We start from the raw sequence: 59,755 nt of genomic DNA on the forward strand, positions 1-59,755 counted from the left end.
TGGTTCAGATCCCCCCACAGCACACACTGGCTGACATAACGCCCCCCCCACCCAACCGCCGGCCCAGCCTGAAGAGAGGGGAAGCAGCCCCCAGCCAGGTGGGGGGCTTTGGGGCTCTGAGTGGGGACCTAACTCTCTTCCTATCACTCCAAAACACCCCCTTATTTCCCTAGCAGCAGGATCGGGCCCCTCACAGGGTGGGAGAGTGGGAAAGCCGGGCCCAATCCTTTTACTCCCTCCCCCTCTACATCCCCCGAGTGCATCCGCAGGAGCCCTGAGGAACTGGTGTTAAAGGGACGGTGCTGGTTGTGGGGAGTGAGACGCACAGGGGTGTCCTGGGCCTGGGGGTCCAACCCCCCTCCCCTCCCCGTGGGGCAATGTCTCCGTCAGACCTCGCTGGTGACGGAGCGGGAGGGGATGAGCACGTCCGGGGTGGTGGGGAAGAGACACAGCTGGGGGTCGGGTGATCGCTGGGGCACAGCTCTGTGATCCTGGAGGGGAGAGACGGGGCAGAGCTTTAAACAAGGCCTCAAAGCCCTCGGAAAAGTGAGGACCTGCCCCACCCCCCCATTTGAGCTACTACCCTGGTCCCAGAGCAGAGCTCCCGTCTGCAACAGCTGCTGGAGCATGTGCTGGTGGTGAGCAGCGCTGGTGGGTTGGTATCCCCTCTGCAGCCTGGCTCGGGCAGCGCTAGTAGGTTGTTATCCCGCAGCCTGGCTCGGGCAGCGCTAGTAGGTTGTTGTCCCGCAGCTTGGCTCAGGCAGCGCTAGTAGGTTGTTATCCCTCAGCCTGGCTCGGGCAGCGCTAGTAGGTTGTTATCCCGCAGCCTGGCTCGGGCAGCGCTAGTGGGTTGTTATCCCACAGGCTGGCTCGAGCAGCTCTGGTCAAGTGTTCCACTGCCAAATCCCCCCCCATTTTACTCCCCCCGATTTCTCTTCTTTCATCCCCATCTCGTGTTTCAAGCCCCCAATCTCCCTTTTGTCCCAAAATTCGTTTCCCCTCCCCAAGCCCTCCCCCCACCCCCCCAGCAATGGGCTGCACCTGCCTGGGGGTGAGGGAGGGGTGCTCCCTTGGCAGGTCTCCAGCAAGGCGTGGGGGGGGCACTTACTCGTAGGGCCGAGCTGCCCCGGCTTGGCCCCCGGCGCGGAGGGAGCGTGCCAGCTGCCGCTCCAGGCCTCGGGTGAGCAGCGTGGAGAAATCCTGCTCCTCTGGGGGGTCCCGGACCCGCTGGGCCCCCCAGGGAGAGCCGCACAGTGGGGGAGAAATGACAGAGATGGAAACAACATTAGGCCTTGGATCCCAGCTCCCCCTGGGGCTGCTGGGGTGTTGCCTGGGGGGGGCCCTCAGGGCTCGCAGCTCAGAGCAGGACTGGGGTTCCTAGGGGGAGAAAGGGGTGTGGGGCTCAGACCGGGAAGGGCAGCCTGAGTGTGGGGAGCGTGTTGGGGGGCATCAGGCTCTCTGCTCCCCCACACCCCCAGCACTGGCCCCTGCTCCCCCCATGTCCTGGACAGACCCCCCACGCTAAGTTCGGCACTGTCCCCCAAGCCTAGAGCCCGCAGCCTGAGGGTGCTGGGGTCAGGCGCCGGGGGAAACCCCCTGCTCCCCCCAGGGGAGACTCCCGGCCACCCTGGGGGGGCAGGTGGGGAGGGGAGCAGGGGATGGAATTTCCAGCCTCACATGCCGGCACCCAGGGGTTCAGGCCATACTCCTGCCCCCTGGAACCTGCCCCCCAAATCTCCCACTGCCGCCCACCAGTGCCAAGTGTAAGGTGGAGGGTTCTGGGGGGGGGGTGCCCAGGCCACAGCAACCCCTCCCCCACACCTGAGTGCCCCTGACTCCCGACCCGCTGCCCCCAACCCTGCTCCCTGAGTTTTCCTGGTGCTCCAGCAGCTGACCCTATGGCTGAGCAGAGGCCTCGGGCCCAGAGGATGGAGCAATTGCCCAGCTGGGCCGGGCTGGGCTGGGCAGGGCCGGCTCGTAGCTCCCCAGAGCTGGGCGCATCTCTGGCTGGCAGACTCTGCCCCTTACCTGGGCGACGCTGAACTTCTCCAGGGGGCTCTCCACGCAGGGCAGCCCCACACCGGGCACGCTGGCCAGGCTCTTGGGTGGCGCCGGCGGCTGGGCCATGGGACTCTTGCTCTGGAATTTATTGACCACGCAGGTGACCTGGGACGGGGATGCAACGTGAGGGAGGGGCCGGCCCTCCATGACCCCCGCTCCGCCCCCTGCAGAATTGCACCCCCTGCTGCTGGGGGCTGGCCGTGCTTGTGGGGGCAGCCCCCAGGAGGGGCTGGGAGGCCTCTCGGGTGGGGAGCCTATGGTGCGGGAAGGGTCCTGGGACAGGTGCTTGGGGAAGGGGAGGGTGGGGAGTGAAGGGGGGGGGGGTCTCACCAGGAAGGTGGCGATGGCGGCCCCGGTCAGGAACCCGGCCAGCACGTCAGCCCAGTGGTTTCGGTGCTCGGCCACTCGCACGACCCCCACGAGGGCGGCCGGGGCAGCCAGTGCCAGGCAGAGCGAGGGCTTGGCCAGCCGGGAGCCCCGAACCTCCAGCACCAGTGTCACGTACATCTGGGGGAGAGACACATGGGAGGGAGGCCCAGGAGTCGGGAGTGGCCCCTGCCCCACAGCCCCTTCCCCTGCCCCATGGCACTCCAGGGGCTCTGCCTTCCCTCCCCCACCCCACAGCCCCTCCCCCTGCCCCACAGCCCCTTCCCCTGCCCCATGGCACTCCAGGGGCTCTGCCTTCCCTCCCCCGCCCCACAGCCCCTCCCCCTGCCCCATGGCACTCCAGGGGCTCTGCCTTCCCTCCCCCACCCCACAGCCCCTCCCCCTGCCCCACAGCCCCTTCCCCTGCCCCATGGCACTCCAGGGGCTCTGCCTTCCCTCCCCTGCCCCACAGCCTCTCCTCCCGCCTCACAGTGCCCCAGGGCCTCTGCCTTTCCTCCCCCTGCCCCACAGCCCCTCTCCCGCCCCACAGCGCCCCAGGGCCTCTGCCTTCCCTCCCCCGCCCCACAGCCCCTCTGTGCATACGGCGGTGTAGACCACGGCGTAGGCGCTGAGCGCGGTGTCCTTGGAGGGGAAGGCTTTGCGGGCGGCGGCGACCAGGGTGGGGTTCCCAGCGCAGGCCCCCTGGTCGGTGATGTAGTGGGGGCCGGGCAGCTGGCAGCCCAGCGCTGTGTAGTTGGGGCGGCAGACGGACAGGAAGTGGGGGGTCTGGTTGCCCGTGATGACCTGCCCAGCGTTGGCGAAGATGGTGGTGGTGAACAGGCCGAAGGAATAGACACCTGCGGGGGGGAGTGATTAGTGGGGGAGGGGCTCCGGCCGGGGGGAGGGGCTGTGGGGTGGAGGGATGGGATGGGGAGGATGTGGGGCGGGGGGAGGGGCTGTGGGGTGGGGTGAGGGCTGTGGGTCAGGGTGAGGGTCTGCGGGGCGGGGTGAGGAGATGGGGGGGATGTGGGTCGGGGTGAGGGGCTGTGGGTCAGGGTGACGGGCACCAGCAGGGCTGGGGGGAGGGGCTGCGGGGCAGGGGGAGGGGCTGTGGGGAGGGGGGAGGGGCAGCGGCCGGGAGGGAGGGGCTGTGGGGCAGAGGGAGGGCCCCACTCACCCAGGAAGCGAACGATGCGCCGCAGCAGGGGGGCGAAGTAGCAGCAGCCCCCGGAGATGATGGTTTTCCCCTCTCGGCCCCGCGACCGGCAGAAAAACGCCGACAATTCCCCGACCAGGATCTGCGGGGGGGGTGGGGGGGGCCCCGGTTAGAGGCTCCATCAGACCCCACCCCCCAGGCCCTGGCCCCCAGCGGCAGGGGCTCCTCCCACCCGCCGGGGACTGGAGCCCATCAGTGCAGTTGTGGGGCTGCTGGAGCTTAGGCTCTGCCCCAGTCTGGGCGTCCGTGGGGGGGGGGTGCTCCGGCCGTGACCCCACCTCAGGGCCTGGCCCCGGGCGCTCCCACCTCAGAGCCTTGAAGGGGTGTCAGCACAGCTCCCAGTCAGCACCTGGATGCAGGGTCAGGCTCCCTCGTGCCCCCCATTAGTTCTCTTCCTTCCCAGTCCCCTGCCTCACCCCCGGGGGCGCCCAGCCACCCCCGGGACCCCAGGCTGCATTGCAATGAGGCCCCTCTACTCCAGGGGTCAGGGAGCCACTGCGGTGGGGGAGACGAGGCGGCTTCATCCGTGCAGGGGTAAACTGGGGATCCCCGACCCCCCTTCACTCCTGGATCTGTCCCCCAACAGAGCAGCCAGAGCTTGGCCAACTGGAGGAGCTGGAGCCCAGAGGCAGGGGCGTGGGGGGAGGGAGGGTGTGGGCTCCGTGCCCCAGGGGCGTCCCAGAAGACAACGGCCTTGTCAAGGGCCTGACAGTTGGCACCTAGCGCCCACCGCCATGGCTGGCTCCCCCCATCCCAGGCCGAGAGAGAGCCCAGTGGATTGGAACTCAGGGCTGCCCAAGGCGGACCGGGGGTGTGAATCTGCCCCAGGGGTCTGATGCCAGCAGCTTGGCCTAGGGTCTCCTGGGTTGTGGGGCAAGGGGCAGGGCGGACAGAGAGCCCCCAGCAGGGCCCAGCTTGTAAAGGAGGTGACAGGAAGAGATAGGGGCCCCCCCAGACCTGGCGGCAATTCCCACAGGGGGAGCAAAGGGGGTGAGGGAGGCCCGGAAGGGAGGGGCAGAGGGCAAAGACAGAGGATGGGCAAACGGGGTTGTGGGGGGGTTGAGGATGTGATGCAGTGGGGGGGCGTGTGGGGGGCTCCTGCTGAGGGTAACCGAGCGGACCAGGTGACACCTCTGGGCTGCAGACAAAGTGGGAGGTGGAGCCTGAGGGGTTCGAATTGGAACTGGGAGTTGGGAAGTAGTTAGTCTGGGCTGGGAGAGGGAGACAAAGGAAGGGACAAGGTCCGGGGCCTCCCCTCCCCAACATGGATTAGACTGGATGTCTCTGCCGGCTGCACTGACTCCTCTGTACCACGCTGCCCCGTTGGGTAATAAACCCGCTGTTCTCCTGCCGAGTGAGAGTCACTCCTGCCTGCGGACGGGGTGGAGGGTCGGGGGACCCTGAAGCCCATTATAGATGGGCACCGGCAAAGCTGGGGGGGTAGGGCCGGGCTGGCAGGGGCTGTGGGTCGGGAGTGAGGGGGCACCGGCAGAGCTGGGGGGTAGAGCCGGGCTGGCAGGGGCTGTGGGTCGGGAGTGAGGGGCACCGGCACAGCTGTGGGGGTAGGGCCAGGCTGGCAGGGGCTGTGGGTCGGGAGTGAGGGGCACCGGCAGAGCTGGGGGGGTAGGGCCGGGCTGGCAGGGGCTGTGGGTCGGGGGTGAGGGGCACCGGCAGAGCTGGGGGGGTAGAGCCGGGCTGGCAGGGGCTGTGGGTCGGGAGTGAGGGGCACCGGCAGAGCTGGGGGGGTAGAGCCGGGCTGGCAGGGGCTGTGGGTCGGGAGTGAGGGGCACCGGCAGAGCTGGGGGGGGTAGGGCCGGGCTGGCAGGGGCTGTGGGTCGGGAGTGAGGGGCACCGGCAGAGCTGGGGGGGTAGGGCCGGGCTGGCAGGGGCTGTGGGTCGGGAGTGAGGGGCACCGGCAGAGCTGGGGGGGTAGGGCCGGGCTGGCAGGGGCTGTGGGTCGGGAGTGAGGGGCACCGGCAGAGCTGGGGGGGTAGGGCCGGGCTGGCAGGGGCTGTGGGTCGGGAGTGAGGGGCACCGGCAGAGCTGGGGGGGTAGGGCCGGGCTGGCAGGGGCTGTGGGTCGGGGGTGAGGGGCACCGGCAGAGCTGGGGGGGGTAGAGCCGGGCTGGCAGGGGCTGTGGGTCGGGGGTGAGGGGCACCGGCAGAGCTGGGGGGGTAGAGCCGGGCTGGCAGGGGCTGTGGGTCGGGGGTGAGGGGCACCGGCAGAGCTGGGGGGGTAGGGCCGGGCTGGCAGGGGCTGTGGGTCGGGAGTGAGGGGGCACCGGCAGAGCTGGGGGGGTAGGGCCGGGCTGACAGGGGCTGTGGGTTGGGAGTGAGGGGCACCGGCAGAGCTGGGGGGTAGGGCCGGGCTGGCAGGGGCTGTGGGTTGGGGGTGAGGGGCACCGGCAGAGCTGGGGGGGTAGGGCCGGGCTGGCAGGGGCTGTGGGTCGGGGGTGAGGGGCACCGGCAGAGCTGGGGGGGTAGGGCCGGGCTGGCAGGGGCTGTGGGTTGGGAGTGAGGGGCACCGGCAGAGCTGGGGGGTAGGGCCGGGCTGGCAGGGGCTGTGGGTTGGGGGTGAGGGGCACCGGCAGAGCTGGGGGGGTAGGGCCGGGCTGGCAGGGGCTGTGGGTCGGGGGTGAGGGGCACCGGCAGAGCTGGGGGGGCTGAGTCCCCTCCCAGCGCCGTCCCAGTTGACTCCTGTCCCAAGGAACCACCTGTGCTCTGGGTGGGCCCCCACTGTCGATGTCCAGTGCTGGGGGGGCATGGCCACACATGGAACCAGTCACACTGATGCTGACAGCTGGGCAGTGGGGAGCAGGGTGGGGGGACCAGCCCCCAGCTGCTGTCTGCTCCCCTTGCAGTGACTCCCTGTTCCCCTCCCCCTCTGAACCCCCAGCCCCCCTCCCTCTGAGTCCCTGGCCCCATTCCACTCCCCAGCCCCCAAAAGCTCAGCCCTCCCACACCCTCAGAACCTCCTCAGCCTCCCCAGCCCCACAAATCCCCAGCCCTCCCCTCCATGCAGACACCCTCCAGGCCTGGCTCCAGGACCCCGATGTCCCAGCAGGGGCTGAGGGCCCCAGAGGAGGATCTGAGGCCCCCAGCGGCTGGGAGGCTCCCACAGATCCCACATGGGGCTGGCACTTGGCTGCCGCGGCAGAAGGAGGCACATTGCCCCAAAGCCCTGGGTCTGGCACAGGTGTGCAGGGTCAAAGGACAAAGGTCAGACCCCGGGGCGACCCTCCTGGGCCCGTCCCCAGGGAGGGGGAGGACAGAAGCAGCTCCCTCCCCCTGCAATCCCAGCTCCCCCCGGCCCCCCCCCCCAGCAGCCCCTGCCCCTCACCATGACGGTGGGCACGGCTGTGACCAGGGAGTAGACCAGGACGGGTGGGGCGCGGCTGGTGTCCTCAGGCCCTGGGTAGGGCTTGGCGTAGGTGCTGTCGTAGCAGAAGAAGCCCTGGATGTGGACGGGGAAGGTGTCGGTGTACTCGAAGTGATACGCCAGCACCACTGTGCCCGCCATGATCACCAGCTGGAAATAGAACATGGCAGCTCGGTGCCCGGCCCAGCCCGAGCGCCAGGCGGGAGCTGGGAGGGGGAGCGCCCAGAAGCCGTCGGTCCCACCCCCTCTCCTCCCCTCCCCCGACTCCGTGCAAGCTCCCTCGTGCACTCCCGTTCACGCCTGGCTGCCTGGTGTAGCTTCACATCACATCACGGCTGAGGACAGAGGCGCCTGCCTCAGCCATACTGGGGCAGATGGCTGCCGCCCCCTCACATCTGCCCCTGGGGCTCCCTCCTTACCCGCCCTGCCCCCAACCAGAGCTCTGACTTGGGCCTCAGCCTGCTGGCCAGAGCACCCAAAAAATTCCCCCCCACCCCCTGCAGTCAAGGCAGCAGGACACCTCGCCCAGCACTGGGATGCAGCTACTTCTGGGGTGGGGCTGTTTATACAAGGGCCCCTCACCTGGTGCTGAGATGCAGCCAGCTCTGGGGAGGGGCCCAGGGACTGTTTGTAGGTGGGTGTGGGGGCTGTTTAGGACAGGAAGGCAGCAATGATGGACCCTGTAAGTGAAGGAGAGGGGGCTGGGGATTTGCCTCAGTTTCTCCAGGCCCAGAGGACTGGCCGTGAGCTGGAGGGGCCAGGCCGGGGCTTCATGGAGTGATAGACGGTAAAATTCACCCTCTGGCTCCTGGCCCTGGCTTTGTGCTCCTAGGCTGGATGGTGGAGGGGACCCCCTGCAGGGACCCTCCCCCCTTATAGTTTAATACCAGACCTTCCTCGGTGGGCAGCCTCTGGGGGTTGTGGCAGGAGGGGCTGGCACTACTGCATAGGTGGGGTGGGGGTTGGCTTGTTACAGCACTGCTGCAGGGAAGTTCACAGCATGGGCATCCCCTTGGCTTGGGCACTGCTTGGGACACTTTCATAATGGTTTGCATGCTGACGGTGGGTGCCTCAGTTTCCCCTCTGTGCTATGTGGGGTGGGGGCTGTTTCCTCTTTGCCGAGGTCCATGTCTGACTGGGCCTCATGCCCCAGGGGTGTCCCAGAAGACGACGGCCATGCCAAGGGCCCTACAGTTGGCACTTAGCGCCCACCGCCGTGGCTGACTCCCCGCCTCCCAGGTGGGACTCCTAAGTGGGGGCCGAGAGAGAGGTCAGTGGATTGGGACTCAGGGCTGCCCAAGGTGGACCTGGGGTGTGAATCTGCCCCAGGGGTCTGATGCCAGCAGACTGGCCTAGGGGCTCCCAGGTTGGGGGCCAAGGGACATGGCGGACAGAGAGCCCCCAGCAGGGCCCCCCCAGAGCCACATGAGAGCACGGGGCTCTGGGACACTGCTTCAGGGAAGCTCACAGCGGCAGGTACCTGTTTTAAGGCCCGTTAGGATCTCTGGCTGAGCTGAGTGGGGAACAGAACCCAGGAGTCCTGGCTCCCCCCCACCAGCCACCTCTGCCCTCACCATTAGTCCTCACTCCCCTGCCACAGCCAGGGAGGGAACCGCGGCGTCCAGCCCCAGTGCCTTACCTCCACAAACACAAAGCAGGGGATGATGGACACACTCTTCTTCAGCTCCTGCTTCCCCCCAGCCATGATGTGCCCTCTGGGTGTGGGAGACAGGGGGTCCCTCCGTGGGGACGGGGCACCTGGCAAAGGAGGCCCAAAGGCAGAGGGGTCAGCACCTGCCCACACCCCCCGCTTCCCGTGCCAGGTGTGAAGGCAGACTCCAGGTCCTCCCCCAGCAGCTCCTCGCATGATGCAAACTGCCCCCCAGCTCCCACTCCGGCCCCATGGCTGCGCCCCACAGCTCACCCCCCAGCTGATGCCCCCTACAGATCCCTGCACACAGAAGGGGAAGGGACCCCAGCGAGGAGGACGGTACAGTACAAATTTCACGCAAGTTGGGGGAGAGCCGGGAAACTGACCAGCGCACCAGGGCTGGTCAGTTTCCTGGCTCCCCAGAGCAGCTTCTCCCCTGCTTAGGCGCTGGCGGAGGAGCTGGGAAGGGGATTTCGACTCGTGCTTCGCTCACGGTAACGCAAGTGAAGCACGAGTCGAAATCGCTCGTACTGGGGGGGTTCCTGAACAGCCCAAAGGGATTGAGGGGTCAGAGCGAGCCACAAGGCGAGTACGAGCCAACAGGCGGACGCGGCTGCAAAAGAAGCAAGCGCGATCCTGGCCTGCGTTAGCAGGAGTGCGCAGAGGAAGACACAGGGTGTTATTCTGCTCTGCGCTGATTGGACCTCAGCTGGAGTGTTGTGTCCTGGTCTGGGCCCTGCGTTTCAGGAAAGAGGTGGAGAAATTGGAGAGGGTCCAGAGAAGAACCGCTAACATGATGAAAAATCTAGAAAATCTGACCTATGAGGGACGAGCGAGAACTGGGGTTGTTTCCCTTAGAAAAGAGAAGATCTAGAGGAGACACGACAGCGGCTTTCAAGTACCTAAAAAGGTCTTACAAGGAGGAGGGAGAAAAATTGTTCCCCTTCGTCTCTGAAAATAGAACAAGACGCAATGGGCTTAAACTGCAGCAAGGGAGGTTTAGGTTGGACATTAGGAAAAACTTCCTACCTGTCAGGGTGGTCATACACTGAAATAAGTTGCCTAGGGAGGTTGTGGAATCTCCATCACTGGAGATATTTAAGAGCAGGTTGGATAAATAGGCAGCAAGGATGCTCTAGATGGTGCTTGGCCCTCCTGAGGTCCCTTCCAGTCCAGATAAGTCGCCCCATACTGGGACAAATCGAAATTTTGCCATGTTGTGGGAATGGAAATTCCGAGACAATGCTCGACCGCCGGGAGCCACCGGACGCTTTATCCTTTACTTCAACGTGTCTGAAGTGTTCGGAGAGGACGGAAGACCCGAGCAAGGAGAGATATCTGCCCCGGCTGGGAGAGTGAGAGGAATATAAAACTGCAAATACAAAGTTAGCTGCAAGAAATCATCCCACAGAATCTAGACAGAATCTCATCCAACAGCCAAGTTGACTATTTCTCTTTATTTAGATTCGATTACACGTGCACAGAACTACAATCTAGCTAGAGAAAACAGGCCGTCCTCTGAAAGTGTGATCAGCTACATTTTCTCTATTTAAACTCTATCACACTCCATAGAGCTTTAATCTAAATAGCGAAAACAAAATTCAATACAAAAGTGTAATTAATTAGTTTTCTATTTTTGGAGGCTTTTGCACTTTTCCAGAGCTACAGCTGAAATCAAGAAAATATACTCGAATATCAAAGCACAATCTGGTGTTGTTCTGTATCCAGGTTCTCTTACACTTTGATGTTAGTTTGTTTCCTTGGTAGATTGCAACTCTAGCAAATGGACAATAATCAACAGTCTACTTAGGAGAATAAAAAGAGACAGGATAATAGAATAATAGTCTAACGTCAGAGCACAGTGGAATATAAACTGTGGAGGTGGAAAAGAGATGGTAAGATAGTGTGGAAGTTTAATAGATTAAATCAGACAGGGCAGAAAAACTGGCTCCATTTTGATCAATTTCCAAAGTTTGCTAATAAAAAGGAGGTGGAAATCTGCCTTTCCATTTCAACAAAATGGCTTTTCTGGCAGGAAACGCCTCGGCTGGCATAGCCCAGCGCCCAGGCTCTGTAACTCCACCGGAGGTTTGAGCATCAGCCGGGTAAACCCAGGATGCGAGTTCAGCCCTGGAGAGGCCTGTCAAGGGTCTGCGGCAGGCAGGGCTGGTGAGAGGCTCTGCCGGCAGGGCAGGGACCGGACTTAGGTCCCTTCCAGTTCTAGGATATGTCAAACCACAGACTAGCTGGATGGCGCCTCTGAGGGCAACAGGGATTTTACCCAACAGCACGTTCCATGCAGCATGTTGCAAGAGGCAACGGATGTGGCCACATGCAGCGTACTAGAGGGGCATGTCCAAGGTTCCCGCTAATGTTCTCCATCCATGTGCGGAATAAATTTTGTTGTTTGCACTGAGAGGCATGAGCCAATTGCACCACGCGTAGGAACACCTGTGGCTGGCTGCGAGCGCTCTGCCAACCAGCTGAGCATCCCCCGAAATGTTCCTGGGCGGCCGCCCTGGCACTCAGCTCGCAGGGAACACGGGGTGGGTCCCAGATGTGCTCGTGCAAGAGGGAACACGGCCCAGATGTGCTCGTGCAAGAGGGGACAGGCGCCATTTGCACTTTGGGTCACAGTTGGGGGTTTAGTGCCTCCCGAGTTCCCTTGCGGGAAGCATTTGGGCCCCCCTGTGAAACAGGGTGTGCAAGCGAAGGCACCATGGGAAGGTGACAAGACCCAGGTGCGAATCGGCCAAGGTAGGAGCCTTTCTCCCACCCGGCAGGGAGATCTGTGCTGACCCTGCAATTTCTAGGCCTGCCGGCATTGACTTGTGCTGGAGAGTTTGTTTTTAAAGGAAAGGGTCTATTTTACGTATCTCTCCACCTGCAAGGTACAGGTACCAATAGTAAAGGGCTGGAAGTTGTCCTGGCGGAGGCGGACCGATGGGAAGCGCCTGGGTCAAGAGGCAGCATTGGGAGGTGCTGATTGGTAGGCGAGCGGAAGTAGTCCTGGAAGAGGCGGAGAGGTGAGTGAAGAGGCTGGACTGGGAGCTGCTGATTGGCTGGGAAGTGGGAAGTAGTTCCGGTAGAGGTAGAGAGAGCGTGGGTGAGGCAGCAGCATGACCTCTGCAACCTACTCCCAGCTCACACCCCCCAGTGCCAGGCTGGCAGTGCTGGGCCCCGGCTGTTGGCACTAGCGAGCGCAAAGCAGCAGCAGGGACAGGCTCCTGGGCACCAGACAGGGACACAGGACTCCTCCTCTGTCCCCTGGTGTGCTTCTGACCTGCCGTGTGACCTCCCGGCCCCGTGTGCCTCAGTTTCCCCTCCCACTCTGTGTCCAGTTAAATTGTAAGTCCCTTGGGTGTAGGGACCAGAGTTCATGTTCCAGCACAACAGGGCCCTGATCTCAGCTGGGGTCTGGGCAGCGCCCGCCACAACGGGGCCCGGATCTCAGCCGGGGTCTGGGCAGCGCCCGCCACAACGAGGCCCTGATCTTGGCCGGGGTCTGGGCAGCTCCTGGCACAACGGGGCCCTGATCTCACCCGGTGTGATGGAGTGGGGGGAGTGCATGTGTGAGTCAGGCTGGATGTCTGAGGCAAGCAGCAGCTCCCAGTGGCTAAGGATGACCCTGGGGCTACAACTGGCAGGTGACACCTCTGCCTGAACAAAGAGCAGGGAGGAGCTGAGCTGGGTTTTTGAATCGGGGGCGGCAGTTAGAGGCGAGGAAAAGGGAGAGCTGGAAGGCAGCCAGCCTGAGGAGGGGGAAGCTACACCCCAGAGGGGCATCCCTCGGGGTCTTCTCCCCAGGACAGGTTGGAAGGACTGTCTCTGGCTGCTGTGCTGTTGCTTCTGTGAGAAACTGGACATCTGTTGCCTAATAAACCTGCTGTTGTACCTGCTGAGTGACAGTCTCTCCTGCCAGCGGACGGGGTGCAGTGCCGGGGGACCCCTGAACCCCATCACACCCGGGGTCTGGGCAGCACCCGGCGCAACGAGGCCCTGATCTCGGCCGGGGTCTGGGCAGTGCCCGGCACAACGAGGCCCTGATCTCGGCCGGGGTCTGGGCAGCTCCTGGCACAACGGGGCCCTGATCTCGGCCGGGGTCTGGGCAGCGCACGGCACAATGGGGCCCCGATCTCGGCCAGGGTCTGGGCAGCGCCTGGCACAACGGGGCCCTGATCTCGGCCGGGGTCTGGGCAGCGCCCAGCACAACGGGGCCCTGATCTCACCTGGCACAACGGGGCTCCGATCTCGGTTGGCTCCTAGCCGCTGCCAGCCAACAACCTGAATTCATTTCATCCTTCTTGCCCTCTCCCCCATGGGTTTGGGCTCTGGGGGAGGGGTGTCGCCCCAGTCCAGACTTCCCCACCCCCCGTTACACTGAACTGACCCCCTGCTCCCCCCAGTTCTCTGACAGATGGCCAGGACCCCCTCCCCCCACTGGGAGGGGTTTGCCAGCTGAGGCCAGGGCTGGTACCCCCCATACCCAGTAACCCGGCCATGGGCTGTGCTCCAGAGACGGAGCCCCAAACACACATTTCCCAGCCTGGTGGATACCCCCACACAGACCCTGCTCCCACCCCAGCCCCCGCCTGTGCCCAGCCACGAGGCAGGGCCAGAGCTGGCAGCTCCCAGGGTGACCCACTGAAGGCCCCTTTTCTGGACAGAGCCGGGCTCTGAGCCACCCTCGGAATGTGGAGTTCTCGCAGGGCCCTGGGCTGAGCCGGGCCAATGCGGAGCCAGCTGCGGTCAGCCCTGTGGGGCACTGGCTGTCCCTGCCCCCCAGCTCACCTGGTAACTGGTCCCAGGGGGAAGAGCTCACACCGTGGGTACCGGCCGCAGACGCCGCCAAGGCTGGGCCGGTCTCTCTACCCCAGCACCCCCCTTTCAACAGCCCGAGCCCTCCTCCCGACAGAGATCCATCCGTCCGCCCACCATCCGCCCCCACATGGCCACCCCCCACACCTGCACCTCCTCCAGCCGTCTGGAAATACCCCCTGGCAGCCAGCTACCCCCACCCCGCTCCACCCCCACCCCCCTTCTCACAGCACCCCTCATCTCTGTCCACCTCCTCCACCACTCGCTCACCTGCCCCTTCCTCCCTCCACACAGCCCCCCAACATCCAGCCACATCCACCTTACCCCCTCCCCTCACCCCTCTGCACAGCCATGCCCCCATCTACCTCCCCACCACCCCCTGCACAACCCTGCCCCATCTATCCCCCCACTTCCCCTCTGCACAGCCCTGCCCCCATCTACCCCCACACCGCCCCTCTGCACAGCCCTGTCCCGCCTACCCCCCTACTGCCCCTCTGCACAGCCCTGCCTCCATCTACACCCCCACCGCCCCTCTGCACAGCCCTGCCCCATCTATCGCCCCACCGCCCCTCTGCACAGCCCTGCCCCATCTATCCCCCACCACCCCCTGCACAACCCTGCCCCATCTATCCCCCCACTTCCCCTCTGCACAGCCCTGCCCCATCTGCCCCCCACCCCCTGCACAGCCCTGTCCCGTCTATCCCCCCACCGCCCCTCTGCACAACCCTGCCCCCATCTACACCCCCACCGTCCCCTGCACAGCCCTGCCCCCATCTACCCCCCCACCGCCCCTCTGCACAGCCCTGCCCCCATCTATCCCCCCACCGTCCCTCCGCACCGCCCTGCCCCCATCTACACCCCCACCGCCCCTCTGCACACCCCTGTCCCGTCTACCCCCCCACCGCTCCCTGCACAGCCCTGCCCCCATCTACAACCCCACCGCCCCTCTGCACAGCCCTGTCCCGTCGACCCCCCCACTGCCCCTCTGCACAGCCCTGCCCCCATCTACACCCCCACCGTCCCCTGCACAGCCCTGCCCCCATCTATCCCCCACTGCTCCTCTGCACAGCCCTGTCCCGTCTACCCCCCCACTGCCCCTCCGCAACGCCCTGCCCCCATCTACACCCTCACCGCCCCTCTGCACAGCCCTGTCCCGTCTACACCCGCACCGTCCCCTGCACAGCCCTGCCCCCATCTACCGCCCCACCACCCCTCTGCACAACCCTGCCCCCCATCTATCCCCCACCGCCCCTCTGCACAGCCCTGTCCCGCCTACCCCGCCACTGCCCCTCTGCACAGCCCTGTCCCGCCTACCCCCCCACTGCCCCTCTGCACAGCCCTGCCCCCATCTACCACCCCACCATCCCTCTGCACAGCCCTGCCCCCATCTACCCCCCCACCGCCCCTCTGCACAGCCCTGCCCCATCTACCCCCCCACCGCCCCTCTGCACAGCCCTGCCCCATCTATCGCCCCACCGCCCCTCTGCACAGCCCTGCCCCCCATCTATTCCCCACCGCCCCTCTGCACAGCCCTGCCCCCATCTACACCCCCACCGCCCCTCTGCACAGCCCTGCCTCATCTATCGCCCCACCGCCCCTCTGCACAGCCCTGCCCCCCATCTATTCCCCACCGCCCCTCTGCACAGCCCTGCCCCATCTATCCCCCACCGCCCCTCTGCACAGCCCCGGCCCCATCTATCCCCCCACCGCCCCTCTGCACAGCCCTGCCTCATCTATCGCCCCACCGCCCCTCTGCACAGCCCTGCCCCCCATCTCTTCCCCACCGCCCCTCTGCACAGCCCTGCCCCATCTATCCCCCACCGCCCCTCTGCACAGCCCCGGCCCCATCTATCCCCCCACCGCCCCTCTGCACAGCCCTGCCCCCATCTACACCCCCACCGCCCCCTGCACAGCCCTGCCCCATCTATCTCCCCACCGCCCCTCTGCACAGCCCTGCCCCCATCTATCCCCCACCGCCCCCCTGCACAGCCCTGCCCCCATCTATCCCCCACCGCCCCTCTGCACAGCCCCGGCCCCCATCTACACCCCCACCGCCCCCTGCACAGCCCCGGCCCCCATCTACACCCCCACCGCCCCCTGCACAGCCCCGGCCCCCATCTACACCCCCACCGCCCCCTGCACAGCCCCGGCCCCCATCTACACCCCCACCGCCCCCTGCACAGCCCTGCCCCATCTATCTCCCCACCGCCCCTCTGCACAGCCCTGCCCCCATCTATCCCCCACCGCCCCCCTGCACAGCCCTGCCCCATCTACACCCCCACCGCCCCCCTGCACAGCCCCGGTCCCCTTTGTCCCCCGGCCCGGCCCGGCCCGGCCCCTCTCACCGCCCCTCTAGGCAGCGGCCCTCGCCGCCCGCCGGCCCGGCTCCATCGCAGGCGCCGCTCTCCGGAGCGCGGGGGCGGCGCAGGGGCGGGGGCGCGGGGGGGGCGATCAGCTGGTGCCCGGAACAGGCGGCGCGCGGCCCCGGCGGGGGGGTCATTGTGCGGGCCGGGGGCTGCCCTGACCCCCCCCGGGCGTAGCGAGGTGAGGGGGTGGGGGCGGGGCGGGGCGGCAGGACTCTGCTGACAGTCCTGGCACCCGGCCCCTCCCCCTGCCCCTTCCCAGAGCTGGGGACAGAACCCAGGAGTCCTGGCACCTACCCCCGTCCCCTTTCCCCTTCCCAGAGCCAGGAGTCCTGGCTCTCAGCCTCCCCCAGTCTAACCACTAGTCCCCCTGCCCCTTTCCAGAGCTGGGGACAGAACCCAGGAGTCCTGGCACCTACCCCCGTCCCCTTTCCCCTTCCCAGAGCCAGGAGTCCTGGCTCTCAGCCTCCCCCAGTCTAACCACTAGTCCCCCTGCCCCTTCCCAGAGCTGGGGACAGAACCCAGGAGTCCTGGCATTTGGCCCCCACATCCCCCTTCCCAAAGCTGGGGGTAGAACCCAGGCGTCCTGGCACCCAGCCCCCTCATCCCCCTTCCCCTTCCCAGGGCTGGGGGTAGAAGCCAGGAGTCCTGGTTCTCGGCCCCCCCAGCCCTTTCCCCACTCTAACCGCTAGTCCCTCTCCCGCTTCCCAGAGCTGGGGACAGAACCCAGGAGTCCTGACACCCGGCCCCTGCTGCTTTACCCCTTTGGTGAAACAGCATCAAGGGGGGCAGTCACAGGACAAACACAGACCCCGACCGTAACACTCCTGACTGGGTCCCGGCTGTGCTGCCAGGATGGGGCGTCCGGGGCAGGGTTCTGCTTGCACACTCCTGCCCCAGACACAAAAGTGCTCTTGATGGGGCCTGGGCAATGCAGTCCTGCTTGTGCAAAACCCCCTCACAAGCACTTCTGTGTGTGTGTCACAACTGTGCATGGAGTGGCCTGCCCCAGGCACCCTATCCTGCCAGGCCAGCCAAGACCCAGTCAGGCGGGTTATGTCTGGGATCCAGGCTTGTCCTGTTTTCTTTAGGGCGGGTTAAAATTTCTTACGTGCAACACCAACACCGAGGTAGTGCATAGATGTGTACCACCCGTGCGAACGAACGAACCACCTGGGTATGGACATCTATTGCAAACAGGCCATAGGCGGGGAAGGAAGGCTAGTAACTTAACGCGTAATTAACAAGGAGCAATGCTTACGGAGGTTTACTTCTCAGGAAAGCAAACCCAAAGGAAAGGAACGATGCTCTGTGTTCTCGTCCTCCCTCAACTCATGCTCGTGATCACGCCAAAATGCGCCTTATCCGCACACGGTGCAGCTTTACGAGGCTAAACAAACCTACCTGGCAATCAGAACTACTCCAGAAATGATGGGCGGGAACGTGAGAGGCTCTCGGCCGTGGGCTGAGGGTGCAGGAGTCAGGGTGAGGTACATGAGAAGCTCAGGGCAGGTGGTTGCGATGTGGGAGATACCCAAGTCAGGGCTGGGGATGTCAGATGTTCAGGAATAAGGGTTGGGGCATGTGAGGGGCCTGGAGCAGGGCATTGGGGTTCACAAGGGGCACCACCTGTGGGAAACGGGGCAGCGGGATGTAGCAAATGTGGCTTAGGTGAGCCGCATATGGGGGGGCGCCCATCCGGCTGCTCCGTGCAAGCACCCCACCACATGGTGGTGCGAAAAGCCCAGGATGGAGGCCAGCTACTCCAGGCTTCAGCCCCAGGGCGGTGAATCATCTCATGGCACGAGGGCAGGGCAAGGGGCTGGCTCAGTGGGAGCTGTGGCGATGGGGTGAATTTGTCTGGGACAGCACTGTCTTACCTGGCTGCTGGTTTTTGATCAGGCATCTTCTGAAGACTTTATTTTAAAAACCGGTCTGCAGACCCCAGCAGTTATGACTTAAGCTGAATCCTCAGATGGTGCAGCAAAATATCCCTGCCAGGGCTTTTAGACCTGTGGTTTTACAAGCTTCAGCCACAAAAGAATGAAATATTTAAAGCAAATTTTAAACCAAGGTCCTGCAGACACAGGAATGCACAACCGGCTTGGGCAGGGAATTCAGCATTGGCACATGCCTGTTAAATGCTTTCATGACCACTTCATGGCTCTTTCCCAGGTTCTATGTTATGCGAACAGGCTGACAAGCTGGAAGGCTGTTACCTCAACAGAGCCACTTTCAGGGGAAGAGGCCTGAATCTGTAAGCTGCTGCAGTAGGGGAGGGTTGGAATAAGGAGAGGAAGAGGGAAGATGTTGAATACTAAACTTTTGCCCCCCTAAACCCAGGGTTGTGAGCTCAATCCTTGAGGAGGCCATTTAGGGATTGGGGCAAATAGGTATCAGGGATGGCGCTTGGTCCTGCCAAGAGGGCAGGGACTGGCCTAGATGACCTCCCAGCCATTTCCACCTTGCTGAATAGACCTTGTCAGCTCTGGCCTTCCCTCTGCCTGGGACCCGCCTCTTTAAATACCCCTTTGAAACCTCCCTCTCCCTCACTCATGCATCTGATGAAGTGGGTCTTTGCCCACAAAAGCTCATGCTCCAAAATATCTGTTAGTCTATAAGGTGCCACAGGACGACTTCTTGTTCTCGAAGCTACAGACTAACCCGGCTCCTTCTCTGATACTAACACATGTAACACTGATTTTATTGATTAAATTCTTTAATCGAACACCTGCCTCCTGTTTTCGAGTTTAGTGAATTTAGCAAGTAGGTAAAAGACAGTTTGGTCTTGTGCCTATGTTAATGAGAGTGCAGGATGATGTTGAAGGCTGAGGCCTTAATTGCTTGATTTACATTTCTTTTTACTCTGCTTTCTCTGAGTCCTTGTAAGAATTGTTTGTGTGTGGAAGTGGTGTCTGTGTTGAGATAAAGATGTGAAGGTTATGCCCAGAGCCAGATGGTCAAGAAAGGAGGGGCGAAGCCGGGGGGGAAGACCGACTCCAGGCGTCAGAGAAGGACCATCAGTACGTACCCCAGTCGAGAAGTGATCGGATTGGGACGTTGACGACTCTAAAACATGGAGCAAGGACAACTGATTCCAGGATGAGCCTTTCGGAGATGTTTATGGATTACAGGCTGAACCTTTCGCAGATGTTATGAGAACGATTGGTATCAAAAGATAACACGCCAGTCCCAGACGGACACAGCAAACCTCAACGGAGGAAAGGATTATAAAAGCAGGGTGCTTTGCCAGGGGACTTTGGGTTTGTCTTGCCACCAACTCCAGGAGAACATCAGATCACAACCAACAAGGCCCTGCTTCCCCTCTGCGATCCATCTAGCTGGCCACTAGATTGATCCAGGCTCTGGCTTGGTAACTATAACATTGTTTGGCGGGACCGTGTGCCTGCTGTGTGCGTGTCTGAAAAGCATATGCATATTCTCAACAAATGCGGTGTACGGCCTTTTCCCCTATAAAAGATCTCGTGTGCTTCGTTCACGCATAACATAAGGCAAATCTACCGAGGTTTTGCAGGCGCGCGTCCACTTTCCATTGACGAAGGGGTCAACCAATTAACAGAGGAAACGAGATAGCGGGGGTGGCCAAACAGGTACACACGAAGAGCCAGAACAGCGGGGGACAGAGTGCAAAGAGACACGTATTATGCTTTTCGCTATCGAGCTATACTTATTTTTTCTCAATCTACATAGATAGAGAAATATATATACAGTGTTCCCCGGCCTTATGAGGGTAATTTGTTCCTGAAAAGCTCCTCTTAGGGCGAATTCTTGTCAGTCGAAAATGTAATTACCATTGATTTCAATGGGAAAAAATTTTATGCGCTCCTGAGCCCCAAAATTTATACCCACTTACGCTTACCTGGCACAGGGCACCGCTGCACAGGGCGGGCGGCAGCCCCCTAGCCCCCCGGAGAGCAAGTGGTGGGGCAGGGCCAGGATGGACTGTGCACCCAGCAGCCACATCTCCCAGGAGTGCCTGGGAGCCTGCGGCCGCCGGCTACTCCAGCACCGAGGCAGGCACCAGACCAGACCAGGAAAAGGCTGGGCTGGGGGCTCTGGGAAACCCCTGGCAGGCGGCGAGTGGCGCCCGAGGAATGAGTGGCAGGAGCAGGGCCAGGATAGGCTGACCCCTTCTCCAGCTGCAGGGTGTCCGCGTCCCGCTGAGACACTCGGCAACTCGAGTGAATGCCTCGTAAGGCGAAGGAGTGGTCCTCAATCAAGCTGCTCGTAAACTTGAATTCTCCTAGCCCGAATGGGCGTATCTCGGGGTACGACTGTATCTACTACCTGGCTCAATGCCCTCCCCCTGCCCCAGAGCTAGCCCCCCGCAGCTCCCCCTCGCTAGAACTTGATGCCAGCGATTCACATTTCTCCCACCAAGCAGCGGGGTGCACGTGCGAGCGGCAGGTGGCACTCCCAGCCTGCAGCCCCAAGGAGGAGCCGCATTTCATGGCTCCAAGAGCTACACGCAGCTCGAGAGCCCGGGGCTGCCCCCTCGCGATACAGGGCTCAGGTACAGCACGGAGAGGTGGGGGAGATTTGGGTGTGGCCTGTGAGCGGTTGTGATGGGGTTCAGGGTCCCCCAAGCTCTGCACCCTGTCTGCAGGCAGGAGTGACTCTCACTCAGCAGGAGAGCAGCGGGTTTATTAGCCAGCAGGACACAGCATCATACAGAGGAGTCAGTGCAGCCAGCAGAGACAGCCAGTCCAATCCATGCTGGGGAGAGGAGGCCCCAAGGGGCCCCCGGAGCCGGGGCCCTGCCCCCTCCTTTGTCTCTCTCTCCCTCAGCCCAGACTAACTGCTTCCAACTCCCAGTTCCAATTCAAACCCCTCAGGCTCCACCTCCTCCTTTGTCTCAAGTACAAAGGTGTCACCTGGTCGTCAAGGTTACCCTCAGCAGGAGCCCCACACCCTCTGTGAGCCACTCACACACACACAGGTATCCCCCACTCCATCACAGATGGCATTCCTGCAAGCCGGTGGGGTGCCGGGCTCCATATTTGGCTGCGCTGAGTGACAGCAGCTCTGGAGGGGTTTGCAGCTGATCGCTAGCCAGGCATCGCACGCGACAGGCCGGGTTGGGGAGATTTAAGGGGGCAGAGCGGTCCTACAATCCCAGACTGCACCCTGGGAGGGTCCCATCACCGCAAGAACCAGCAGCCTCGTCCCCAGGAGGGGACTGGCCCACGCTGGCATTGGCAGGAGGAAACGCCCCTGGGGAGCAGCCGTTGCATATCACACGTCAGAAACATACCACGTGATTCTGGTCCCCGACTCACGGGGCCAGCCTGATGGGAGGGAGTAATCCCACGGGGGGATGAAAGGTGATAGCAGCCACAAGGAACCGGGGACGAGGGTCGCAAGGCAGCATGAAAATCTCTCTGCGGCTGGGGCTGGGGCTGGGGTGGGCGCCTCGCTCCCACTGGCCGAGTTGCGCACAGCTCCTCGGTCCGGCGGCTGGCGGGGGTGGAATATTGCTCAGGTCATTGGAAATCTCGCCGTCTACCCATTTGCACAAGGCCACGTCCCCTCCCTGGGGTCAGCTGTTTGGAGGGACCTGTCTCGTCTTGCGGCACAAGGGCGTCCCTCTCCCCGGAGCTGGCTGGTACCTGCTGTTATAGGAAGACGCACCAGGAACCTGGCCATCGGTGCTCACCGCGTTGCCCCTGGGCGGCACTAGGGGGCACTGTGCTGTAGGGGGCAGGGTGGGGGTCCAGTCGGGGTCGCTCTCCCCACAGCTAGTGCTGGCCCCTAGTGGGTGCCAGGAGCCAGCAGGGCTGAATGGGCATTGGCTGCTTTGGCTGTAACACCCCCCTTCGCCCAGTGCTGCTTCCTGACCCTTTGGTCGGGAAATAGCAGCCAAGAGCGTGAACGTCCACACCCGGTTCCCGGCACTGAACGCTCCTTCTTTGCTGCGGGGTGGGGTGCGGGGGGGCTCTTCACACAGAGCTGGCTGCCCGGCCCGGACGCCTGGGTTCTCTCCCAAGCCTGGGGAGAGACCCAGTAGCTAGAGTGGGTGCTGGGAGCCAGGACTCCTGGGTCCTCTCCCAGGCTCTGGCAGGGCACTGGCGGTCGCAGGGGCAGGACTCCTGGGTTCTTTCTGGGCTCTGGGAGGGCAGTGGGGGCTGGTGGTTAGAGCAGGGAGGAGGGGGCAGGACTCCTGGGTTCTCTCCCAGGCTTGGGGGCGGGGGAGGGTCTAAAGATTAGAGCAGGAGGAGGGGAGCAGGAACCAGGACTCCTGGGTTCCGTCCCCAGAGCGGGGACAGAAGGGGAGGGGGTCCCACCTCCGCAGGGCATCACACACACGTTACAACAAGCCAGGTGGAGGCCAGGACCAGTACCAGGACCGCCCCCACTGGGCCCCTCCCCTGAGTTGGAGCCCAGGCACAGTCACTCCCAGGCAGCGCCGTTTAATTCTCTCTCATCCATAGGCCGCGCCCCCGCGTGCTCTCTTCTCTCAGCCTGGGGAAAAGAGAGGGGAGCAAATTAGGGTGCTGGCCCTTTAACTGAGGGCAGAACTGTCCCTCAGCTACAGAGACCCAGGGGAGCGGGCGCCAGCCTTCAAGCGACTGGCCGGACGCCTGGGTTCCCAACCTTCCCAGCAGCAGAGGAGGGGCTGCGGAGATCAAGAGGGAGTGCCCGGACGCCTGGGTTCTCAGCCAGGGTCGGCTGCCCACGGATGTTACAACACAAGTCACTTTTTGTACTAGGGCAGGCCCCGGCTGGCCCTGCAGCGAGATGTGGGGGGATATGGGGTGTCTTACCGGCACGGCCCCCCTAGGAGCAGGGGCTGTCGCAGGAGCTGTGGTCCGAGCTGCTTTCCTCCTGGGACAGGTGCAGGGCTGGCTCCGCGGCAGGGGCCGGCAGGCTGGCCGAGATGGACACATGCTGCCGGCGGCTCCTCCGGCCTGTGGGACGAGAGGGTTGGGGGGCACTTCAGAGTAGGGGTGATCTCGGGGGCGGGGGGTGCCACCTATGGGAGTTTCAAGGCAGAGGGGCCAGATCCCCAGACTGCCGAGAACTGACCCCATTTGGAGCCAGGAGGGTTCTTCTCCCGTCTGCCCCCTGAAAGCTCCACCCACAGCCAGCCCCCCACATTTCAAACTCACCCGCACCTGCCTGACCCTCCCCCATTTCAAACCCCCCCCCCCCCGGCTCACCTGTGACCCTCACCGCCGCCTGGCCACTGCCCCGAAGGCTGCAGCTGGCCATGGCGTTCCGCAGGGTGTTGACGGCTGACCTGTGTGGGGAGACCCTATTAACAGACCCGTCTCCCGGTGGGCGGGGGGCAGACATACTGCAGGGCTGGGGATACCCCACTTACACAGGGCCCCCCTCAGGCTCCTCTTCAGCTCCCAGTGACTGATGGGTGTAAGAACATAGCTCACTGCTGCCGCGTGCTTGCAGAGCTGCTCCTTTCGCTCTGGCCTACAGCCCCGGGGGGGGCCCGGGATTCAAACCCAGCTGCAGGCCGGGGGCTGGGGGGCAGCGCGCCCATTCCCAGGCATGGGTCACCGCGGAGCGGGAGCGGGAGAGGTGGAAGCTGCAGGCAGAAGGGGCTCAGCACCAGGAAAGGGAGGCGATGCAGAGAGCGTGGGGGGCGCTGCGCTGCAGGGCGGGGGGGCAGAGACTCAGCAGGGGGCGCTCAGCTCCCACAGCGCTGACACCAGCCTGGCACTAGGGGGCGCTGTGCTGCAGGGCGGGGGGGCAGGGACTCAGCAGGGGGCGCTCAGCTCCCACAGCGCTGACACCAGCCTGGCACTAGGGGGCGCTGCGCTGCAGGGCGGGGGGGCAGGGACTCAGCAGGGGGCGCTCAGCTCCCACAGCGCTGACACCAGCCTGGCACTAGGGGGCGCTGTGCTGCAGGGCGGGGGGGCAGGGACTCAGCAGGGGGCGCTCAGCTCCCACAGCGCTGACACCAGCCTGGCACTAGGGGGCGCTGTGCTGCAGGGTGGGGGGGCAGGGACTCAGCAGGGGGCGCTCAGCTCCCACAGCGCTGACACCAGCCTGGCACTAGGGGGCGCTGTGCTGCAGGGTGGGGGGGCAGGGACTCAGCAGGGGGTGCTCTGTTCTCACAGCGCTGACACCAGCCTGGCACTAGGGGGCGCTGCGCTGCAGGGTGGGGGGGGGCAGGGACTCAGCAGGGGGCGCTCAGCTCCCACAGCGCTGACACCAGCCTGGCACCAGGGGGCGCTGTGCTGCAGGGCGGGGGGGCAGGGACTCAGCAGGGGGCGCTCAGCTCCCACAGCGCTGACACCAGCCTGGCACTAGGGGGCGCTGTGCTGCAGGGCAGGGGGGGGGCAGGGACTCAGCAGGGGGCGCTCAGCTCCCACAGCGCTGACACCAGCCTGGCACCAGGGGGCGCTGTGCTGCAAGTCCAGGCGTGGGGGCTCAGTAAGGGGCCCTCTGCCCTGGCACGCCAGGCTGGCCCCTCAGGCTGCAACACTGCCCCAGGGAGGCACAGGATGAATGGGGGTCCCTCCAGTCCGGCTGGGCACGCGCACAGGCTGCGGGACAGGAGCCGGGCAGCCCCCTCCCCGGAGAGCGCTCCGGCCTGGCCAGTCTTACCATATATCATTCAGCTCCTCTTGGACTGCCCGGCCATCCGGGCCTCCTCCTAGGGACTCTGCACCCGGCCCTTTGCCCTTCAGCTGGGACAGGACCTGGGGAGAGACAGGCCCAGCTCCAGCCCAAGCGCAGTTCCCTGCGGGCGGGTAAATAAAGGACAGAACTGCTCGGGCACAGGGATCGGCTTGGGGGGGGCTCCCCGCACAGGCAGCGCTGACCCCAACGCCCCCGTCTGGCGCTGTCCTGTGGCGGGGGTTAGGTGGGGGCGCTCTCCCTTGGGAGCCGGTGTGTGCCTGGGTGACACACAACTGCACCAGGCAAAGCGCCAGATTTGTGAATGGACGGCAAATGGGGAGGGGCAGCTTGTAGCCCCGCCCCTTCCCCCCCCGCCCTCTTCCTCCCCTCCCCCCAGCGCACCTTCCTGCATTTCACTTGATTCTCCTGCATTTTCTTTATGCTGATGAGGTTCTTGGTGATATCCTCCTCCTGCTCCTCTGTGGAAGAGACCGACCAGAGCCCCCAGTTCAGGGCTCCCTGCACACCACCCAGCCCCTTCCCAAGCAGGCCCCCCCGCTAAACAAACACTCCTGCGAGGGCTTCTAGGAGCTGACACTGCCCCTGCCTGCTGGAATTGCTGATACCCAGCGCTGCTCCTGCTCCTTGACTTGCTTTGGGGCCTTCCGTACTACGCTCAGTGTCCCAGGCCACAGTTTCCCCATCTGGAAAATGGGACCTAAATCCCAGCAGGCTACAGGGCACAGAGCACTAGTAAACCTGTGCTCGAGGCATTTGGGCCAGAGAAGCAGAGATGTGGGTTTGATTCCAGAAGCATTATCACACTGCAGTTAGACAGGAGAGGAAGGTTAGGTTGGGAGCCAGAACTCCTGGATTCTCTCCCAAACTCTAACACAGGCTCATGTCCCGAACTTTGTGTCAGTCTCTGCCCTGGGCCTCAGTTTCTCCTCTGGACAAGCAGACTGATGCAGACCCAGCTGCAAGATCTGGGGCTTGAGGGCAACCACCAGGAGGGTTTTTACCCTACCCTGAGGGCCAGGAGCACAGAAAGGGGTAATCTTCTGGGTACCTACTCAGTTTCTGGTGGATCCTCCTCATCTCACCTTGCACTGACTCCAGCTCCTCCCAGAGGAATTTCTTGCTAAAAGGGGATGAAAGTCGACTGAAAGCCGGAGGTTCTGGCACCTTTGCCCCAACATGGCTGGGGAATGTCCCAGAGCAGGGGACTCCCAGGCTTCTTGGGTGATATCCTGGACTCTGGGCAGCTAATGGGGGAGGGTGTCCCTGGGGGAGGAGCTACTGAGGAGGGAGGGGCTACCAGTGACAATGTTCTTGGGGGCGCTTTTTAAAGGTGCACACAGGAATAAGGAGACGGGGGGGCGGGGAAGGTAACACTTCACCCCTTCCTGCTCTGAAACCACCAACACAATTAATACGGTGGGGGAGGGGGCAAGCAGGCTCCAGCGATGTGGAAACCCAACTAGGACTCTGGACACCTGGGTTCTAAGTCCAGCCCTGCCGCCGGGGTGCCCCATGCCTCAGTTTCCCCACCTTTCGTCTAGTGAGATTTGGGGCAATGACTGTCTCTCATGGCTGTCTGTGCTGTGCCTGGCCCAGTGGGGGCTGTTACCGTGTGAACAGTGTTCATGCCGCGATGGGGAGGGTGCATGGGGTGGCTGGAGGAGGGGGCAGGTGCTGGCAGTTCATGCTCTGGACTAGGACTTGGGGGTTCCAGGCTGAACTCCCAGCTCTGACACTGACTCCCGGTGTGACCTTGGGTTAGTCACTGCCCCATGCCTCAGTTTCCCCATCTCTCCAGTGGGGATCATGGTGTTTCCTCCTTCTTGTTTCTTGCTTGATGACTGTGCAGGGCAGGTCCCTGATCCAGTCGTGGGGGAGGGGGGTATTAGGCTAGTAAGATTCCAAGGGAACCGGATCAGGGACCCCTCACCTGTGGAATCGCCCCTCCCGGCCCCGCTCTAACCTCTCCAGGATTTCCAGGGACAGGTTCTCCAGCGAATCCCCTCTCTGGATCATGCGGTGGTCAGGGCGCTCCAGCAGAGATTCCTGCAGCCCTTCCACCTCCTTGACCATGGCAGCCCAGACCTCCTGGATCTTCCCATCCACCAGCCGCTCGAACATCTCCCCCTGGGCCAGGCCGCAGGCTCGGCTCATGTCTTCTGCGGAGAGCAGGGGGCAGGCCCAGGGGGCGCTTACTGCATGGATTTGGGGGGAGGACCTACTGGTGGGGAAGGAGCTATAGAGGGTTGGGGCTACTGGTGAAGGAAGGGCTATTTGGCGGAGGAGCTACAGAGGTGAGGGGGCTATTTGAGGAAAGGTTATTGACAGGGGAGGAGCTACAGGGCTTTTGGGGCGGAGCTAGAGAGGGTGGGGCAATTGAAGACGGGGGGCTACTTGGGGAGGAGCTAGAAGGGGAGGGGCTATTGATGAGGGAGGGGCTAAAGGAGGAGGGACTATCAATGAGGGAGGGGCTAGAGGTGGAGTAGCTATCGATGGTGGGGTGGACTAGAGGGGGAGGGGCTATCGATGAGGGAGGGGCTATTGATGAGGGAGGAGCTAGAGGGGGAGGGGCTATTGATGAGGAATGGGCTATTTGGGCAGGACCTACTGAAAATGTTCTAGGAGGGGGCTGTTAAAGGGAAACAGGAGCTCGGCTGCCTGGTGCCTTTCACACCCCTCCCGGCAAAAGACGCAGGCTGGGCTAGTGGTTCAGGGCTGGGCCTCAGCATATCCAGGTTCCACTCCCGGCTCTGCCACTGACTCCCTACGTGACCTGGGCTCTGCCTCGGCCATGCCTCGGTTTCCCCATTTCCCCGCACAACACTCTCTCCTTTCTCTCTCACGAGCCGGGCCCGTCGCTTGCTCTGGGACCAGGCAGGGACCTGATCTCTGTGGCAGGCGTGTCTATGCAGCTGCCAGCACAAAGGCTGCAGCATCATCCCATTACCGCAGCGAAGCCCCAGTCCATGGAGCCCCGCGCTGCAGGGAGACGCGGGCTCACCAGGCTCTCACCTTCCAGCTGCTGGATCTTCCCCTGCTGCAAGCTGCTCTCCTGCTCCAGCAGGGAGACCGAGTGGCTCAGAGCTTCGAAGGCCTGTCCAGAGACATGCAATGGAGGGAGGTCACGGACTGAGCCCTGACCAGCAGGGCCTGTAAGCCAGGGATAAAGGAAAGCCCTCCATCAGCTCAGCCCACAGCCCACTGGGATTCCCCTTGCGGCCCCATGACCCCGACCCCAGGTGTGCCCCACTTTCGCACGCCTCTCGTGGACCAGAGCCCCACGTTTACCTGCTCCTCCCCCCTCCCAGCACTTTTGGCACAGGTGAATTGCCTGATTGGTGCTCCGTCCCCACTGCTCCCCCTCCCTCCCAGAGCTGGAACAATGCCAACAGCTGATTCGTGGGGTGCCAGCTCTGGGACAGAGGAGCCGGGACCAAGTGCCAATCAGGCAATTTGTGGTGCTCCAGTAGTGCAGGGAGAGAAATGCAGGATGTGCCGGGCTCCGGTGCCCTGGTGTCCAAGAGGGGGACAGCCAGGGGCCACGGGTTGCCCACTGGTGCCGCAAGCCGAGCCCTTGGGCAGACACCCAGCTGATTAGCAGAGCACTCTCAACAGCCACAGCCGGCAGCGGGTGTTCCTACTTGGTGGTGCACATCCACCCATGCCTCGGTGCACATAAAATTTATTCCACATGGATGCAAAAAATCAGCAAGAACACTGGCCTTGACGCCCGGGACAGCCACCCCTGGTTATTTCCCAGGGCCTCTGAATGTAGATGGAGAGCGGGCAGGGGCTGGACAGGCACTGGAGTCCAGCACAAGGGGCACCAGGTGGGGTGACAGGCAGTGTTCCCCGTAAGCTGAGCATTTGGGCAGACACCCAGCAGAGAGTCAAATGCCCTCCAGCTGATTGGCCGAGCGCCCACAGCCAGCAGCGCATGTCTATTGGTGGTGCACCTCCGCACAACACTCGGCGCGTGTAGCTCAATTTATTCCACCCAGGGAAAACGTGAGCGGGACCCCTGGCGACAGGACACCTGGGTTCTAATCCCAGCTCTGGACTGACCTCGCTGGGCGGCCTGGAGCAAATCCCTTTGCTGCTATGAGCCTCAGTTTCCCTTCCTCACCTCTTGCAGGTTTAACTTGTAAGCGGGAGCAAGGACTGACTTTCATCAGGCGTCTGTGCAGCACCTGGTCCTAGTCTTGTCGCTTGCAGCTCAGGGAGGTCCCCTGGCACCGCCGTCATGCCCCTCCCGGATGCCCCCTCTGTGCTGGGCTTACCTTTGCCTGGGCATGGAGTTGGCTTTTGATGACCTCCAGTTCATTTTTCAGGATCTTCTGGGAATCCGGGAGCATCACCTGGACCATTCCTGCCTCAGAGCAATGGCAGGTGAGGGAGCCCCAGGACTCAACTCATGCCCAGCACGCTCCTCAGGGCCACCCTGGCTGTGCGCGGGCATAGGGCGCAGGTCGGGGCATGGCCTGCAGGAGTGCACTGCACTGGGGCTATCCCCTGCTCCCCAGGGACCAAGGGGGCAAGGCACAGTGGGAGCTAGAGCAGCTCCGAGGCTGCTCTCCCTAACCCCAGGGTCTCAACAAGGCCCCCCCTCATTCTCACAGCATGGCCTCTCCCCTCTTGTGCCCCGCTGGGATGCTGCCTGGCCCAAAGGCCCCTGCTGGGGTCCACCTACCTCCTCCTGCCAGCCCCAGTCAGGGCCAGGTTCCCTCCCCACAGGGTAAGGACAGCCCATCCCACTGACTGCTCAGGGGGTGTGTGCCTTGGTGGGCCACACCCATTCTCCCCAGATCTAGTGCCCCTCCCCAGGGTCTCCCCCCTTCACAGAGATGGAGGGTCTCTTACCATTGGTCACCAAGGCCTCCGGCTCCAGCTGGGTCTGCAGGGAGGGGATCAGAGGGGCCCATCAGCCTCGACCGCTGGCCCTGCCCACCCTGTTAGCCCTGGAGAGGGCTGGACTCAGCCCCTGGGGAGGGGGCTGGGAGAGGCTTAGGTGTGGGGAGAGTGAATGTGATGTCCCTTGGGGGGGAATGGGGACCCCTTTCTTGATAACGTGTAACCTTTACAGCTCTTCTGGGAGCACAGAGGAGGTGGTAAGAGGCCCCGTTCCTGGGCTATCCCTCTGGGCAGGGCACCTCTCAGCTGGTGGGGGGGGGCAGGGAGTAATGGGGCAGATTTGGGGGCATGACCAGAGCTGGGTCATTTCCCTGCTTCCCAGGCAGGGCACGAGTTAGAGCAGCCTTAAGGCTGCTCTAACTCGTGCCCTGCCTGGGAAGCAGGGAAATGACCCAGTGTCACCGAAGATGGGAACAGAGGCAGTGCAGAATGTTTAGAGTGTCTGAGCCCCAAACTGAGGCATGGAGTGACGAGGAGCCAGACAGATTCAGAGCCCCAGCGGCACCAGAGCTCCCCGTCAGCCAGCATGATGGGGGGGCTCTGGGCTTTGTCACAGCAAGGACCAGGGTTCTCGTTCCTCCCCCAGCAGCAGGGAGGTGCTTACCAGCCCTGCATCGCTGCTGGCCCGGGATAAGTAGCCGCTGGGTGTGTCACCCCTACTCTTGTCCTCCTTGGAGACTGTGATCACAGTGGTCTCCTGGTAAGAAAGGGGAAGAACTCAGTGCCCTGTCCGCCCCGCCTGGCAAAGGGGGGTCTGTTCAGTTCGGAAGCGGAAAAGGAAGGCAGGGCCATAACCTGTCTCCTGCAGTGACCGCTGCATCGCAAAACCAGCACACCTGGATGGGCCCCTAGGGTGGGATACCAGTGTCAATGGGCCCCCGAGGGGCTGGAATACCAGGGTCAAGGGGCCCCGGGGGGGGGGGATACCAAAGTCGATGGGCCCCCGGGGGTAGGGAACTGGGGTTGGCAGGGTCAGGGGGCGAGATGACAAAACTGATGGGCCCCTGGGGAGCAGGGCACTGAGGTCGATGGGCCCCTGGGGGTGGGATACCAGGATCGATGTGGCCTCAGGTGTGGGATACCAGAGTCAAGGTGCCCCAGGGTTGGAATGTCAGGTTCAATGGGCCCCTGGGGAGTGGGATACCAGTGATGACAGGGCTCCAGGGGCGGAACACCAGGATTGATGGGCCCCCAGGGGTTGGGATATGGGGTCACAGGGCCATCCAGGGTAGATGGGCCCTGGGGGGCAGAGTACTGGGGGCGGTGGAGGCTTGGGGGCAGGATGCCGGGGTAGATGGGCCTGGGGGCAGAGTGCTGAGTTCCATGGAGCTCGGGGGGCCGGATGCCAGGGTGGATGGGCCCCAGGGGTCAGGGGACTGGGGGCAATGGAGCCCCAGGGGCCAGATGTCAGGGTGGATGGGCCCCTGGGGGCAGGGCACTGGGGGCGATAGAGCCCCGGGGGCCGGATGCCGGGGTGGATGGGCCCTAGGGGGCAGGGCACTGCAGGCAATGGAGCCCCGGGGGCCGGATGTCGGGGTGAATGTGCTGCGGGAGAAAGGGTACTGGGGGGCAATGGAGTCCTGGGGGCGGGATACTGGGGTGGATGTGCCCCAGGGGGCAGGGCACTGGGTTCCATAGAGCCCCGGGAGCGGGATACCGGGGAGGACGGGGCCCCGGGGGCGAGGGAGCCCCGGGCGAGGGAGCCCCGGCGCGGGACACAGGGGTGGATGGCCCCTGCCCCGCTCCAGTGCCGCCACCCCGTTCCCCAGCGCCGGGCAGGGGGCTGTGCCGAGCAGGCACTGGGGCGATGAGCGGCGTCAGGGCTCAGCCCGGCCGCCTCGGTACCTTGCTGGTCAGGACCCGCCCCCTGAGCACGTCCATCACCCCCAGTCTCTGCCCCGCGGCCGGAGGCCCACGTGGTCAACACGCGGAGGGAGGGGGCGGGGTTCCCCCTGCAGGCCCCACCCCCATGTAACAAAAACAGTCACAAAGGCCACGGGGCGGGGCTTGGCGGCCCCACCTCTCGCGTGACGTCACCCCACTGCCCCTATTGGCCCGGAGCGCCCCTCGCGAGGCGATTGGGCAGGCGTCGGGGAGGGGTGGAACCTGGAGTGCAAGTGGGGGCGTGACTGGAGGGGGTCCCGGGCGGGCCGAGTTGCGCTGCCGCTGAGCCCGGGCTGGAGCGGCAGGTACGGGACCCCGCACCCCGCAGCTCTGCACCGGCCGAGGCGGGGATGGGAGCGGGGGTCACAGGGCTGCAGGGGGTATGGGGCAGGGACATGGTGGTGTCTAAGCTTTGGGGCAGGCGGGGGAAGGGAGCAGGGGACATGGGACTGCGGGGGGGTACAGGGCAGGCGTGGGGTGCAGGGGCGTGGGGAGCAGAGGAGGCAGGTTGGAAGAAGTGAGGAGGGTCGTGGGAGGGAGCAGGGGTGTGGGGCTGATGGGGGCAAGGGAGTGGGTGGAAAGACGGGCAAAGGGCACGTGTGGGGCAGGGCCAGCGGCCTCGCACGGGGGCCCCCAGGTCCGGCTCTGTGTTTTGTGGGACCCTCGGACTTGGCCTGACTTTGCTCCTCCCGGCTCCGGTGCGGGGGAACTCCCGGGTGCTGCTCCCAGCCCTGGCCAGGGAAGGGGGGGTGCAATGGTCACACGGCGCAGGGGGTCTCCCTTCCTAGCCACGTGTCTGGCTGGCCCGGTGACCTCCCTGGACTCAGTGGCAGGAAGGGGACCCAGGCGTCCGGCGGCCCCTGGATGGGTTTGGCTAAATCTGTCTGTTGTGCCCCGCTATGATTCTATGGGGCGGAGCATCAGTCCTGCGCCAGGGCCATTGGCTGTGGGGGGCCGTGACACTTCCCCGCCCCCACACCCTTATCTGCTCCTGCCACTTGCCAGCCTCCTGCATGTGCTGACTGGGCCTGGCCTCCCTGCTGTTTCTCGCCACTGAGTTCAGTGCACCTGCTCAGCTCCGCCACCGTCACCCTCTCTCAGGTCAGTCTCGTCAGTTGCTCAGTGCTTTTGTTCCTCGGTTTCCCCACCTTTGTCTCGAGGGTGATGCCCTGGCTGAGAGGGGAAACGTAATCCAACAGCTGCAGCCTGGGACTGGGAGGACCTGGGTTCTGTTTGCCCAGCTGGCCAGTGGTCAAACTGGGAGCTTGGTGTGTCGCTGCCCTGCTCTGTGCCTCAGTTTCCCCATGGGGGACATCTGTGACTTCCTTCCTAAAGTGCTCTGAGATCTACGTCTGGGAAGCGGTGGGATTGTTTTTTGTTTGCAACGAGCTCTGGGGGCTGGGAGTCTCTCTTGGGCTACGTTTACACATGAAGCCTACATCGAAGTAGCCTATTTCGATGAATAATGTCTATACGTCCTCCAGGGCTGGCAACGTCGATGTTGAACATCGACGTTGGGCAGCACCACATCGAAATAGGCGCTGCGAGGGAACGTCTACACGCCAAAGTAGCACACATCGAAATAAGGGTGCCAGGCACAGCTGCAGACAGGGTCACAGGGCGGACTCAACAGCAAGCCGCTCCCTTAAAGGGCCCCTCCCAGACACAGTTACACTAAACAACACAAGATCCACAGAGCCGACAACTGGTTGCAGACCCTGTGCATGCAGCATGGATCCCCAGCTGCAGCAGCAGCAGCCAGAAGCCCTGGGCTAAGGGCTGCTGCACACGACCATAGAGCCCCGCAGGGGCTGGAGAGAGAGCGTCTCTCAACCCCTCAGCTGATGGCCGCCATGGTGGACCCCGCTATTTCGAAGTTGCGGGACGCGCAACGACTACATGGTCCCTACTTCGACGTTGAACGTCGAAGTAGGGCGCTATTCCCATCCCCTCATGGGGTTAGCGGCTTCGACGTCTCGCTGCCTAACGTCGATTTCAACTTCAAAATAGCGCCCAACACATGTAGCCGTGACGGGCGCTATTTTGAAGTTGGTGCCGCTACTCCGAAGTAGCCGGCACGTGTAGACGCGGCTTTGCTGTGCAGAGTCTGGCCCAGCGGGGCCCTGATCTCCGCCGGGGCAGGCCTTGATCACAGCCTGGGCCCCGCCTAGATTCCTATGGGTGGCCTGGTCACAGTGCAGGGACCCAGACTGGGCTGGAGGCGTCCGGCCAGCCCTGTTCCCCAGGCCTTATCACGGGTTTTCCCCTCCAGGAGTGTGAGCGCAGCGGGGACGCCGATGGAAGGGGACCCCAGCAGCCTGGCCAAAGTGGCCCAGCTCTTCGTCCTGTCTCTGGCCTGGGGCATGCAGATCTGGGTCACCTTCATTTCAGGTGGGATGTGAAGCCAGCACCCCGTCCAGAGGGGGCGTAGCATGGGGTACTCCGCCCCGCCCCCATTCTACCAGTGCCCCCCGCCTGTCCCATTGCACCCCTGGGGGATTACTTACAATAGTGCCGGGAAGTGGGATGACCTGGTCCCAGCCCAACCTCTCAGCTCCTGCTGCTGTCAGTGAGCTCATGGCTGAGCCCGGCCCCAGGTAATCCCCCAGGCTGCCCTGGGCCCCACCGTGCCCCTCAAAAGCAGCTGCCCTGAACCATCCAACCACCCCTCTGCCCTCCACCTCTCAGGCCTGGGAAAATAACCCAGGAGCCTCGCCCACTAGGCCTTACTGCCGTCTTAGAGTCAAGTGTCCTGGCTCCCTGCTCTAACCACTAGACCTAACTCCCCTCCCCGGGCTGGGATAGCAGCCAGGAGTCCTGGCTCCCAGCCCGAGGGCCCAGACACTCTCTACGTGCCTTGATTTCCCCCTGGCTCAGGGTTCGTGCTGATCCGGGGCGTGAGCCGACACACCTTTGGCCTGGTCCAGAGCAAGCTCTTCCCCTTCTACTTCTACACCCTGGTGGCCTGTGCCTTTCTCAACCTCTCCATCTTCGCCTGCTACCACCCCTGGGAGCTGCTCAGCATCAGGGAGACCCTGCAGGTACCACCCAAGGGCCGGGAGTGGGACCTAGTGGTTAGAGCACCAGGGGGCTGGGGTCAGGATGCCTGGGTTCTATTCCTGGCTCTGGGCGGGGAGTGGGACCCAGCGGTTGGAGCACTAGGGGCTGGGGGTCAGGATGCCTGGGTTCTATTCCCGGCTCTGGGCGGGGGGTGGGACCTAGTGGTTAGAGCACCAGGGGCTGGAGTCAGGATGCCTGGGTTCTATTCCCTGTTCTGGGCGGGGAGTGGGACCTAGTGGTTAGAGCACCAGGGGGCTGGGGTCAGGATGCCTGGGTTCTATTTCCGGCTCTGGACAGGGAGTTGGACCCAGCGGTTGGAGCGCTCGGGGCTGGGGGTCAGGATGCCTGGGTTCTATCCTTACTTCAGTCCATCACACCCCATTTTCCCCCTGCGCCGAGGAGAGAACCCAGGTGTCCGGCCACCCCCTGCCACCATCCTGACCCTCTCTCTCTCCTCCCCCAGGGCTCTCTCTATTTCCTCTGCCTCCTCCTGGCGGTCGTGAACGCCCTGGGGCTCTCGCCGGCCACCACGGCCGCCATGTTCCGGATGCAGGCCATGGAGCGAGAGCACAGCCTGGGCGGTGAGGTGGGGCTGGCGGCCCGGCGGGAGGCGTACCAGCAGCTGCGGGAGCGCGACCCCAAGTACCGGGCTGCCCGGGAGACCTTCTTCAAGCGCCATGGGCTGTCGTCTCTCTTCAACCTCGTCTGCCTCGTCTGCAATGGGGTGAACCTGCTGTGCCTGGGGCTGCACCTGGGCAGCCTGTAGGCCTCGTCGGTGGGCCCCGGAGCTCTGTGCCCTCCCTGGGATCTGACTGGGGTCTCTCTCTAAGCCTCTATCCTGTGCCTGGTACCAGCCGATGTGTTGGGTGGGGGGCGGGGGGGATGCAGCCGACTTGGTGACTCCGCAGTGCTTTTCCCTGGGGTCTCTCCCTGGCTCTGGGAGGGGAGCGGGGTCTAGTGGTTAGAGCGGAGGGTGGGCCTAGAGAGCAGGACTCCTGGGCTTTCTCCCCAGCTCTGGGACAGGAATGGGCTCTAAGGGTTAGACCCTGTGCGGGGAGGGCGAGGCTGTGGCTGGGAGCCAGGACTCTTGGGTTCTATTCCGAGCTCTGGGGCGGGACGGGGGTTACGGGGGGGTGGGGGGAGGGGTTAGCCTGGGTTTTAGCTTTCTCTGCTAACAGATGTCGAATCAGCGGGGGCTGAAATTCACCCTGTACTTAGTTCCCAGGGTTCGTTCACAGCTGGGGGGCCTTTCAAACGAAGCTGGGGGAGACAGGTCCCTATTTCGCATTGGGAATGCTTCCCCACCTGCTCGAAGGTCAGTGTTCCCCTGTAAGCTGAGCACGGGGGCGGCCTCCCAGGGGAGCTACAGCCTCCTGCCGTGGGAAGGATGTTTCTAAGGTGGTGCACAGCCGCACACCTCTGGGGACACAATAAAATTTATTCCACTCATGGATGTCAAAAGCTGAAGGCCAGTGGTATTCGCTGTGTGGTGGCACCAGCAGCTGAATGGGACCCTGGGGTGCTGCACCTAGCCAAGAACTTAACTGAAACACACCAAACCTGACACAGGATAAGTAACATGTCAGAGTCCCCTGGCTGGTCAGTGGCAGAGCCAGGATTAGGCCCAAGGTCTCCTGAGTCCTTGCCGACTAGGCAGTGCTGCCCCTTAGAAGAAGTGCTGTGGGATTTCCAGGCAGTGCTTTGGCTGGCTACACAGAGAGCTCCCCTCAGCTCTTGGGCTTCCTGTTCCGTTCTTGCTGCTGAATCTTGGCTGGCAGAGAGTGACTAGCAGGTCCTTTGGCCTCTGTATCTTGCTCTATATTCGTTTGTACCAATCAAATGGGAAAAATGAAGGTTCCCCTCCAGTGGTGGTCTGCTGGGGGAATCTAATCCCCTTTCTGCATCTGTACAGCACCGTGCGTGAAAGGGCAACGGGCTGATCGGGCTCCCAGGGCCTATTGTCATAGAAATAAAGACTCTTGTTCTCCAAGCTGCTTTTCCACTCTGAAGCTTTCCATTAATCAGGCGTATTTACAAGCTCACAGAAAGCAAAAGCTTCGAGACTGATAGCGTGTGGTCCACGCCACGATTTTTTCAGTGCTGCCCTGGGGGTCTGTTATTTTCCCCATTCCGAGCAAGGGGGATAGGTAAATTTGGGGGTGGGGGAGGAACTTATTTTCCCCCATGGGTAGGAAACTTTTAAAAATGTGTTGTTTAACTAAAACTCTCCCCCCCGCCCTACCCCCCACAAACTCCTGCTCGTTTTTGGAGTCAGTTTCAACATGGGGCCGTGAAATTTTGTTGGAAAGGGAAATGTGTGTGTTGACAAAACTAAGAATTTTTTGTCGGGAGGAGAAGAAGAACAGCTGGGAACAGAAATCGTCAGCACTCTCCACTTAGGGCGAGAGTCGCTTCCGCCATTAACTCTGTCTGGGAAGGCCCATCTGCGTACATACAGCACCTTCCACAGTGGGTCCCTGGAGCTGAGAGGGCAGTGCCTAGCAGTGATCAGACTCTAGGTCTGGAAAATAGATCCTGACCCCTTTGAAAGTTGAATGGTGTTCTTTGGACAGCCCAGATTTGCAAGTGGTCAGAGTGCTTTTTGCAAGCCCTTTTTTGAAATGCGGCTGCCTCGGGGGGGGGGGAGCGTGTGCGCGTGGCGTGTGACATTGTGAAAGACTCTTGTGGAGGAGTGGGGGATCTAGGGAGGTAGCTTGAGCTGGAATTTGGCAGAGACATCTGAGTTAAAACATCCTGGGATCTTTTAATGGTATTCCTCCTTGTCTCTCTCCCCTACACTCTTTATCTCTCTCTCTCTCTCTCTGTTTTATTTGCAGAGGTGAAAAAAGTACCCACAAGTTACTTGAGTAAAAGTCCAGCTGCGTGTGGGGGGAGGGTTGGAATTTTTACTTAAGTACAAGCCACTGGTATGCCTCTGGAAAACTACTTAAATAAAGTTCCTCGCTGCCAACTCTGCTCACATATCTACACCAGTGACATCATCACAGGACCTAACATCAACCACACCATCAGGGGCTCCTTTACCGGCACATCTACTAATATAATAGATGCCATCATGGGCCAGCAATGCCCCACTGCAATTTACATTGGCCAAACTCTGCAGTCTCTCGGTAAAAGAATAAATGGACATAAATCAGACATCAGGAACAGTAATGTACAGAAGAAGCCTGTGGGGGACACTTCAGTCTCTCTGGACACTCAGTGGCAGGTTTAAGGGGGACAGTCCTGAAACAAAAAAATTTCAAAAATCAAATGGAGGGAGAAATCTCTGAGCTGCAATTTATTTGCAAATTTGACTCCATTAACCATGGATTAAACAGAGACTGGGAGTGGCTCGTAGTTTACAAAGGCAGCTTCTCTGCTCTGGGTGTTAATATCTCCCCATGAGACTCTGACCAAGGCTCACATCCGTGTCTGATCTGACTTGGTTTTTCCTCTCTTGATAAGTACTATTGATACTGGGCCATTTCCACCTTGCTGAATAGACCTTGTCAGCTCTGGCCCTCCCTCTTCCTGGGACACCCCCCTCTTTAAACACCCCTCTGAAACCACCCCCCATTCATGCATCTGACGAAGTGGGTCTTTGCCCACGAAAGCTCATGCTCTAAAATATCTGTTAGTCTATAAGATGCCACAAGACTTCTTGTTCTCGAAGCTACAGGCTAACATGCCTCCCTCTCTGATACTTAAATAAAAGCACACACACATCCCATCTTGAGTGTATGCAAGTATCCAGAAGGGAAAACAGCTGCACTTTTACTTAAGTAATTTTGGGGATACTTTTCCCACCTGTGCTTCCGTGTGCCAGACTTTCTGGAGGAAAGAATGCTTCCTGTTCTCCGCTGCTCCTGCAGGGATGGGCCCACTGGCACCTGCCAAGAGCAGGCTGTGCTTATGTGGCCGCAAGGTGGCGTGAGCTGGCTTAGCATTGCACCATATGTTGGAGGACTTTGGAGAATGCAAAAAGCCGAAGCCTGGGTGTTAGACACTGCAGTATTAATAGCACAGTCTGGTCATCTGCAAGGGACAATCGGATATCCACCTCTCGGGCCAGCCCGATGGCAGGGGTCCCTTCCCGTCTTACGGTGACTGTGTGTGATTGGTTGAAATGTGTGTATATGCATCGAACATATGGTGGGAGGAAAATCTACTATTGTTTCCAGCTGAGCTCAGGTGTATGTGGTTTGAGCATTGGCCTGTGAAACGCAGGGTGGTGAGTTCAATCCTTGAAGGGGGCAAATAGGTTTTTTAAAAAAAGGGGTGGTGCTTGGTCCTGCCAAGAGGGCAGGGGGCTGGATTCTGGCCTGCCGAGGTCCCTTCCAGGTCTACGAGATGTGTATTTCCATATGCATGTGTGTGTCGGTCACGGAGGACGCTGCCAACCCGATGCCAGCCAGCCCTAGAGACACTCTGGGAGGGGACATGCGGGGTGTCCGTTAGGAAGTTACATTCTCCAGGTAGGTTCTGCAAAGGGTGGATTTCTCACAAGGGTGTGATTTCCTCCCACCCCCCGGGTGTTTAAAATCCCAGGGTGGGGCAGATAAGGGGAAAAGACTCAATATATTTATTTTTAGTTTTCATCCATCCTCCTTTAATTCTGCTCCTGCCCAGAGATAGCCCAGGGCCTTAACTGCCCCAACACGCCACGTTCAGATGGGTAGGAGAGCCGTGCCCAGGGCAGCCAGGGCGTGGGGGTGGCTGCACTGCAACCTGGCGCCGAGACGGCTCAGCTGGAGCTCATCCTGCCTGGCAGAGCTACTGGAGGTCTGGCTGCTTGGGCCAGAGATGAGAAACTGCAGAGTTTTCACCAGCCAGAGGCAGGGCTGACTGCACACTTGGAAAGCAGCAGGGATGGGGGAGAGGCAGTCCCCAGCTGGTGTGAGCTGGGTCGCTCATGAGAGCCCGTTCCTGGTGTAAAAAGGCATAGATCCGAGAGGGGCCACGGCGTTGGATCCCCAGCTGGTATAACTTAGCATTGCTTCATGGGAGGGTCGTTATCTCCATTGTACAGATGGGGAAACTGGGGTGCAGAACGGCTAAATGACTTGCCCCAGGTCATGCAAGGAGTGGGGGGAACTGGGTCCAGGTGCATGCTCCTCCCTCATTGTGTGATCTGGGGCAAGTCACTCAGCTGTTCTGTGCCTCAGTTTCCCCATTTGTACAATGGGAATAATCATTGGACTCAGTTTCTCCCAAGTAAGTGCTCTGACCACTGGACATACCTTCCTCCGAGTGTGTCATTTATTGTCTATTACAGGCATTATCCAACAAGGGAGACCAAGGCTCAGGCCCCACTGCACTATCCCAGACACAGAATGAGGGACAGTCCCTGCCCTAGAGAACAACTAGACAATGCAACGATTATCCCACTTTCACAAACGGGGAACCTGAGGCCCAGCACAAGAACATGACTCACCCAGGACACGAACCCACAGCTCCTGGGTCCCAGCCCACATTTTAACCATTGCGGGGCTTCTCCTTTACACTGGGAGCTTCTGCAGACACAGGGGGCGGGGGCTGGGGCTGGGGCTGCTGCTGCTGCCTCTGGAGGTGGTGGTAAGGCAGGAGGAACTGTTTGATCAGACCCCCTTCCCTGCCGTGGTTATGGGGAAGAGGGAGGTTGACCTGTTGCCTGGCCCATGTAAACACACATCAGTGAAACATGCCAGGCAAACGGCCCAGGAGATCGCAGCGCTGCTGAGAAAGGCAGTAAGGAGTGACTGGGGCGCTGACAGTGGTCAGGGCTCCTGGGTTCTACGCCTGCCTCTGGGAGGGCAGTAGAGTCAAGTGGGTAGAGCAGGGTCAGTGTTCCCTGTAAGTGAAGCACTTGGCCGGACACCCAGGAGCCAGTCAGATGATTAGCAGAGGGCCAGCAGCCTGCATTTGTAAGGGTGGTGCCCATCCACACATGCTTTAGTGTAAGTAAGAACATTTATGCTGCGTGTGGAAGTAAAAAATTAGAGGGAGCATTACTCGGGAAACTTGGTGCCAGGAGCCTTCAGTTGGACCCCCTGTGGTTAGAGAGGTGGGGATCAGGCTGGGAGACCTAATCGCCCTCCAGCCTGAGCAAGAGCAGCCTTGGGGCTGCTCTAACTTGTGCTCTACTCTCCCCGAACACCCAGCAACTGACAACAGCTGCTGTCACTCACTGTGCTCCGGCCACACCACCTGGGAGGGCCCCTGCACAGGCCGCAGAGTGGGGTGGGGCCAAGAAAGAAGCCTGGGTGGTGCTCAGAAGCAGGCCCTGAATTGGTCTGAAGTTCTGTCATCGTCTGGGGTTGATCCCCGAGATGCTCCTAGCAGACAGGTGGAGGTGGAAAGAGCTTCCCCATCTCAGAAACGTGTTCCTGACAACAAGTAAATTGCACCATAGAATCCTGGGGCTGGAGGGGACCTCAGGACATTATCGAATCCAGCCCCCTGCCCGAAGCAGGACCAACCCCAACTGAATCATCCCAGCCAGGGCTTTGTCAAGCTGGGACTTAAAAACTTCCAGGGATGGAGATCCCAACACCCCTCCAGGTAACCCATTCCAAAGTCTCCTGTCCCCAGGAGTTTAAATGACTGAAACAGCTGGGAAGAAAATTGGCTTTGGGCCCTTGCAACCGTTTCCCTTGGCTTGTTTCAGGACCCTTTGGCTTGGACCATTTTCATTTCTTTGTACTCCACCTCCAGGTCAGTTCCAGCCATTGTTCCGAACCCGGATGCCAGAATTCTTGCATGGGAAATGCCCGAAGGAGGCCCCTTTGCCCGTTTCAAAGCCTTGTCATCCTCCAAAATGGGACACCTCCCTCCTCTCCCCAAAACTGCATCAATTTCCTGCAAGAAGCTTCAGTTGACACAAGTATCAGAGAGGGAGCTGTGCTAGTCTGTATCTTCGAGAACAACAAGAAGTCCTGTGGCACCTTGTAGACTAACAGATATTTGGGAGCATGAGCTTTCGTGGGCAAAGACCTGCTTCATCAGATGCATGGGGGTGGTGGTTTCAGAGGGGTTATGTAAAGAGTGGGGTCCCAGGAAGAGGGAGGGCCAGAGCTGACAAGGTCTATTCAGCAACGTGGAAATGGCCCAGTATCAATAGTACTTATCAAAAGGGGAAAAACCAAGTCAGATCAGACGGGGATGTGAGCCTTCGTCAGAGTCCGATGGGGAGATCTTAACACCCAGTGCAGAGAAGCTGCCTTTGTAAGCTGCGAGCCACTCCCAGTCTCTGTTTAATCCATGGTTAATGGAGTCAAATGTGCAAATAAGTTGCAGCTCAGAGATTTCTCCCTCCATTTGATTTTTGAAATTTCTTTGTTTCAGGACTGTCCCCCTTAAACCTGCCACTGAGTGTCCAGGGAGATTGAAGTGTCCCCCACAGGCTTCTGTCCATCACCGTTCCTGATATCTGATTTATGTCCATTTATCCTTTTATGGAGAGACTGTCCAGTTTGGCCAATGTAAATTGCAGTGGGGCATTGCTGGCACATGGTGGCATATATTATATTTGTAGATGTGCAGGTAAAGGAGTCCCTGATGGTGTGGTTGATGTTAGGTCCTGTGATGATGTCACTGGTGCAGATATGTGAGCAGAGTTGGCAGCGAGGACTCTTGCAGGGGCTGGTTCAAGGCCTAGAATTACTGGTTTGTGATTTGTAGTGGCTGGTGAGGATTTGTTTAAGGTTGGCAGGCTGTCTGTAGGTGAGGACAGCCCTGCCACCCAAGGTCTGTGAGAGTGAAAGATCATTGTTCAGGATGGGTTGCAGATCACTGATCATGCGCTGGAGAGGCCTTAGTTGACACCAGGTGTTTTCCAGGGAACGGAGGACAAACCTTTGTGGGAAAACTCCTGACCAGGTCCCTCCAGGATTTAGAGAGGCCCTTTGCATGGAGCAGTGGGGGTCTGTGGTCTGGGTCCATTAGGACATTTTGCATTTGGGATGGGCTAGGCAAGCAGCTGTCTCACCCTAGCTGGAGCAGGGTTTTGCAGGGACTGGGATCAGGGAAGACCCAAGAGGCAGGGACATTTGGTAGACTTCATGGCGAATAAAGGCCCCGGGTTCTAAGACTGAGGTCACTTGCTCCTTTGCTTTATGCAAGGTCGGTTATGATGCAAGGGGTTGTAATTCCTCGTTACTCGTTCTGTGAGCAGTCCCCTCTTCCTCCTTCATCTCACAGTGTTGACACAAGAGCTCCTTTTGCTGAGGTTAATAACCGCAGCGTCATGAAACAGGTTTCAAATTGCAAGTTAGCAGTTTACATTTGGAAGCAGGGGGCATTCCAGGTTCTGCTGGTAGACTGGGGGCTCTGGAGAGAAGCAAGGCTTCTGGGTCTAACCTCTGTCAGTCTACAGAGAGCCAGCCTGGAGTAAGAGGTAAAGCAGGCCCTCAGGGAGCAGCCTGTTTTGTCTCTGTCTGGTTTTTATTTTTGGTCCCGGCGTGTTGTCATTCTGAATGCAAAGAAGTAAAGCAGCGTTACATTGCAACATGCCAGGTTTTATGTTTCTCCGCCTTCTCCATCTGTAGGCTGGGAGCATAGCAGTAATGACCAAAGCTCGTTAAAATCAGTTGAATCAAAACTTTTAAATAAATTATTTAGAGAGAAAATGTCTGTTTTCCCAAAGCACTGCAGAACTCAGAATTTTCTACTGAAAATCCAGGTTCCTTTGACGTTTCTGAACAGCAAGGTGAAAACAAAGAGAAATTTGAATAAAAACACATCTGTCCCTGCATCTGGGCAGTACACAGCCAGGCAGGGACCTCCAGCACCACTGGGTGCCTAGCGGCTATTGTAAGATGGAGTAAGTTGGCATCACTGCAATGGAGCAGGCTGATTTACACCTGGTAGGAATCTGGTCCCATTGACTTAAGTAGATCCATGCTGATGTACACCAGCTGGGACTCTGGCCCCACTGACTCCAGTGGAGGGGAGCTGATTTACACCAGCCGGGGATCTGGCCCTGGTGACTCCAAAGAAGCGAAGCTGATTTACACCAGCCCGGGGTCTGGTGCCATTGGCATCAATGGAGCGATGCTGATTTACACCAGCTGTGGATCTGGCCCTGCTGACTCCAATGGAGTAATCCTGATTTACACCAGCTGGGGATCTGGCCCCGCTGACTGCAATGGAGAGATGATGATTTACACCAGCTGGGGATCTGGCCCCGCTGACTCCCATGGAGCGATGCTGATTTACACCAACCAGGGATCTGGCCCCCTGCCAGGATCGGGCCCGCCGCGCACCAGGCTCCGCCCCGCCGGGCCGCAGGTGGGGCCGGTGAGCTCCTGCCAGCCCCGCCCGGCGCAGCCACATCGGCCCGCGGCGGCGGCTCGGGGAGGCGGCGGGACGCGGCCGGTGCAGGTGCCGCAGATCCGGGAGACCCGCCCCCGCCGGGGGACCCGCACCGCGGAGGTACCTGTGGAGGGGCCGCGCTGGGGTGCGGCAGAAGCTTCTCCTTGGGCGAGTGGCCGGGAGCCGGGTCCGGGGCCAGCAGCCCCCTGCTGGGGCCAGCGCGCCCCACCTCGGCGGGGCCGGGAGAGGAGGTTCCCCCCACCCCGATCTCGGCCGGGGGATGGGATGGGCTGGGCTGGGCTGGGCTGGGGCGAGATTCCCCCGATCTCGGCCGGGGGGCTGGGCTGGGCTGGGGCGAGGTTCCCCCGATCTCGGCCGGGGGGCTGGGCTGGGGTGAGGTGAGGTTCCCCCGCCTCCCCCGATCTCGGCTGGGGCTGGTCTAGATCCTCAGCGGTGGAAATCGGGGGTCACTCCTCTGTTCCCGGAGCTGCTCCAGCTGTAGCCGAGCTGGGGGGGCGTTGTGCTTGGGAAGGTGCCGGGTGCGTGGCGGGCAACTGCCAGCTCCGCTTCGGCTGATAAGCCGGCCGGAAGGCGCCATAAAGCAGCCAGGTGACAGCTGGCTCCCAGGGCTCTGCACCTGGGGTGGGGGGAGAAGGTTCCCCCCTCCGCCCCCCGTTGAATTCAGCAGGTCCCTGGGTGCAGCTGGGTGGCTGCTGGGTCCCTGGGCCTGGCTGGTCTCTCATCCACCCCCACCCCCTGGCCTGCCTGGCTAACAGAACTAGGCTCCCAGCGCTTCCTATGCTCATGTCTCTTTAAGGTCCCCCTCCCCAGGCCCCCGAGGACCCTGCCCTGGCCTGGTCGACACGCAGGGCAGGGGGCAGATGGGGGGCGTGGCCAGGGTGCCTTGCTCGGCTCCCAGGGGTGGTGCCACGGTTAGAGCAGCCCTGAGGCTGCTCTCGCTGACACCAGGGTCAGGGCCCAGGATGTGGGTAAAGATTGCTTAGAGAGCCTGTGGGGTAGAACCTGTCCCCCCCCCCGACCCCTGTGCCTGCCCCAGGGACTAGGGGGCCCATGTAGCTGGGAGGGGTAAGACAGGGTGTTGATAATGGCCAGGGTGGTTCCTACTTCTCACAGAATTAAGACCTTGTCCGGCAGGGTGGCCGCTCGCCTCGTGGGGGTGTGGCATAAGCCGGGATCCGTTTGCTGCTGGGTGCTGTTGCACCAGTGGGCTTGGAGGGAGGGGCCCTTCCCCGCTCTGCCCACAAACTAACTTCCAGCCATGTGAATTGTCATCCGGAGGGATTGGTGCTGCTGTGATTCTAGATCCAGTCCTGCCTGCTGGCTCCCCAGGCTAGGATTCCTTGGGGGCTGGTTCCCCGAGAGCTGAGCCACCGGCAGTGTGTGGGTCTCCTGGTGGTGCACATAACAAAATTTATTCCACATATGGATGGAAAAAATAAGAGGCACCCTGCTTGGGTGGGGAGCAGGGAATGGAGCAAGCAGTGGGGCCCAGGGGCTTGGTTCTTTAATTTAGGGGAAAAGAAGACACCAGTATAAACCAGGGCTCACACCGGTTTAGCCAGTCCAGGTGTTAGCTGACCCCGAGCTCTGGGGTATCTGGGAACCTGTCAATGTTCAGTGTAAGCACCCTCCAACCCCCCCGCCCCCACCCATGAGGCAGGGCAGTGCTATTGCCCTTAGTTTCCTGGTGGGAAAACTGAGGCACAGAGCGGTGAGTTTCCAAAGGTTACCCCATCTGCCTGTGACACAGTGCAGGAATGACCCCGGATTCCCCCAGGCGAGCTAGGGCACTAATTAAAGGATGTTCTGTGCCTGCCAGGCCCTCTTCTCGTAAGGTGGCTGTTATCAGTGGTGGCCCATAACTGGACATTGCCCTCCTTCCTGGCCTGCCCCTGCTGGGGATCTTGCCCCATTGTGGCAGGCAAGGGGCTGGGTCCTGTCAGTGACAGCCATCTGCAGAAAGACGCCAGGGCAGCTGAAGGGTCCCAGGGGTGCGCGGCTGTTGCTTCTTAGGTGCAGATCGTGCCACGCTAGGAGGCAGCTTCGTGGGTAGCTAGCAGGGAGCAAAGATGCCGGGACACTTTATACAAGAGGGTGTTAAAGTCCAGTTGACGCTGCCCCCCTGAAAGCACCCCCCGGCAGGCCTCTCATGGATGCAGCATCCTTGCTGCTTGTGCGGTGTTGCTGTGTGCTGTGAAGCACCTGCTGTGTCCCACCCCAGAAGTAGCTGCATCTCAGCTCTCAATGAAGGAACCTGGGATAAACTTCCACAGTCACTCAGCACTGGGAATAGGATCCCTGAATATACCGCTGCTGTGCCCCACCCCAGAGGCAGCTGCATCTCAGGGATGCCTCACCCAGCACTATATAAACAGTCCCTGTGCCCTATCCCATGGCTGCTACATTGTGGCCCTAGGTGAGGGATCCCTGTATAAGCAGCTGCCACACCCCACCCCACCCCACCCCAGAGGCAGCTGCATTTCAGCATCAGGGAGATCCTTGTCTCTCAGCAGCAGCTAAGTTCTGTAATACCCAGTGCCTTGCAAATCCTGCAGTGACAACCCCGCCCCTACAGGCAGGTGACTGAGCTGTCGTAGCCTCAGGCCCCTTCCTGTATGGGTTGTCTCTGTGCTCTGGCTCTGTGGCAGAGATGACACAGCCAGATTTGCTGGGCAGGCAGTAGCCTGCAGTGCGTTGCCTGGAATAACAGATCTCTCCAGGAGTCGGGGCTGGGTTTTGGCTGTGTTTTTTTGGCTGGCCTGGAGTTCACTTCGCAGTTGGTGAGTCTGCCCTGCCCTGCCACCCGCTGCAGCCCAGGCCTGGCCACTTTAACCCCTTCGAGGTGCTGCCCCCTGGGCTGTGCAAAGGGCTGAAAATGCCGCTGCTAGAATCACCCCTGTGGGCTGGGGCTCCGGATCAAGGATCCCCGGAGAAGCTGCCCTGTGCCTCGCCCCAGAAGTAGCTGCATCTCACTGCTGGGTGAGGAATCCCTGAAACATCTGTTGTTTCTATCCTTTCTTGGTGTGGCAATGCAGCCGCCTCTGGAGTGGTGCCCTGGGACTGTTCACGCAGGGCCCAGGAGATGCAGCTGCCTCTGGGGTGGGGCCTGCTGGCTGATTATACAGGGATTCCTCTCCCAGTGCTGAAATGCCCTGCTGCTTCCCAGTGGCTCTCCTCTGAGTCTGTGCAGCACAGCGGGGTGGGGTGGGCAGGGTGCCTCTGGCTTTTACTGTGTAGTGTGGCGTGAGTGGTGAGCAGGGTGATATGACAGAACTTGTGCCATGCACGAGGGGCAGCACCAAGGGCATTGGCCCAAGGCCGCCGAGCCCAGCACAGGATCCTGCATGCGAGGCGGCATCTAGGGCTAAGATCAGCCATGCAGGGCCATAAAGGGGAATTGGCTCCTTGCAGCTGCATTCACCAGCAGCTGGTCCCAGCAGTCGCCCTGCCTGGGCGCTCTGGCTGTGAACGGCAGCTTTGAGGGAGCGGCCCCTGTGAGTCTTAAATAAATAAGCCCTTTGCTTTGCCGAATCACCAAGCACCAGATCCCAGCTGGTGCATGTGGGCCCCCGGCACTGGGTCCAGGAGAGCAGTGCTGATTTGCACCACGTGGAGATCTGGCCTAGAGCTTGTGGGACGGTGGGGGGGGGGAGATGCTTGGGGGTGGTGAGGGGTTGCTGCTCTCCGAGGCCTGGTCCCCTTCCTGTTAGCTCTCTGTGCCGTCCTCGCCCAGCAGGGCAGAGAGCCCGGGCGGTGAGTCAGGTCTGTGCATCGCAGCCGGATCCAGCCACCTGAGTCACGCTCTTTGGGTTTGCGCTGGTCTTTGGCACAAAGCTCCTGGCTTGTATCAGCCCTGGCTGTGCCGCGCTGCGGGCCGGCTCCCAGGCACGCCCCACTGCCGGTCACTGTGCCAGCCTGTAGCAATGCTGTCCCTCCCGCCCACTGCTGCATGCCAGTGTCTGTCCTGTCTGCCTGCTCATCTCCCCTCCTCCTTCCACCCCTCTGTGCCCAGCCCTGCCCGGGAACCCCCCAGAGAAGAACCACCACAGGACACTTCATCTCACCAGATGGGACAACCTCAGTGACGAGTCCCAGAGGCTCTATGGTCTTAGAGCACCCCCTGCCTCAGTTTCCCCAGCAGACAGCGGCCATGTGCTGTGAGGCCCAACTAGCATGAGCTCAGGGTCTTGAAACCGTGGTCATTGGCCGAGCAATCAGCCAATGAGAACTCGTGCTGTCGATCTCCCTCCACGCAGTGATGTCGTGGCATGCAAATTAGCAGTGGGAAAGGGCTGGGATTGGTTACATACCCTCTGATGTCACAGCCACCCCACAGAGCTGGGTATGAGCTGAGTTATTACATGCAACAACTGTTAACGACTTAGCTTCGTTGTGGCTGGTGTGCAGCTTGGAGGGGCCTTCGAAAGGCGGCGTTATCCGGGGGCTCAGCTCGCGCTGGGCAGAGGGGCTGGCTCAGCTGCTTGAAGGACTGAGTCTTAGATTACCGCTAGCTCTGAAACGAATTTCCCGGTTGCCTTGCGAACGCTCAGGCAGCTCGAGGGCTGCGTCTCTGGGGAGGAGACGCCGGGTGTTTTTTCCTAGTGAGCAGCGAATCCCAGCTTTGCACCCAAAGTGGAGCTTGGCTTGCAGGCTGGCATCCCAGTTGATACCTCCACGGGCAGATGGACGGTGGGCAGTAGTATATAACGGCCTGACTGAGGTCTGGGGCTGTATTGTCTCAGGTGCTACGTAGACACTGAACAAACTCAGCAGACAGCAGAGTGCCCCCCACGCTTTGGTGTAACCCACACACCAAGGTGTGGGTCACTGGCCCATGTAGTGGTACCTAAACCACTTACACAGAAACGGACTGTCTCCTGTATGGCCTTTGCTGAGCGCCAGCTGGCCTTTGGCTCAAACTGCGGCGGCTCCTCTACCGAGGTCCCAGGTTCGAGCCTGCCTGGGGGCTGTTAGCTGGCGCTGCCTGTACCCCAGCAGAGACCACCCCCTTATGCCGGGCCTGCATAGACTGTTGTCTCAGAGCCTCATCTAACCCAGGGAAGCATGAGGAGAAACTGAGGCATGCGACGAGGTACATCACCCAGGTCCCTGGCACAGCTGGGACTTGAGCCCTCTCCCTGGCACTGTGCTGCAGCCCTCAGAGGGCGCAGCCCAGCAGCTGTCAGCAGGAGTTGGGGAACTGGAGAGGTTACTGCTTGGCTGGCCCAGAGCTGCAGGGATTCAGACCGGTTGGGCTGGTTGGAGGCCCTGGCAAGGTGGCGGCTGTTCTGAGCTGCTGGCGCGGGGGCGGTGAGCGTGACTCATGGGGCTGGGGTGAGCCCTGTTAGGAAGCCGGTCCTGCCCGGCGGCGTCTGCCAGCCCTTCGAAGCAGCGGAACGCTGCGTCCAGCTGAGAGCCCTGAGCGGGGCTGGTAGCAGCTGGAGACCCGAACTGAGGTCGGAGGAATGTGTGGTGCTCACCCCCAGGCATGCAGGGAGCTGTGCTGATGCCCGCCAGGATCAGCGCCCCCCAAGTGCGTGCTGGCGGCCGTGCACACGCATGTGATTAGAAACCGTCCTGCAGAGCTACATTCACAAGTGAGAAACGGCTGCGGTGGAGGCAGGAGCCCCAGTGCCTGTGGCCAGGCTACAGTTCCCCAAAACCAGCCAGGGAACCCTCTTTGTGAGGGGAGGTGGTGCATCATGGGAGTCCCTGGCCTTGGTGCATCATGGGTGATGTAGTCCAACGGGTGACCGGCCCCCAGGGCGTAAGTGGAGCCTGGAGTCATTTGTGCTACAACTCCCAGGGGGCACTGCTAGAGTTGCCAGACATTTAGAAAACTTATCTGGATAGGTGTCCCCAGCTGGGGAGTGGGGGGGGCACTGTGGTGGGAACCCTGGCTGTGGGGCACCAAGTCCCACCTGCAGCTGGGAGCCAGCTGGTGGTGGGGCATTTCCCTGGCAAGTCCCACGTCCCCCATTTACGCAAAAGTGTCCTGCCAGGGGACGTGGGACTTGCCCAGGAAATTCGGGACTGTCCCACGAATGTCTGGCAGCCCTGGGCACCGCAACAGCATTTGCATCCAGAAATCCTTTGGGTCCGGGCCCCTCTGCTTGGTAACGGTAAAGTTCAGTTTTTCTGCAGGAAGCAGATGCTTTTCTGGGGGGGCAGGGGCAGGGGGATCATGCAGCTGAAAAACCCAGTTTTCCCCTCGGGAAACAGCTTGGGTGGGAAATGTTCAAGTGGCCCTGCTCAGCCCCAGCTGGCTCTGACAAATGCTGGCAACTCACCTTGGTTGTGCAGGGGCAAGGGAGGATTTGAACCCAGATCTCCCGCAGCCTTCACCCCTCGCTCACCCCCGCTGGGGGGCGTGGACACCTTCCACCTGCTCTCCCTCTAGGCAAACACGTTTTGGTTTTGGTTTGAGGTGCAGGTGAGACACACAAGCCCCAGTTCCTGCCACTTCCCAGTTAGCAAACAGCTGTGTTTGAGCGCTGACCCCCTCCACCCTGGTGTGACCCATCCCAAGGGCTGCCTGTGCCAGAGAAGGGCACGGAGAGAGCAACAGGAAACAGGCCTTGTGCCGCTTGGGGAAATTCCCCTTCCTGGGCTGTGTCAGAGCTCGCTGCAATGAGGATTTGCCCACAGATCCTTCTACCACCTCGCACAGAAAGTCAGGGCCCTGTTGTCTGGCGGGTGCATGTTTATAATCCCTGAACAGCTAATTAGCCTGTTCTTTGTGGGGCACCTGAGCTGCTAGGACTCTCGAGTGCTGCTGTAAAAATAATGTACAGCGCCTGGCACCGTGGGGGCCCTGGCCCACGACTGGGATGCTTGGGGGTGCTCGTGATGCAAATAACCTGACATGGAGGCCAGCAGGGGAAACTGAGGCACGGTGCAGGGGAGTGGCTTGCCCACATTCCCTCAGCCAATCGGAGGCAGGACTGGAATCTGGGAGTCGTCAGTGATTGGGTGGTTTGTGGTAGCGCTGAGGAGCCCCAGCACAGCCATGATCCCCTTGCGCTCAGTGCTGTGTGTTGGCTGGAGAAAGAGAGGGGCACTGCCCCCAAGGGACGGTCTAGGCCTCCAAGGCTTGTGAAGAGCTGTGTGTTGCTGGCGGTAAATGACTCTCCTGGGCTGGGGATCTCTGCCGATGGGCGCCAGAGGAGGAGCCTGGAGCATGTTGTGTCCTGGAAGGCTCCTTTTTCTTTCCTCCCGCAAACACCTGTCATCTGAGTCCCATCCTCTCTTTCTGGAGACCTCCCAGGGCTGCATGTCCTATCTGGCTCGGCAGGAGGAATGATATCAGGTTCTTTCTTAGCCTTGTCGCTGGCTGGCAGATCCTGTTCCCCTTTCTTCCAGGTGCGGAATAATTTTATGGGCACTGAGGCATATACAAATGTGCACCACCGGTAGAAACCAAACCTCCCGGCTGGGGGTGCTCTGCTAATCAGCTGAGCGGCATGTGAATCTCCCCTGAGGATTCTTGTCCCTTCCCAGAGTTGGGGATGGGACCTAGAAGTCCTGCTTCCCAGCCTCTTCCCCCACCCCAACCGTTAGGCACCACTCCCTTCCTAAAGCCAGAATCCTTTGATCCCATGCACCCGAGCTCTAACCACTAGACACCACTCCCCACTGGGAGTGGAACCCAGGAGTCCTGACACCGCCTTGCTGATGCTGACACCCCCTGCCCCCCACAGATGGCCTCTGCCAACGACACGCGGCAGGTCCAGAAAGATGTGGCCGACCAGAACTTTGACTACATGTTCAAGCTTCTGATCATTGGGAACAGCAGCGTGGGGAAGACGTCCTTCCTGTTCCGCTATGCCGACGACTCCTTCACCTCGGCCTTCGTCAGCACCGTGGGCATCGACTTCAAAGTCAAGACCGTCTACAGGAATGAGAAGAGAGTCAAGCTGCAGATCTGGGTGAGCGCCAGGGTGGGCAGAGGTTGGAGGGGACTGGGGACCACTGTGGGACAGTTTATTTCTTGGGGGGGCCAGGACTGTCTCCTCGTGCTGTGATCAGGGCAGGGGCTCCTTGGGCTACTGTAATAGTGACAGTGGCAAACAAGGATCAGCCACGGCCCTGCAGCCCATCATCTCAAGAGGTGTCCAAACCCAGCCCGTCTGCTGCCCTTTACTGCCTAATACTATATGCCAGGCAAATTCCTCCTGACCCCAAGCCAGGATCGACCTGGACCCTGAAGCATGAGGGTTGACAGCCCTTTTTCTTCAAGTTTCCTGCCCTTTGACCTAGGAACAAATTCTCTGCCTCCCCACGGCTCCTTTCTGCCTCTGGGCTGTGCTGAGAACCAGCTACCTCGCCCCTTGGTCCCTGGTTCGCTTTGCCCCTTCCCCCAGCCCCTGTTCTATAGGGTCAGACCCCGGTCCTGAGCCCCCACTGCACAGGGGGTGGAGGTCTGGGAGTTGAGGAGGCATGGTAGGTTATTGAGCCAGCTCGTGCCACAGGGAATGGGCCAGGCCTCCTTGGTTCCCAGCACTTGTGGGTCACTAATGGGGTGAAATCAGCCTGCCTCCCACGCAGAGGGCACGTGCGGGGGGCGGGGTTGGGGGCCTGTTACCATAATCACTGGAGTACTGCGACACTAGAACATCGGTCCCTCTTCTGTTGGGGGAAACCCTTCTGCTCAGCAGCTTGCGGCCATGCAGGGAAGAGGCCTGACTCCCCTGAGCCAGCCAGCCAGCTCCCTGCCTGGGGGCCAGACAGGAGTCAGCTTCCCCTGGCAGGGAACAGGCCCTGTCTTTACGGCTCAGGGTGGGGATCCAGGACTCCTAACCCCTCCCCCCTGCTCTAACCACTAGATCGCACTCTCCTTCCAGTGCCAGGGCGAGAAGCCATTGGATTGAGGGCAGCACCGAGGCGCCCCAGTTATGGTCCAGGACTGCATTGGATTGAGGGCTGCATGCGATTAGGTGTGTTACGGTAGCACCTAGGCGCCCCAATAGCCAGGCAGTGCCCCACCCTGGGGCTGTATTGAAGCTGGCGCTCCGGGGAACGGGGTCACTTTACAGCTGCTGGGGGCCTGGCCTTGACTCCAAGGCTGTTACGGCTGAGTGGAAATCCAGCCCAGCTGCCGTGTCTCTCTGGCCCCGGGGGTGGGACTGGCTCAGTCACAATGCGCAGCCGGATCCCGGTGCGCAGGGTAAACACCCCTCCCCTCGGCAGCGGCTGCAGCCGTCACTGGCTTTCGCTCTTGGCTGTCACCATGGCAGTGCACCGACCTGACCCGCGTGGGCTGGGACGCCGGCAGCAGCGGGTGTTACCTTGGCTGCCGTCAACGTCCCAGGGACGTCATGGTCTGGGCTCTTCAGCCGAAAAATTATCGCCCCCACCCTGCCTGCCGGCCCCCAGCTGGTGAAATCCTGGATTTTGCCTGTGGAACTCATTGTCGCTCATCGCCCATGGCAGGACCCTCACCGGCCCCCTCACGCCCACCCCACAGCCCTGAGCGGTGGCTACCTCTGGGTTTACGCTGCAGGCAGCCCAGCGAATGAGCTGTGGCAAGATCCCCCATTTGGAGGGGGCGGGCTGGCTGTTCCGAAGGCTGAGCCATCTCCGTGCGTGGCGTGGCTTGAGTCTCTGCAGGCTGTCACGTCACAGACTCCAGCCTGCAGAGGGACCTGGGGGAGCAGCATTACCCAGTGGGATCCTGGTGTGGGGACAGACCTGATCTCTAGGAGGGCTGAGGGCGCTAGGCTGGGGTGCACATAGAAGCAAAGTTTTGTGGCTTTGCTGGAGTCCCTCTGCAGCTTAAATTGATCGGAGGCTCTTTGAGGCAGGGACCACCTGTTCTGTGGACGTACAGCGCCTGGCGCGTTGGCTCCCGGGCTGGGATGCTGAGGTGCTAACACAAGCTGCCTCCTAAATAAGCCTTTCAACAGCAAGTGCTTTACTTTAAGGGGATGCAGCTGAATTGGGAGGATGGAGGGGTGGGTGGATGGACAGATGTCTTCCTGATGCCTCCCAAAAGGGTCAGGGGAAATGTCTCCGGCTCGCTACGCCCTCCAAAAGAGAATGAGGTCAATAAAGGGGTGTATTATGGTAGCACATGGGAACCCCCGTTATGCCCCAGATTTGCAGTGTGCTGGGTGCTGTGCATTATGGTAGTACCTAGCCCACCTCAGCCATGGACTGGGACCCCCTTTCTCGAGGTGCTGCATGTGATTAGGCGTATTATGGTAATAAGCGTGCAGTTATAGCCCAGGACTCCACTGGACTGAAAGCTGCATGTTGTTAGGTGTGTTACTCTAGTACCTAACTACCCTGGGTATGGCCCAGGATCCCATGCGATTGAGTGGTGCACATTATTAGGCGTATTGTAGTAGCACATAGGCACCCCAGCCACCAACTGGAATCCCACTGGTCCAGGTGCTGCCCAAACAGAGTTAAATTAACCCGTCACTGAGCAATGAGTTCCCCAGGCTAAGGGAAGGATCAGACCATGTCCTCTTCCTTTCCTAGCAGCCAGCGTCCTCTTGCCCTGCATTGTGCCGCCCGCTGCCTGGAGCCCTGCCCTGTCTCTTTCCGTGGGCTGCCTGCTATTCCCCGAGCCGAGCCCCCACTCTCTGCTCTCTCTCCATAAGGCAGAAACTGGCTTAGGGTCTTCATCCCACTCAGCAGCCCAGTTCGATCTCCATGTGGAGCCCTTGTTAATGTCTGCTTTTGAGAGGCACGCCATTAACACCGCTGACGGGCGGCTGAGCCGTCATAGAAGCGGGCACCAGTTTCTGCCTCTGGCCGGTCGCTCCCAGGGCCTGCAATGAAAAATCCTTCCGTCCTGGCCCTCCGGAGAGGAGAGAAGAGCTGCGCAAGGCCGGGCAGCTAGGGACTCGCTGCCATTTCTCACCCTTGCACATCATTCACAGCTTTGCAGACATCCTGGGGAGAGATGGGCCCTGCCCCCAGGGAGTTTCCATTCCGGAGGAAGGGTGTTCCACAGGTGGGGAAACTGAGGCATGGCAAGGCCGTGAGTCTAGGGTAGGACTCGAATCCAGATCTAATGGGAAGTGGGTGGGAGCGTGAACCCCAAACTTCCCGCGCTGCCATCTCTGAGTTGAAACCTTCCCCCGAGCAGCTGGGATCTCGCTCTAATCTGTGTGCATGCTGGGGGGCCGGGATTGTTTAAAGGACACGGCCGGGCAGGAGAGGTACCGGACGATCACGACGGCCTACTACCGGGGTGCCATGGGCTTCTTGTTGATGTACGACATCGCCAACCAGGAGTCCTTCAACGCCGTGCAGGACTGGTAAGAGGTGCCGGGTTCTTTTGTCCTGTGATCTGTATCCCGAGAGCCAGGCGTGCCTCTTAAAGACCTGAGGGGGCGGTGGGAGGCCCGACCCTAAAGGCTCATGGGATTTTTAAAAGATCTTTTACAGGGGGAGTCGATGCCAGGAATGGAAGAGGCAAGTCACTGCATGAACTGGGGACGGGGGAGGGGGAAGACTAGGTGGAGGGGCGCACAGGAGGACCTTGGAAATGGGGCACTGCATCCCCCTTCACCTGTTCCCTGTAAAATAAGCGCCCGCGGCGTGTGTGTCTGTTGGTGGTGCGCGTGCCTTGGTGTGCATAAAACTTATTCCACCCTGAATGAAAAAAGTTAGAGGGAGCCCTGCCCTCCCTGTTCCCCATTCCTGGCTTCACCCCTATACCCAGCTGCAGCCTCCTGTAGGGAGAGGTGCCGGTCTGCTGGGGCCACCCATGGGTGACAGGGGCAGTCCCCAGGATGCAGAGAGGAGTTGGGTCTTGGCCGTCAGAGGCTGATGCTGCAGCTGGGAGGCCCTGAGCTGCCTTGGGGGAAGTGTAACAGGGAATTGGTTTAGCACTGGGATCTAGTCACAGCCAGCCAGGACTCCTGGGTTCTCTCCCTGGCACTGGAAGGAGAGCGCTATCTAGCGGTTAGAGCAGGGGAGGTTGGGACTCAGGACTCCTGAGCTCTGTTCTGGGAGGGGCGTGTGAGGCTGTTGCTCGGATTCACACACAGCCCATTTCTTCCCAGGACTGAGTTTTAACCCCGCTAAGCATGGGTAGAGGCACACACCCCCCGCCCCGCTTTTGTAGAGTATTTGGTATTTCTCATTACTATGATCCCTGGTTCGCAGAAGGGGAAAATTGAGGCACAAGGCAGTTACCCACCCAGACACCCCCAAAACGTTCCTTTTCTCCACCCCCTCCTCTTTACCCACTAGGCCCTGCTCCCCTCTTAAGCTTGGGGATAGAAACATGGAGTCCTCCCAGCCCCCCTCTAACCACCGGACGTTAAAGCCCTGCCAAAGCTAAGGACAGAACCCAGGTGTCCTGACCTCAAAAGGATAATAAACAGTGTGAGTTGGTTGGGGCAGGCAGGAGGGGAGGGAAGGACCAACTCCACCCCCCCGTCCCGGCCTGTACTGCAAATCCCTGGTTGTAGGGCGCATGTTTCTTCAGTGCGGCCTGGATTTGTAAGAGAGCTCTTCTGTGAGTGGGAGGGGTGGGCTGAAATTGATTGACCGCTCAGGGGCGGGGCTTATGTTCAAGGCCTGAGTTCAATTCCCACCTCCGCTCCGCAGGGCGACTCAGATCAAGACCTACTCCTGGGATAACGCCCAGGTGATCCTGGTGGGGAACAAGTGTGACCTGGAGGACGAACGAGTGGTGGCCACAGAGGACGGGAAGCGGCTGGCTGACGAGCTCGGTAGGGTCCCCCATCCTCCCCAGCAAACTGGGAATGGAACAGGTGTTGGGGTTTGTTGGCCGTTCTGAAAACGTGTCTCAGGGGCCAGCCCTTTTGGAGAAGATTTCAGCAAGTTGAAATGTCGATGGGTGTTTAGTTTCGGGTTGAGGCGGTTCTGGGCTGGAGCATTTTCCACCTCTTTTGTGTAGCTGTTTAAATATGAAAATTCGAGGAAATGTTGAGGCAAACTATTTTTTTCCCTAAATAATTCTTTTGTTCATAGTGGAGGGGGGGTTCTTGGTTTTTGGTGGTGTGATGGGGGTTCAGGGGTCCCCCAGGCTCTGCACCCATCTGCAGGCAGGAGTGACTCACCCAGCAGGAGAACAGCGGGTTTATTAACCGGCAGGGCACAGCATCTTACAGAGGAGTCAGTAGAGCAGGCAGAGACAGTCAGTACCATCCATGCTGGGGAGAGGAGGCCCTGAGGGGGCCCCCAGAGCCAGGGCCTTGCCCCCTCCTTTGTCTCCCTCTCTCCCAGCCCAGACCAACTGCTTCCCAACTCCCAGTTCCAATTCAAACCCCTCAGGCTCCAGCTTCTCCGTTGTCTGCAGCCCAGAGGTGTCGCCTCGTCTCCTCCATTACCCTCAGCAGGAGCCCCCCCACCTTCTGTGAGCCCCACATGTACGCATCCTATTCCCCACTGCATTCCAGGTGGGTTCCATGCTCCCCCCAACAAAACACTCTGGCAAAATCAAATTCCCATGAAAATCCGTAGACCCCTAAAGAGGGCTCTTGGATGACACGTTGTTGGCAATCCCAGCCATGAACAGAAAGTCTCTCGCAATCCTCTCTCTGCCTTTACCACTCTCCCGTTTTGTCATCTCGCCACCTAGTGGCCAGCGCAGGCAGATAAAAGCCCTACTACTGCCGCGCCATGTCATCAGACTGCAAAGCCAGATCGTCTGTTCCGATGTTTTTGCATCGCACAGGCCAAAGAACTGCCCCAAAATAATCCCTCGATCTTTTGGAAACGCGTCCAGTTGTGATTTTAAAAACTGTCCGTGGTGGTGAATCCACCCCTTGGTAGACTGGGGTAGTGCAGCCCCCCAGTAACACCCCCCCCCCCAAAACTGTTCAGACCCCATCACAGCAATTCTAGCTGCCATGTACACTTCATTAAATGAAAAAGGAAACCGCAACATCCATTTTTTTTGGACCGCGTTTCCTAACGTTATTGGAAGATATTTCATTTAAATATACAGTAAACTTTCATATCCAGCAGCCCTGGGGCCCGGAGTTTGTGTGATATGCAAATATGCTGGATAATAGAGAAGTGTACCCAGCAATGCCTAATGCTAAAGAAACGAGATTAGATATCAACTACACAAAATGTATGCAGAGTACTTTGTTTACCAACAACAGTGGTATTGAACTCTGTAAACTTATACTGTACTTGCTGTATGCATTTGTATTTCCTTTCACTGGATGGTACTTATGGAAAAGGGAAGTAAAATGTACATAGGGTTAAAATGCTGGTTATCTGAGAATGCTGGAGAGGGAAGAGTTCACTGTAATAATTAATTGTAACTTTGCAATTTCTTTAAAACTTATGTTCTAGGATCATTTTTATTTTTTTCCTGGGCTCTGCAGCCCCCTAGTTGGGAACCTCTGGGCCAGTGTCTAATTCTCGCCTTTGTTAGAGGTTGCGACATTTTTTCTTTTCCCCTTCTGAATTTGTCAAGCTTCAGCTTCTAGCTGGATGGAGTTTGACTTTTCTCTGCTCAATTTTTTGAGCAGCCCCTTATCAAAGAGCAAATCCCCCCTATAGGTGGCTGGTAACCAGGCGGCTGCTGCGTGAGGGGGCTGGGGGGCTTCATGCTGAAGGTTGAGGGTTCAAATCTCACTGCTGGCTCTTCCGTTACTTTCAGTTTGCACTTGCCAGCACACAATTTCTCCCTCCCTCCCCTCCAGGGTTCGAGTTCTTCGAAGCCAGCGCCAAGGACAACATCAACGTCAAGCAAGTCTTTGAGCGCCTGGTGGACGTCATTTGCGAGAAGATGAACGAGAGCTTAGATGCCAGCCCCACCCTGCTCACCAGCGGCAAGAACGGGGCCCTGAAGGAGACTCCCCCAGCACAATCCAGCCCCTGCTCTTGCTAGATAAGACTCCACCCACGTACGGCTCCCGCCCCCACCCCCCAACTCGAGTGGTCAGAGGCCAATCTGTTGGGCTGCTGCCCCATGGTTCTGTTTGCCTCCAATGGATCCACCCTCCCCTCGTTTCCCTGCAATGGTCCTGTCCATCTCTGCAACCCCAGCCAGGGGAGGGCTGCAAGCCCATCCACCTGACCGCGGGGGTGGGGGGGGCATGCACAGCACGCTCCCCCCCAGCCCAGCTGATGAAAATGGACCTGACTTCCATTGACCTGGATGGCACCCAGGCGGGTGCTGTGGGTCTGAAGGGGGTTTGAGGCTGGAGCGTGGAACCCCCTACCCAGATCTGTGACTGGCGGTGCGGGGTGGTAAGGGGGGGACAGAGAGGGGTGCCTGGGGGGGAGAGTGGATATGGGGACGTTTCCCACGCTGGGTTTGCTGCAGGTTGGGGGGAGAGAGGTTCATCCGCGTGCCGTAAAATGGGTGGAGGTGGAAATCCCTTTTCATCGCTGCGGTAGGCTACAGACTACATCTCCCATGATGCCCCACAGTCTCCCTGCTGGGGGCAGAGGCTTGCATCCTGGGGATCTCTGGCTACGGTGCAGCATGGGAGATGCAGTCCAGTGAAAGAACTTGTCTGGTGGGGTGAATGGAAGCTGGTGCCTACGACTTCTCTCAGCACTTCCAGAGCAGCTGAGCCCCAGATCCCTGCTTCCACCAGGTTCCCATACCCACTAAGTAGCCTGGAGCTGCGAGTGTGGTCCCTGATAGTGGTGCACTTATTTGCACGAGTGGTGAATGCTCTAGTGGGAGGAGCAGCAGTGAAGATGACGACGCAAGGCACCAGGGAATGAGAGGCTGAGAGTTGTTTGTCTTCGTTGGAACAGCTCCTGCTTTTGGGAGGGGGGGCTGCAGACTTACCCAGCAGGAGATGCTTCAAAGGATGGGGTACCCGGCGCTTCCCCCCAACCCAGGTCCTTCTAAGGAGCCTGAGCCTCTGAAAATCATTAGTAGCTGGATGGGGAGGGGGAAATCTAGAGATGAGAATAAGGCCAAATCCTCCTCCTAAGTCTGGTCCCTCTGCTGGTGTAAATGGATTGTGCTCCATTGACCTAATGGAGAGACACAGGTTTATGTCACCTGGATCTGGCCCTTAATCTAAGACAGGGCCGGGGGAGGAAGGAATAGGGGCTGGGTAAAATGTGGACTTCCTTCTGCATTGCCTTGCTTGAAACCATCCACTGCAGGGCTGGGGCCTTGGGGAAACTAAAACCTGATTT

General features: G+C 60.6%; 4 protein-coding genes across 4 annotated transcripts; 2 read left to right on the forward strand and 2 right to left on the reverse strand.

The window, feature by feature from the left end:
• Positions 1–270: 270 nt before the first annotated feature.
• PLPPR2 (phospholipid phosphatase related 2) lies at positions 271–15,886 on the reverse strand. The gene is given in 10 exon segments (XM_074979941.1): positions 271–475; positions 478–491; positions 1,109–1,227; positions 2,029–2,166; positions 2,392–2,568; positions 3,031–3,284; positions 3,605–3,725; positions 6,983–7,171; positions 8,661–8,779; positions 15,836–15,886. Coding segments are annotated over 9 exon segments (1,167 nt in total). The 5' UTR covers positions 8,727–8,779; positions 15,836–15,886; the 3' UTR covers positions 271–386.
• Positions 15,887–22,219: 6,333 nt separating this feature from the next.
• On the reverse strand, positions 22,220–31,270 carry CCDC159 (coiled-coil domain containing 159). The gene is made up of 12 exons (XM_074980389.1): positions 31,235–31,270; positions 29,994–30,086; positions 29,339–29,372; positions 28,759–28,847; positions 27,491–27,572; positions 26,442–26,637; positions 25,531–25,598; positions 24,860–24,936; positions 24,443–24,537; positions 23,035–23,114; positions 22,639–22,782; positions 22,220–22,336 (listed from the first exon to the last, which is right to left on the reverse strand). Exons 1-11 carry the CDS (start codon positions 31,268–31,270, stop codon positions 22,652–22,654), a joined length of 981 nt encoding a protein of 326 aa, XP_074836490.1. The 3' UTR covers positions 22,220–22,336; positions 22,639–22,651.
• Positions 31,271–31,533: 263 nt separating this feature from the next.
• On the forward strand, positions 31,534–35,214 carry TMEM205 (transmembrane protein 205). The gene is made up of 5 exons (XM_074979853.1): positions 31,534–31,578; positions 32,279–32,374; positions 33,546–33,664; positions 34,151–34,314; positions 34,797–35,214. The coding sequence occupies exons 3-5, from the start codon at positions 33,571–33,573 to the stop codon at positions 35,097–35,099; spliced, it is 561 nt and encodes a 186-aa protein (XP_074835954.1). The 5' UTR covers positions 31,534–31,578; positions 32,279–32,374; positions 33,546–33,570; the 3' UTR covers positions 35,100–35,214.
• An 8,433-nt stretch (positions 35,215–43,647) lies between these two features.
• Positions 43,648–58,845, forward strand: RAB3D (RAB3D, member RAS oncogene family). The gene is made up of 5 exons (XM_074979534.1): positions 43,648–43,747; positions 51,349–51,576; positions 54,800–54,918; positions 56,219–56,343; positions 58,294–58,845. Exons 2-5 carry the CDS (start codon positions 51,349–51,351, stop codon positions 58,479–58,481), a joined length of 660 nt encoding a protein of 219 aa, XP_074835635.1. The 5' UTR covers positions 43,648–43,747; the 3' UTR covers positions 58,482–58,845.
• The last annotated feature ends 910 nt before the right edge of the window (positions 58,846–59,755 follow it).

The sequence above is a fragment of the Carettochelys insculpta genome, chromosome 29 (assembly GCF_033958435.1).
Source record: "Carettochelys insculpta isolate YL-2023 chromosome 29, ASM3395843v1, whole genome shotgun sequence".
Taxonomy (NCBI): domain Eukaryota; kingdom Metazoa; phylum Chordata; order Testudines; family Carettochelyidae; genus Carettochelys; species Carettochelys insculpta.

Bases quoted from the DNA above. Each gene is read 5' to 3' on its own strand.
- CCDC159 (XM_074980389.1), bottom strand. From the start codon at position 31,270: ATGGACGTGCTCAGGGGGCGGGTCCTGACCAGCAAG. The intron at 30,087-31,234 runs GTACCGAGGCGG...CTTTCTTACCAG, and splicing joins GGCGGGTCCTGACCAGCAAG to GAGACCACTGTGATCACAGT. The intron at 28,848-29,338 runs GTAAGAGACCCT...GCTCTGAGGCAG, and splicing joins GGAGGCCTTGGTGACCAATG to GAATGGTCCAGGTGATGCTC.
- TMEM205 (XM_074979853.1), top strand. From the start codon at position 33,571: ATGGAAGGGGACCCCAGCAGCCTGGCCAAAGTGGCCCAGCTCTTCGTC. The intron at 33,665-34,150 runs GTGGGATGTGAA...CCCCTGGCTCAG, and splicing joins CTGGGTCACCTTCATTTCAG to GGTTCGTGCTGATCCGGGGC. The intron at 34,315-34,796 runs GTACCACCCAAG...CTCCTCCCCCAG, and splicing joins GCATCAGGGAGACCCTGCAG to GGCTCTCTCTATTTCCTCTG.
- RAB3D (XM_074979534.1), top strand. From the start codon at position 51,349: ATGGCCTCTGCCAACGACACGCGGCAGGTCCAGAAAGATGTGGCCGAC. The intron at 51,577-54,799 runs GTGAGCGCCAGG...GATTGTTTAAAG, and splicing joins GAGTCAAGCTGCAGATCTGG to GACACGGCCGGGCAGGAGAG. The intron at 56,344-58,293 runs GTAGGGTCCCCC...CCTCCCCTCCAG, and splicing joins GCGGCTGGCTGACGAGCTCG to GGTTCGAGTTCTTCGAAGCC.